We start from the raw sequence: 66,186 nt of genomic DNA, 5'->3' as shown, positions 1-66,186 counted from the left end.
ACCTATGTTGAATAAAGAATTCACGACAAATAACGACTTGGTGGTAAATTTGAATACCCGGTTACAAATCTATCTATCTACACACTATCACATACAGCTATTACACGTGCACACACTATCAAAGACAGGTATTACACATGTACAGTACAAATTATCACAGACCGATATCACACGTGTACATATTATCACAGACAGATATTACACATGAATATACTATCACATACAGGTATTACACGTGTTCATATTATCACAGACAGATATTACACATGAATATACTATCACAGACAGATATTACACATGAATATACTATCACAGACAGATATTACACATGAATACACTATCACAGACAGATATTACACATGAATATACTATCACAGACAGATATTACACATGAATATACTATCACAGACAGATATTACGCATGTACACATTATCAAAGACAGGTATTACACATGTACAGTACCTATTATCACGCTACTAAACATGTTCTCTTATGTTCCTTACACACCTCATATAACTTAATATCTTAGTTATAACATTATTTTCTTTATGTTTCAAGAGATATATAATATATTTTATCAATGAAAACAAGTGGCCCAGACATCATATATCACCAAACGTTATTTTCTATTGCAATATAAGCAAAATACTTTCAACAATAGTTCAATATTTTGAGCTTTGTTTCTCATTAGCAAGTTGGGGCTTCACTTTTCGTTATTATTTTTACCCGGTCTGAAGGTACAAAGTGAGTTAATGCCATAGCATGGTGTCTTAATTTCAATGTATTTTAATGAGAATATTTGCTGCATACAAAGGTTGAGTGATACAGGTCATTTTGACCTTTTGTATAAGATATAAAATCCCCAGGTCTAAGGATACTTAATAGCATATTCGTTGAAATACATCAGGGACCTTTACCTACTGTCACATAGGTCAATTATGTGAAAAGGGAAGTCCTAAAACCATGATATTTGACTTTGGCTTCTTGGGTTGGAGCCTTATCAAATTTGTTAATAAACAAACTTTGACCAACTTTAAAAGTCGCAGAAGCCGAATATGTCAAAATGAAATGAAGCGTTTATTCGACTGTAAGTTTCTTTTGATGGAGCTCGACAAAGTTTGCTTACAAATTTGATGTAGTCAAATTTTCGGAGAAATCCGCTCCTTTATCGAGACACAAAAACAAACACAAAACAATAGGTTTTTGTCTGTGCCTCGATTAAGGAGCGGATTACTCCGAAAACTGGCATATCATAATGTCTAAACTGTTAGAATTACTTCCTTGTCCCATACATATATACCTGGGTTACATATGGGTAGTCTAAAAAACCGGGGATAGACAGTTGGAGTTACTCCCCTTGTTCTGGTCATACGTTTTGTCAATGATGCATACGCTCACAATGCAATAATACACCTTTATACCGGATTCGGTCGATATCTATATTTCGACCAATCAGAAGTCAGTCAAAAGCGGTCATCCTATTACACAGTGTAATGGGATTCGCAGTCCTATAATACACGTATACAAGTGCATCAAATTTGATCCAGCTACAAACCAAATTTGGTTGCAATCGGAAAATACAATCATGTAACTGAATTGTGAAAAATAACATGCCAATTAACAGTGCCTATTTTGCTGCAAAGGCCATTTTCAACATGCACACTCTTTTACTGCAATTTCAACTATTAATAAAATCTTCAAAACAGAAACAAAATTAGCTACTATGTCTCATCCAATCGATAACAGCGGCGGTCATGTTTGATAGCCGATTGGAAACGTGGTACATACATCTATGCATGCATACAAATTATCGTATCAAGCTTCAATCGAGAAAGTAATCTATGAGAAAAAATCCGAAAACAAATTCGGTGCAAAGAAAAATTAATAATAAGAGGACAGAGACACATTTACATAAATAAAAGTCGCAGCAAAAGCAACTACTGACGAAACTAAACCGAAACGCAGAATCTTCGTTTTGGAGGCTTACTAATGAGCTGAGTGTGTATATTAAGAACAGCGCAACAACTAAACTAGTATTCTTTAGCTAACAAGGTTACAGAACAACTACGAAATTCATCTGCAGAATGTATCACACTGTATCTTGAAGGATTAACGTATGGCGATCAAAGTGTAAGTTTGGAAATAGATACAATATGCACAAAAATTGAATAACACAGCACCATACAGCTGTTTCGTCTGTCTATGACTATTCGATGATTCTTGCGATCTAAAACGCGGAACACAAAGTTGGGCTTTACTACTGATAAAAAAGAATGGAAGGTGAATTAAATCCCTTCATTACACGTTAACTGCAATTTAGATAAAGTGCAGAGAGCTTATATAATAAAGCATGCCACTAAAAAGGTTAATAGGGCAATCACGATAGACACTACTATGAGCTTATCTAAAACGTTATATTAGTTTATGATTAATTCACTGCCATGACGTATATCCTTTTAGTTTCCATATGAGACTTTATGTTATTGCTTAAACGGATTTGACAAAAAAACGTAATAAAATTATCCTATAATAATCGAACTAAATTATGAGTTAAACAGTCGTACGCCGTTTAAAATATAGTGAAAATTCCACATCTCAACCATCTGTCTCATAGGGGAGGAGGAAATACGTTATTCATTTGATACAGAATAATTGTTTGACCTTATTCAATTAGAGTAAAGGTGATGTTATGGTGGTTATATCTGCCAAAACAATAAGTTAAAAAAAAAGATTTTCTTCAAAATCGTTGACTTTGCAAGTTTTTGATTGTTCGTTGAAAATTGCACCTGGCAAAGTTTAGGCCATCCCTTAATTCGAGATATGTCATGTGTATATATATTGCGAACTAGTGTGCAGACAGAAAATCATTTAACAAACTTTAAAACTTTTGCTGGTGTTATTTTTTAAATTGAAGTTCCATAAACAGGCGTATCGTTCAATTCAAGGTTCAAAAAAGCTTTAAATAAGCCTTGCTGGCCGACATAGAAGGTTGAAATATCATATTTTCATCAAATAGTCATTAACTATTGCTATTGAGATTAGCTAATGGTTTTTTTTTCTATCTATAAAATGCAACAAACGGCATTTTAACCAAATAATCATAAAATATTGCTATTGAGATAAGCTAAAAATATTTTTCTATGTTTGAAAATGAATGCAACAAACGGCATTTAAATCAAAGTCATTAACAGTTGCTATTGAAATGATCTTATGCTAAATTTATATCTTTAAAAATGCAATTAGAAACATTTTCATCAAATTATCTTTTGCTTTAAGATTAGCTTATGTCATTTTTGCTTTCTTTAAAAATGCAACAAAGGGCATTTTCATCAAATAGTAATTAACTATCGCCATTGATGGGTTTTTTTCTATCTTTAAAAACTAAAGGCACTTTCAATAGGCTTCAATAGCTCCTGTACATTACACGGCGACATTGACACGATCGCATGTCTTTAACACGCCAGAACGATTCGAGAGACGCATATTGTTGACAAGTTCTAAGTTTTATAGTCGCTACGGTCGCCCATATTTATAAAGGTTTTGGGAAATAATATGTTTCCTTGAGCAAACAAATAAATATATAGATGTTTTTCATGATGGCCATTATCATGTCTTCTTGCTTCGTAGGCATTAGCTCGGTTTAAGAACGTTATTTTAATTTGATATGATATATATTTTGATTAGTTGTATTTGTAAGATGCCGCTAAGTTCTAGGATGTAAACCTATTTTATTGTTCACTCCTGATATGCATCGACAAGATGTTCAGTTTAGTCTGAAAAAGTGGGAGACTAAACATGGCAGATGAAAATTGTATAATGCTTGTGTATATCAATCTTTCAGTATACCGGTTATTAATTGATAATATAAAACTGCTCGCTTGTATTTGAATCCGAAACTTCACAAAATAAAACAACGTTTCTTCGTTGGCTCTATATTTTGCTCCACAACCCGTTATACAAACTCATAAAACCAGGATTACAGTCGAAATGCAACACTGTTTGCAGAAGTTGAATTAATGTAATGTGGATTTTGAAACATTTATACGATCTTTATAAGATCAACGCAGGTTTAATTGTATAACCTGTGTGAAAAGCCTGCAATGAAAATCATGTCTCGGTATTACCTCCCTTTGTGCGATTGTCAATTCAATAACTTATCAATGTCGTAAATAGCGTTTTACTGCATGTTAAGATGGGTAAATTCGTGCTTTTATTCCTTGAATTGTTGTTAATTCACAATGATCTATTCTGCATATTCAATGTTTATTGTTTTAATTGTAGTAGAAACCGTTATCATTATCTTTTTGTTTCACAATGCGTTCTTGATAGGATTAACTTACCGTTACTGTCTTTATGAATTATAAGACAAAAGAAACCTAAACGTGATCTTGGAATGTAAATAATCTTTGTTTTAAACAAGTTAAATCTTTGAAAGTTATATTTTATGTTTTTTATGTTTATACAGCTGACAAACTTAACCAATCAGTCCTCGGTAAACTTGGTTTTTTTGTGTGAATAGGCTAGTGAGCAACGGAAAGAGGCATAGCCTTAACTCCTATTAGTTGAATTTAGGGGTATGACCTTATTGTTCATGTTACATCCATGAAGGACGTGTTTAATATTTCCTAAGATAATGTCTTTACAAACTTTGCATTCATTTGATGTTTTCATGACGTTGCCGGCTAGCATAGGGAAATGGGAATGTTAAACAACAGAACTATTTAATGCGTGTGAAAAGATCAGGCATAAGGAAGATACAGTCCGGAAAATGTGACAACAGACGGACGAAAAAATGGACGGCAAGAGAAACAAAATCCTTCTTAATGCCTAATGGATTGTGTAGGGGTATAATGATATCATGGAATCATCTTTAATCATACCCATGGTGCTCCAAGTAGTATTTAGATAAGTACTTAATTGCTTCCTCACTAGAATGGCATCAAACCTAAATGCATTCATATTATATATAAATATCACTTATGCATATTTGATTTTTCAACAATATGCAGAACTGGACAAAGAGATCAATGTGCGAGTAAGCCAAAGGAGACTGGCTGAACAGAGATTGTAAAGCACTAAAAAGATAAGATAGTACTCAATTAAAAATATCGACACGATCCAATCCTTTGCAACGATTGATTTTCCTCCGTGGTTTCTGGTTTCGCCGGAGGTTGATCTTTCACTTTATAAGACAGATAAGTCTTACGTTTTTCTCAAAACTGCAGCTAATATATCAGGACTTTTAATTATTTTATACTGATTGTTCAAAAGATGACCAGAAGGTTACCGCGGCCACGGTAGCAAAATGCTACTGTTTGCTACCGGCTGCAGAATAGTGCGTCAATATTCTCCTTCGAAGCCCATGCTATCTACCTCGCCGCAGTCAGTTATCTATTCTGATCCTCTATCTGTTCTACAGAGCCTTCGCAACGAAAAGGAGGAGTGCCAATTTAGGCCTTCTGGTGACTATCACCGATAAGTTTCATTTGTTTTTGTATATACATACCTCGGGATTATGTCATCATGATGTGATATGAAACTAAGATTGGAGCCCATTCCGAGATGAAGTGGGGACCAAAAATTACATATTCTTTTTTTTGAAATATTGTGTAACACTAGAGCTGCAAATAATTAAATGGCCGAAAAAAAGTAGCATATAGTTGATAAGTAGGTCACTGTGACTTTGTTATATATTGGCTAAACTATGTTAACAATTCTTCCTGTTTGGATTTATAGGTATCGTAAACAAAATCTTAATATATGGGTGTCAAAAAGAATCGGGAGGGGGAGGGAGGGGGTTGTCTAAGTTATGGGTAGGGATAGGGGAGATATTTGTCTTTATTTAGACATGCATCTGACTTTCAGATATATAAAAAGTAAGTATGGCTTTTGTACCAATGAGCATAGCAATTACTTGAATAAAAGTGTTTAAAAAGTATGAAGAAAATACCCCCCCCCCCCTTCCAATTACTCTTTTCAACCCCCCGCCCCTTTATTCAGATTTCGTTAAAATACTTTTAAAATATCATTTGGTAAAATTACCGTATGGTTTTAATATGTATTAAGGCACAAAAAAAGGAAAAATAATTGACATAATTAGGCCAATAAAAATAGGTCACAGTAACTTACTTATCAAATATGTGCTTCTTTGTTTTGATCATTTTGTTATTTACAGCTTTAGTGTTACACAATACATCAAAATTATAAAGAAACTTTCAAAATATGACATGTAGTTGTTTTTTAAAAGATACTTTTTGTTATGTTTGTTCTCCTACTTTACCCCCTCATATATTGGAATGGTCTAAAAGCTGACCTTAGTTCCACGTAATATCATGATGGTATAACCCCACGGTGTGTATATACAACAAATTAAACTAATCGGTGATAGCCACAAGAAGGCCCAACTTGGGACCACTCCTTTGAAGAATATCTCAATTCAAAACATCTTTATACTATTACATAAGTTAACCTCAAAATAATGGGTTCCCGGACATATTGGAATACAAGGTAATGAGAAGGCAGATCGTGCCGCGAAAGCAACACTATTGCTACCACCTATTGATTTTAAACTTCAGTTTACTGATTTTAAATCACTTATTACCAAATTTATAAGTTCACAGTTCACGGTACTGGGCATCCTATTTAGCTTAAAACTTGAAGATATACCAAAATTAAATTTTAAAGCCAAACTTAATGATATCAATAATACACTAAAACATTGGTATAAAAGAAGACTGACTGTCCTTGGTAAGATTACAGTAGTCAAATCTCTATTAATTCCAAAATTGACTCATTTATTTATGAGCTTACCGAAACCAGAAGACAAACTTACTAAAGAATTAGAAAATACATTTTTCAATTTCATCTGGAATACAAGAGACAGAATAGCTAGAAATCAGATTATACAAGATTATAAGGATGGTGGATGTAGGATGACACACATTGTATCATTTAATAAAGCATTGAAATTAACCTGGATACGGAGAATTCTCTATTCTGACGCTACCTGGAAAACATTACTGTTAGATGTATATAATACAAATGTTAACAAGTTGACAACTTTGGGTGACATTTATTACATTAGACTATCACAAAGATACAAAAACCCTTTTTGGGTGGAAGTTTTTAGTACATTTGCTGAATATATCATAAAACTTAATATTAAACCCCCTGACCGGCTAAAACTACCTTTATGGTTCAATACACAGATAAAGGTAGATAACTCCACAGTTTTCTATCAAGGATGGTGTGATAAAGGAATTAAATTGTTATCCGATATGGTTCATATAGAAAATAACCGTCTTTATTCCTATGATGAATTTTGTCGAGTCTATGACTTCCACCCACCTCATACAGTGTTCTACGGCTTGAGAAGCTCACTTATGCCTTTATGGCTGACATGTACTTTAAACAATGCATTGACTGATTTGCAACAACCATTTATTCCAATTACCATAGAATTAATAAATAAAAGCAAAAAAGGAAGTAGAGACATGTATGATATTTTTATTTCCAAAATTAAATGCACTAATAAATATATTGACAAATGGTCTAATGTGCAAGGTGTTGATGAAAATACTGAATTAATAAAATTACAAACTATAGTTTTCAATATAACAACAGATGTGACTCTGCAGTGGTTTCAGTATAGAATTATACATAGAATACTTGCAACTAACACTTTTCTTACAAAAATTAAAATAAAAAATAACCCACTTTGTACATTCTGCAAACAATCTGAAGAAACTTTACTACACTTATTTTTTGAATGTGAGCATGTAGAGAGGCTTTGGCTACTTCTTGAAAACTGGATATTCTCAAAAAACTCCGTTTACATTAACTTTGCAAAACAAGACATTATATTTGGGAAAATAGGTAAAACATTATGTGCAGAACCTTATTATGCTTATTGTTAAATTTTACATTTACAAACAACGTATGAAAGGTGATACACTTTTCATAGAAAGTGTAAAGAGAGATATAGTGTACAATTATAAAGTGGAAAAATATATCGCAACATGTTAAGGGAAACAAAATACCTTTCTCCAAAAATGGAGACTCTTTTCTAACTTAATGATACCATGGCTTATCTACCANGTTAAAAAAAAAAAAAAAAAAAAAAATCACAGTGGCAAAATAATTGCAATCACTGCGTAGATTACAAATTAAAGTATCTTAAACCTAAAATCGGTGAATGGCATCCTAGCTACAGAGAGAGGCGGCCAAGCCATAACAATTTTTTTAATATTCAAATTGACATGTGTCTTTCACCTTTAAGATTTGTTGATGTTTTTATTTTGCATTTGTTTTTGTCGATCATTTGTTGGCCCTAATTACCTATCCTGTGTTGATGGGCCGTTAAGCATGTCATAAAAATAATAACTGTATAATTTAGGAACTGTCGTCCTACTTACTGCCCATAACAATATCAAGGGGGCAAAACTCTGGAACTTCCTGTTCTCAAAATTGCTTTTTTATTTATCAAGCCAACTTATTTTTCTATTGTATACACTGCCATAACTCATTACAAACTGAAGAACGAGTGTTTATTTATTAGGATAGATTTCTGTCCCTAAAAATGTGAGCGTCATTGCAAATATATAGTTGCTAGCTATTTTGGAGCATATTTCGTTACAAACACAAGCCAAAAGCGACGATAAATAATGCTTAGGATAGAACCATAAAAAAATAAATTGATTTCTGGTTAATAAGTTGTGTGTTGGGTCTGACGACATGATTTTCGAACAAACAGTATGTCAAATGGTCGAACTATGTCCCGCTACTGGTCGAACTGTTTGTGTTCTTATATGGGTTTATCTATCCATTAGCTGAACAAGACAGAAAATGAAGACCTTACCGATTACAATGAAAATAGCTTACTACTTACCTATACCCAGCTGTAAATGAGTCTGAGTTGGACAGTGCTAGCATTGTTGAATGCTAGCTATTAGCGCCGAAATGGCAGCCCCGGCTGTATGCTCCCCAGGGAGTTGAGAAAGGTATTTGCTGGTTGCAAAGGCTCTATAACCACGGATAATTATTTGTGAACTTCTTTGAGACGCCCTACGAACAAGGTTGTGCTAAAGTGGTATATAAGAACCTTGAATTATTATTATTATTATTATTGTTATCATGATAAGAGAGACAATTTCATTTTTCTGGCAGTGGACACACTCTTTATTTTAGAAATATCAGTGATTTACAAATTTGCGGTTTTTAATACGTCGCATTATCGTTTTTTTCGTAATAAATGTCAATGATTATGGACAATAACAATACATTGTTTCAAATCGATAAAAACTATGAGTATGATTTTTACGGTTATCATCATGATCTCATTTAGAATCAATCTATTTCCTAGGACGACATAATTGTCGATGTTTTGATCATCATGCTGATTCATGTGTTTTGTCGTTTCTTACCTTTCGAGTACGTCGAAAAAAAAAAGAGACGCAAATCCTTCTGGCAATCCAGTCTTTATATGATGCTAAACCTCACCAATTCTGATTTGCATTGCATTTTTGTTGCCATTAAGGTATTCTCTTGTGTTTAAATATTAAACCTATTTAAAAATGTCATACTGATGCAAGCAGCTCATATCAGAAAACTGAGTTATTTACATTGTCCCGTTTACAGATAAAACGGCTCAAAATTTGCTATGGCTTTAGTAAACTATGTTTCTAAAAACGAAGGAATGCATGTTCTTCACAATGAAGGTTACATGTATGTCCAGTTCTGAGGTCCTACATTGTTTCTTTTGATCAAAGCTCCGTATTGCTGTAAATGACATTGGTCTTTGTCGTTTGATCTATCAAATGGTACATTACTTAATGTGTACAAGAGGAACCAAATTTCAAATATTAAGAAAGAGCTGTATAGAACTTCTTGGGAAATATTAAAATCCAAGTTGACTACCAGGCCACCATTATATTTTTCTAATCAACCTCATTATTAAGCATACAAACCACAAGACCTATGAAAATAAACATATGAAACATGATATAAATATCTGTCCAGTACTTATTGAGGAATAGTAAAAACAAAATTCCCTCTTTTTTTCTCTAATTTTTAACTTTCAAAATTCAAGATGATAGCCTGTTGACCACCTTGACCAGTCCGGAAAACCGTATTGCTTACTGTTTGGACCTCTTGGTTTTCTTATCAGTCCCAAAACTCGATATGCATTATAAGGGATAGTTGGGGACTTTCCTGTGAAATTTGAGATAGATTTTCACTTCTTTCTGAGAAGTAGCGTTAATAATCTTTCACTTACAATATTCAAGATGGCCACCTGTGGACTATTTTAGTTATCGATCAGTCCCAAAATCCGAAATGCTCGGGGAACTTTCATGTGAAGTTTGAGAAAGATACCTCTAGTTTGTTCTAAGAAAAAGCGCTCACAATAATCGTTTAAGGGCAGAATGACGGACGGATGGACCACCGACGATGGGCAATTTGAATAACCAATCTGATGATGGTGGTCTAATAATATCAGAAGCACAGATGGCACACAAATCAAATAAAGAATTCTTCAATCGAATTAAAAAAATAATAAGCATTATTATTTCAAGGTCACGGGAAAATTATCTCAATAACTCTGTATTCAGGGAAGTTGTGGTTAGATGCGCTGAAAGTTCCAATCACCATATGCTAATGTAACCTTATGTCTACCGTTATAATCCGCCTTGTGTTCACCGTCATTCCTAAATAGTTTAAGTTAATATTTCCTCACTCAATGTCAACTATTAATTAGTAAAACATGCTATATATAAAACATTAATACAAACAATGAACAAGCACAAGATAAAGTTTTGAGTTGTACAAAGTCTTCATAATAAACCTAGCATATTAACGTACTCAAATGAACATCTGCTTGATGGCAACTATGGGTAGAATGGCATAATAAACCTAGCATATTAACGTACTCAAATTAGCATCTGCTTGATGGCAACTACGGGTAGAATGGCATAATAAACCTAGCATATTAACATACTCAAAGGAACATCTGCTTGATGGCAACTATGGGTAGAATGGCATAATTGGAACAATGCAATGCAAAACATTCGATGGTTTTGATGATGTTTCTCTAATAGCGTTTATCTCAAAAGTGGCAACCAGATTTTCGATCCATATTTTAATTCTTACAGATAAAATTAAAATATCACAAGGTGTTACGATTCCTATTCGTATATGTATTGCATATTAATATATAATAACAATTTGTGTTATGTGTTTTAATGTTAATGATGGAATTTACTTTACATCGTGATGAAAGATTATCATTTTCTGAAAGCATGGAGAGTTCCATTCAATTTAAATCAGCTGATATTTTGTAAACATTTACATTTGCATTTTCCCGATTATTTTGAAATGAAGTACAAAAATATTTCTCCTTTTGTGCTAATTTTCAACATGAACAATTACTTGCCGTCAAGCAGTTTTCCTTAAAAGTCAAGAAAACAAAAAACATTCATATTAAAACATCTTTTTCTTTCATGTTTGAAAAATGACCGTACTCTATTACTCAAGAATGTTCAAATTGTTGTATGATAAATTGAAATTGAAAAAAAAACACTGTACCAATGACCGCGATGAACCACACTGTACCTGTGACCGCGGTGATAAAATTGTACATGCGACAGCGATGAACCTCACTGTGATTGTGACCGCGGTGAACCCCACTGTACTTGTGACCGCGGCGAACCCCACTGTACCTGTGACCGCGGCGAACCCATCGTACTTTCTAGGTTCGATATCCTTCATTGGGAGCAAGATATTTGTGTTTGCCTCTCCACATCCTGTTATTGGATTTTCATTAGACTATTTTGCAGGTTAACCTTTGATGAAAAAAAGATTGTCTCTTAGCTTGCCAATAACCCGTTATGGAAATAAATTTTAAGTAGATTGGAACATGTATTTGGTTGTTTCCAATATGTGTCTATCAATTGGCATACCGTCAGCTTACACAGTTCTTCTGTCATAGGTTAACACAATGCACGTTTATCAATAAAGTGTGCTTGATTAACCTTAAAGAATACATTATTAGAAACTATTGTATATGTAATTGGATTTCGTGAACAATTCAATTGACAGGATCCTATGACGTCACTGGGAAAAATAAACGTCTGTTTAACATAAGCAATCAAACAACCAAAAATATCTAGTTAGATGTGCGAATGTCATGGCTATTTTATTTCCGTTGGCTAATCAACTAGCACATCACCATGTTTTATCTAAGAGGCTGTTGCTCTATATTGATGAATTCTTGATTGTGAATTTTCACGGTCTACAATGACTTAGGAACTAAGGGTCTTGTATGTAAGTGAATGGGTATGCTAGTGTATGACCACTATTGTTGGGTCACTGAGTTTTAACGTTTCAGCGTTGAGATGGTTTATAAGGCATACTAGATGAATATCGCAATGCAAATTATGAACCAAAAATAAATTTCACATGAAAACCTACTTACAAGTACGACAAACTGGCACGCAAACTTACATTAAATGATTGTAGAATCAGGGATCTATATTTATGAAACTGTCAGGTTTGATCATTGAAAATGATAAACGGCTTTACGTCTCTATACAATTCTTCCAAATCATTGACAACATATGTCAAAGTTATTAATATATCACTGGCCCACATAATCTAAGAGTCTAAGCATGAGATCGGTTTCATGAGTAATGGCCCTTTATGATTGTGTGATCTGATGAACTGGTACCAAATACCAATCAAGTTCGTTATTAATTGCGAAAACATATTTTTGAAGCATTTCAATCATATCAGTAATCGTCTTCAGATCAATGATCCTTTCATCAAATGAATCAATAAATAATGATACAAAGGAATTCAGTTGATTTGCGTTTATTTGACGTAATTTTGTATTAACTACATTGAAATATAAATATTCAATGTATGTCAATCGCGTATGTCATAAGACAAATTCCATACAATGATATAACTATCATACATCACACATACTTAAAGTATAATACATATTTACTTATGAACACATGTATAATCAATAATTAAATAATTATGTAGGACGTTTGGCTTAATTAAGCCCCAATGTTAAACATGTTTTTACTGCCCGTAACATGTTTTCTACATTTATTCTGTTTTTGTTTTAACACATAAATCTTATACAGGAATATCTCACTTTGATGAAAAAATCCTTCACAATAAATAAATGAATGTGAATGCATCAACTATTTGGTAGTAGAACCCATTCCTAACACACCATTAAATCTAGTTTTTATATCAATTCTAGATTTCCTAATTTGTTCAAATTTTCCTTCTTATACTAAGGCTACGTTTGTAATAGAAATTATGGCCTGGAATATCACAATTATTTCCAGGTTAGTGACCACAAACAAAACAAAATATTTTAGATTTGTAAATTACACGATATTGACAATCCTGATATTACAGTTTTAATCTGGAATGTCGTAACTCTTATCAATGACTATGACATGATTCAAATACTTTTCTAATATCTTAATGATTTGTAAGGTAGATCTACTGGAGATTCTCTTACATTAAAGTTTAAGTATAAACTTTCGTAAATATTTTTTATTAATAATGGCATGATTAAAATGTTAATGACTCGTAATGAACGTTGAATTTGAATTTCAAACATCAAACTTCCAGTCTAGAATAACACAAATATTGTCATTAATAATGGCGTTATTAACAGGTTCATCTCGTGTATTGTATAAGGCATTTACATTCCAAATATCATAATACAAGTATGGAACAACACAAATATTGCCATTAAAAATAACATTATGCTACTATAACCACTTAGATCTATATAAACAAAAAGCTCCCGGGTCGAAATAGTTCACGTGAAGTTCATTTTGAAGTATTTTCTTTATTTGCTGTACATTAATACGAACAACTTACATAAATATGCAAAGCCGCACTTAAATCATAGTTCCATATTACAGTGGTAATGAAACGATTATCTATTAAAGAATTAATTTTTGAGAAACACAGAAAAAAACTGTATTGCACATCACACGCTAGATAGAAATTTCATTAGTTGCTATCACTTGATACGCACAAGAAACGTCCAACAATCATGGCACTACAGTAAATCATGTTATATTACATTAACCATATACGAAGAACTGGGATATTATTCATACCTAAAATACAGGCTTTACTTTAAGAACGGGATAATTTTGACCCGGGCGTATTATGGAGATTTAAAATATAACGTTTAAATCACAAGAACAAAATTATCTTAAGGTTATCATTGCAGTAGATGAAATGTAACGGATATTATTATAAAAATATTGGACTATTAAATGTTTGCTAAGCACATGTTACTATAGTTCATCTGTCAAACATAACTGATCATGATTGATATTCCATGATAATCACTTACGATTACCAAACGAACTTATGGTCGACTGATGATAACATCAGATTTTTTGTCAACTAAATCCGAAATTAAATAATTCCTATAATTAATGATGTTAAAAGAACAATGAATATATAAATCCATATATAGATATCAAAGTATTAGGCGACCTGATATAAACTGTTAGTATGACCCGATCATAAATAATTGGACTACCCTATACATGTATTACATGTAAATGTTACGGCGATTAAAAATAAAATGTTAAGGCGACAAGATTGAATAAACATAAGGCGACCAGATTTAAGAACATCGGGTTGCCCTTTATGAAAACATAGGGACACCTGACATCAAACATAGGGAGACCTGATATAACACCTATGTAGACCTGACATCAAACATAGGGAGACCTGATAAAACACCTATGTAGACCTGACATCAAAACATAGGGCGACCCGATATCATAATATATGGCGACCTCATATAAAACATAGGGCGACCTGAAATTAGGATATGGGGCGACCCGATAAAACACGTAGGGCAACCCTATATCAAAACATAGAGCGACCCGATATTGATACATTGGGCGACCTGATATCAAAACATAGGGCGACCTGATATCAAAACATAGGGCGACCTGGTGTCAAAACATAGCACGACACCATATCATAATATAGGACGACATGATAAAAAACGTAGGGCGACCCGATATCAAAGCATAGGGCGACCCGATATTAATGCATAGGGCGACCCGATATCATAACATTGGGCGACTCGATATATATACATAAGGCTAACCGATATAAAAAAACATAGCATGCCTCAATGATATCTGAAGGCGAACTGATACTAAAATATAGGGCAACCTGATATTGAAACATAGGTTGCCTTGATACAAAATATAGGGCGACCCAGTATAAACTTAGGTAAACCTGATATAAAAAGAAAGAGAGTGAACAGACATTTATACGGCGATCTGATATAACCACATGGGACGACCTGATATAAAAATAAGCATAGCGCAACCTCATATTTACACATAAGGTGACTCGATATAAAACATAGGGCGACCTGATAAATAAATATCGGGCGATCCGATATAAAAATCAAAGGATATAATAAACATAAGACGCCTCATTTAAGTCGACCCGATATAAAATTATAGGCGTTCGTGATGAAATTATTACATTCATTCAATCAATCATAAAAACACAGCAGTAAGGAAACAAATACTAGTAGGATAAATGTGATAGGTCAAATTTCAGATACACTGTATACCACTTATAATGATATACCTTTGCTAAGTCAAAGTTCAGGTGTACCACTTGTAATAATATACCTGTGGTAGGTCAAAGTTCAGGTGTACCACTTGTAATAATATACCTGTGGTAGGTCAAAGATCAGGTGTACCACTTGTAATAATATACCTGTGGTAGGTCAAAGTTCAGGTGTACCACTTATAATATTATACCTGTGATTAGTCAAAGTTCAGGTGTACGATTTATAATATACCTGTGGTAAATCAGAGTCCATGTGAACTAATAAGAATAATACTCATATGATGAGACAAATTTCTAGCGACAACTACAATTCTATACATTTAAAATGTATACATGAAGTTCCGTTGTCAAAAACTTTCATTTTTTTGTTTTCGTACAACAACTGCATAATGCAAATAATTTTACGCATGGAAGTTTTATCAATCGGGAACTGATCGGGTATTTTCGTCATTCGGATAGCGTATTAGAGGACCAATCACATTGTGACGTCAACCTTAAACTTTGAAGGGTTTCCGCTTGACGCCTGACGGTAGTTGTAACAATAGAAAACACGATATTTCCCCCGTAATAATGTTTTTTCAGGTAACAAAAACGTCTGGTTTAAAATGTAAAATAAACTGAATGCACCTTCATAGAACAATATTTAATGTAAAACTAAATACCAGGAGTAAAAACAAATGCACTTCTAAAACGCTCATTGAGTATATTTGAAGAGAAATGAGATACGGAATGAAATATATATTTTCAAATCCATTTTAATACCTAACTACACGTGATATATAATCGAATCGTCTATACATTGTTGCATGACCGCTACATGAATGTATACACGAATTCTGCTGGTTTATAGCGACAGGGTAAAATCTCCTTAAAAGCTTTATTAGTTGTCAATACTCTCATTTCAAATCCACAAACCCTATACACAATATATAACACAGGCTTCAAGTGTCCGTTAGTTACACATGATATGTGCAGTCTATGACAGAAATTGCAGTATTTTAATGTATCTGTGACCTTAAAACATGGCTCCAACATTTGCGCCTTAAAAACAATGACTTTAAAACCTTCAAAACGTAACCCCTTCCAACCGTACTAAATGTGTACATTTAGATAAACCATCGTATTGCTTTTCAGCACTCCAACACAGCTTCTAGGCCACACCCTTTCCTATATTACATTTTAAAATAAATATTTTGTCCCAAGTACTATTAAAACATATATTTGATATCCGATAAAGATTTAAAGGGTTACAGCAGTGCAGCATCAGCTCAGGTGAGTTCCAAAGTGAACTAAAGCTCTTATGGTCCCTAAGAACATTTATATTTCCTCTTTATTTATTTTGTAACCTAATATATTAACCTTGATATGATTTTACGATTTCACACCATTATTTATTATTTTAGTTTAAACTATAATCGTTTCTAAAACTGACAAACAGGTTATGTTAAGTATCTAGCGTATTCTTAAAAGAATAAAAAGGCAAATATTTAAGTCCTCTGTAGTGGATTCTTACCTATAATTTGGCAATGCGATGATAAAGCCTCTAGATTTTAACCATCGTGTAAATGGTAAGCTTATTTGAGGCACTGCAAATTCGCATTTCATTGATTGTAATTGATGTAGCGTAATCAGATGCTTGCCTAATAAAGCAATTTACAAACAGAACACAAATATTTGAGTGTATTTAAGTACAAAAAGATCAAAGCACCACTCTTTTTCAAAACATGTATACTATGTTAACTATAACATCGTACATGCTATGAAATAAAAAAAATTATACAATGGAAACAGTAAGAGTATGTTACATATGTGAATTTGTTTTCATGAATCGTGATGCTAATATTACCTGAACAGCCAGTTCCTGTATATGCACTTCTAAAACGTTCATTGAATACATTTGAAGGGAAATGAGGTACGGAATGAAATATATATTTTCAAATCCATTTAAATACCTAACTACACGTGGAGTATAATCGAATCGTCTACATATTGTTGCATGACCGCTATATGAATGTATAAACGAATTCTGCTGGTTAATAGCGCCAGGGTAAAATCTCCTTAAAAGCTTTTATAGTTGTCAATACTCTCATTTAAAACCAACCAACCCTATGCACAGGCTACAAGTGACCGTTATTTACACATGATATTTGCAGGCCATGACAGACATTCCTACATCTTCTTATTTTTAACGAGATGCAATACAATTACCTTTTCGGTTCCAAAATCTGGTGGGGTCATGGGCCTTATTTTACACTTTTAAGATGGGTCATTTTGTAAATATAGAAGTATGCATATCAAACCTTAGACTCTTACGAGAAGGAAGGGAATCTCTAGGACCTGCAATGAACACATCTAATACATTCTATTTGGTGTTTGTGGTAATTGATTCTTAGACTAACAACCGATTAATTAAGGATACAACATGTCCCATTTGGGATTATTTTTTGAATAACAGATTTTCTCCTTTTCAAATTGCAGATAATTCAGAAAATTAAGGTAATAATTAAAACAATAATAAAGTTGCGTATACATTTATGTTACTTTCAAAAATGAATATATATTCTAGAAACCTAAGTTGTGTAAATGAAGGTGTCGGGACCCCTGAACTTCTGTGGAGAAGTGCACATTTTCCATGGTTTACTGACTAATTAGTATCGCCTATACTATTTACACAGGGTACAGTACACATTTTCAGAGTCTGAATTTACTTATCGAGCTAATATAGCAACCGAATACTTTTTGCATTTCATACAATAAACATTATAGCATCACTAAGTCGATTTTAAATCAAAAACAAAAATATATTTTTGTTGTCAATCAAATTGGAAATTTATGAAAACACGCAAATTAACAAAAAATAAAATAGAAAATAGCATCACTTTTACATTGTTTGGCATTATAGGCAAATAAACCATTTGCAACACCTTTACTATCCCAATTAGGGCAAATCCTTGATCATAATAATCATTTGAAAAAAATGCATTTTCAAAAAATAGGTGGTATAAAAGATAAAATAATTGAATTCCATGCCTAAAGTGGTCCGAACATAAGTAAAACAGAGGATTTAAGTCAGTACTTTTAGGAATATGAATGTAGGATATATATAATAAACATTGTCATTTGACTACTTTACCACGAACAATACCCTCTTAGTGGCGTATTACATTGATACAAGTATATCTGCATATGAATGAGTTTTACTTCTACTAAATGTAGACTCCATACAGACTTCGTGAACAATGTCATGTATTTAGTTTTATTTATACCAAATGTATTTAAATCATTCTCATAACTGATACCTAGAAACCGTTCTAAAAGATAGCCACATCATCAATGTATACAGTTAACGCTATTTGAACCATACCAGTGTGAATATCGTACATATACTTTAGGAATGTGGATTAGAGAATTAAACATTTATTGAAATCCATAATATATATATATTGAATGTTACATGATAATAAAATAAACAAGTCATCGGTCCGATTAGAATAATTAAAAGGACTTCAAAGTTAAATATTTGAATGAAGACATTTAAAAATATCATCCACAGTTATTGATATTAGAATATATACACTATAATGATTTTTGTTTCATTTCAATAATCACAGCTCTATATTTACATGTTCTTGATATTTCAAGACTTAATACTATTGCATATATACATGGTTACGTATCCAGTGGATGAGCTAATGATAGATAGTCTTATATAAACGTGTTCGCGCATACATATACATATTGATGAAATTGTGAAGTTATTTTAAAATTAAAGGAAAAAAACACACACAAAAACAGTACAAGGATTAGAATAAAAATGCATTGCTAATCTTCATTTAAAGATTTTCTAGGTGAGCATATTTAATTTGCTCAAATCATATTTGTTATCATGTAATGTCCAATGTAACGAATGCTCTTAACATGACGTAGTGCTATTTATGAAGTTATAATACATATATATTAATATTTGATTGATATGTTTAAAAGGTTAAACTATTGATTGACATGATGCATGCAACTCGGTTGGCATGTTTTCCTTTCTAAACCCTTATTTAATTATCAAAATCATTGAGCAGTATCATCAAAATGAATATCATGTTAGTCTCGTTTTTACCCCATACAATTAAAAACGGTGATACACTACATTTAAGATAACAGTAAGTTTGACACAAAATGCAACCACATTTTACTGTCTAGTGAAATTTTCTTGTATATTTGGTTCATTCGATGACTTTGTAAAAGCTAGCAGAATTTAATGTTTTACCTTAATATTTCCTCAGCGGAAATGACAAAAGTTGCATTATCCAAATATTCATTATTTATAAACACAAATGTTGGTCATGCATATTGGCTACCAACAAGTAACTCAGGTTATAACACAAATGAAAGTTACATGCACAAAATGATTGTGATTAACTTGGAAACCAAACCTAAGTTGGTAGGAAAGACATCTACATGAAGTTTCATTTCACAGTTGAACAAGTGAACATGTTCCGTGTAACACAAGACATTATGTGACTGAAACGATGCCGTATATTACTATTTCACAGCTTCAGAATTCAAAATTGTGTGCAAAGACCGGTAAATTAACAGAAACAAAACGTAATCATACACAAATTAAATTCAACACTTTGACTTTCAACTATATAGTATTACAGAATTACTAAACATTGCATCCATTCCATAGCTACCGAATTGGTAAAGAGCGCAAACAGAAATGTTGTGTTTTTGTTTCTATGATATCTTGATTATTACAGAGAATCCTAAGGAAATTGTTTCAGTTTTCTCGGTAAGCCTAACGCATCTAATACGGCGGCAATGGGCGTGACAATGGCGGAACCGTACGATGTACAGCCGATTGCCAGACCAATACAAGTCAGCGTCTGCTCTCCTGTTGGTAACTTGTTCACCACAAACACACCTGATCCAGAATCGCCAGGTAAGAAGATCGGTTGTGGTTGACCTTGCAAACCCAACAATTCCATTTGATTTTTCATCACACACATGTTCGGTTGACCTTGAAGCCCTAAATCAGTTGTCAGGAGTCGGGAGGATATTCCATAGCTGCTGATTATCCCGCGTGATGCATGCGTACTAGCTCCAAATTTTACAATTCGCAAGTCATTGTCCAATGTATCAGGATCATCGTGAATGTCTCCAGATTCAAAGCGGGGGAGGTCATCAAACCCTGAAAAATCAATTTGTTACAGGCTTCATTTTACGTTATCTATACAATAGATTGATAACAAAAATCCATATTCTTAATGTTAATGTCATATACCATTAAATTAAATTGGATTCTGATTAATGGAATCTATCACAATGATATATTTATTTACATTCTTAAAAGGGTCATGCTGTGTTATTAAATATCGTATTGATGCAATGCTATGTAACTTACCTGCTTTTTTAAAATTCATTTCGCTGTCAATAGCGAATTCACCCCTACTTGGTTTTCTTGATTGCTCTGTAATTTCGACAACCGCAGCGTCTATACTGCAACGGTTGCTGTTGGGTGACAATACAGCTCGCCGGACTTCGCCGCAACGTCTTGTGACAGAACCTGCGGTCTGGGGATTTTGGAATGTCATAGCATCCGGCTGTTCAACAAACATGTTCTGAATGTTTTTCAGATCATATCCGTTTGGATCGACACCATTCACGATATGGGCACATGTCAGAAACAGTTGATGTCCTTGAAAATCAACAAATGGACCAACAGTTCCTGCATTGTGCGTGCCTTCAATACCAAAACTACAACCCATTTTGATATTTTGATGGAAAAGGGAGCTGTTGAATGTGGAATAGGAAGCAGGACCAAACTGAAAGTATCCTTCCCTAACATCTACCACGAATGACGTATTTTCACATATCAGCTCTTCAGGGAACTTGGACTCCCCCTTCGGTATATAACCTTTCGAGCTGCAGACCAAGATAATACAAGGACATTCAATGATGTCAGCTCCTTTGTTTTTAGACTTGACAGGAGAAGTCGTTATGATATTTAGATTCGAGTGAGAAGCAAACAGAGAATTTGCATGATTTAATGCAAGTTTTAGTTTTTGTTTTTCCTCGCGTCTGATCGAATACTGGTTATTTTTGCAGATGCTGGAAAGCAAGGCACATTCAGTGCTGACATCCTTTGGATTACGAATAATTACATCGTGTCCAAACTCCTTCAGTTTTCTCTCTGAATTACAGGACGGGTCATATATGATGATTAATTCTTTTTGGTTGGATGCATCTCTCACTTGGACAACACAATCATCTTTCAGCTTGTATTTCTGAGCCAAAAATCTGCAAGTTTCCTCTGAAAAGAAAACATGAAAAGAACATTTAATGTTATAAATCAAGATTAACTTATGTTTGTGATTCGTGATAAATGGAAAATAGACAGTTATTCATTTTTTGAATAATGCTAATTGGTTTAGGAACAAGACATGCATATATGAAAATTATACCGTACCTTATGTATGTTATCATGGTAAATGTAGATTTAGTTGGAATGTTTTTTTATTTTGTTTTCATTGGTTTCAACGTCCTATTATCTAGTGTAAGTTAAGGAATTTCCTCCGTGAGTGTAATTGAGGGGTATATTGGTGTATTTGCCTCCTTGCTATAACCGGATCTGATGGCGACTTTAGTGTGCTACCTCACTGAAATATCATGCCAAAGGCACCTAATATAGTATATCACCCGGTGACATAATACTTAGTCTAAACCAACAACTATAATATTTTAATGGTTAACTTGATTAAAAAACTACATTTTTTGTACACTCCATATATTACATTGTATGACTCCCGGCCGGCGAAAATCCGACAAAAATCGGTAAAATTGTTTTCGAGATATAAATCGGTCTGAAGTCACGCTTTGCACCTGCCTGGCGAAAATACAAGGCACTCAGACGATTCTCCGTGACGTGAGAAGTGTGACACATTCTCACTCTAGAGTCACACTGTTCATCCGAGGTAGGTTCCCCTAATTTGTCATATATAACTTCCCTGTTTGAGAAATTGGATACGCATATTATCGGCGATGATGTTGGAGTTCACTTTTTCCTTTTTGATTGAAATTTTGATTCTCATCCATAAGAAATTAATGACGACACGATGGAGTAAATATCGTCACGGACTTACATTATGTATTTTTAAAATATAAATCATACTGGGTACAAATCATTTATATTGTTCATACGATAAATCATTGAGTTTGTTCACCTAACGAAGTCAGTGGAAAATAAATATTAATAAATAACGTGACTTTAAAGCTTCACAAAATCTTAATGTTACGTGTTTACTGTTAACGATTGTGTATATAATTACTGAATGATGTTATAGATAAACGAGGCAGAAGGAGTAAAAATGATCTTTAAGAATTATTATTAGATGTATTCGTCCACATCATAACATTGTTTTGTGTTGTAAAGGTCTCTCCGACCTCCGATCTACTAGTTTGATGGCCAGTCTATGTATACGACCTTACTTTAACAAATAACAATGTATAGTCACCTGACAGACAGCGGTAATAAACTTTCAGACAAGTCTGCCTCAGATATCTCCTGGCCTCGTATTCATGAATCCGTTTTCTTACTTAAGAATTTTGTGTTCGAACCAATTTTCTTATGCATTGCTTTAATTTTATGATATGGTCAACAAGTCAAATTTAACATTTATATGGTAAAAGGTTTTAGATCTCGACAATATTTATTACAATGATTTACAAAATGTCATTTTTATCAATTTATCACTGGAACAAGGAAGCACAGAAGCTGAGTTTGACCTTCATTTATTGAGATTTGGTAAAGACACTTAAAAAAACAACTTGGTAAGGTTATTGCATGTACTTAGGCACAAACTAAGATATAATTTTCGTCACTGTGACCTACTCATCAACTATGTGCTACTTTTTACAGCCATTTTTTTTATTAGTTGCAGCTTTAATGTTACACAAAACATCAAAGTCATGAAGTAACTTTCAAAAATAACATGTAGTTTTGTCAAAAGGAGGCCATTTGTAATTTTGGTCCCCCACTTTACCCCTCATATCTCGGAATAGTTTCCAAGCTGACCTTGATTTCATGTCCTATCATAATGGCATAACCTCGAGGTATATATGTATATACAAAAATTAAACTTATCGGTGATAGCCACCAGAAGGCCCAAATTTCCCTTTCATCTAACATCTGACATAAACAGGGCTCACCCTGGACCCAAAAAATCAGTAACCAAAAAGTAGCCATGTGTGAATTTCAGTAGCCATTTTTTTTAACAGTGGCCATACTTTCTCAGGCTCCAACCGTTACGGATAGGCCATCCATTAGAATCATTCAATATTAAAAAAAATTGAAGTGCAATACTATTCAACATGATGTTAAATTAAGAAGTACTCTATTAAATTATTTCTTCATTAAATATTGCAAACCTCACTCTATTTTTGAAACTAATAACAGGATCATGATTTGCTTCTGATGAAAAAAGGTTTATTCAATAGTGGGCGCCTTTTTTTCACAACAGAGTCCTTTCTCTAAGTATGTCAGTTTATTGGGTAATTTTTGTACCGAACCCATACTTTGGTTTGTTTGGTTTGGTTTTTATGTCCTATTAACATCTATGGTCATTTAAAGGACGTGCCAGGTTTTGGAGGTGGAGGAAATCACCCGCGCCCCAGATTTTGAGAGCTAGTGGTAGCAGAAAATCAACCGCCTTCCATTATGTAGAGGTCCCACTTTAGTTGCCTCTTATAAGAAGAAGTTGGTAACAGCAAGTTTTTTCTTTTCAATATCCAAGACCTGCATGGTTTGGTTTGGTTTAGATAGTTCAGTAGGATTATTAGTGTATAAGCGCTTTTGGTTTTAGATTAAGAGAAAAATACTGCTTGCTGTTGCCAAATCATAGATGGGTCACGAGAATATAAATGATTTTGGTTAAGGACCGCATATTCTGCTTGTGTTTTCTTATCCGTAAACATAATTGATTATTTCATGTGCAAAAGCTTCATCGAAGTAATATGAAATACAAATTTATTCGTACATAATGAGTAGCTTTTTCACATTTCAAAAATTTAACCATCTGTCGGCTATCTTGGTTTTGCAATCAGTCCCCAAATTCATAACAAAGCAAACAATTCCGCTTCTTTTCTAAAATATGAAAATATGGGCCAGCACATTGCGTATACTCCATATAAATGCCTCGAATTTATAAAAGACAACAGTATATATAGTGTGAGGATCCAACACTATCTGGATAAAACTGACCCAAAACTTTTACCCGAGTGAAGTGAGACGCCGGCGCTGACATCGGGGTGACTACATAACCCCCCTATTCATCGAATAGGCGAGTTCGAAATGAACACACGCGTAAAATAATATACAACAACCGACCGAAAATGTCGACCAGTGCGGCGAAGCATCGGACGCCTTCGATATTATGACGTCATCAGAAAGTATACATTGCAACATTATATTTTTTGTGAATACATAAGTGAACAGCGGCAGAGGCACATCCTTAACTCCCTTAAGTTGACTTAAGGGGTTGAACATTAGTGTTCATGTTAAATCAATGAAGTATCATAAGGACGTATTGAATATTTCCAAAGATACTTCACAAGCATTGCATTCATTTGATGTTTTAATGACATTGCCCGCTAGCGTTTGGAAATGGGAATGTTAGACAACAACAAAACTTAATGCGTAGTAATGCAAAAAGCCCATGAAGTTTCAAAGATCAGACATAAGGAAGATATTGTCCGGAAAAGGTGTCAACAGAAACAAAATCCTTCCTTTATGCTTAATGATTTTTGTAAGGGTACAATGATATAAAGTATACTTTAATCATACCCATGATGCTTTAAGTAGTATTTAGATCAGTACTTTATTCCATCTTCCAGTTGTTTCCCCTAATTTGATTATTAAAACCAAATGGTTTATATGTGTTCTAATGTATATGTCTATCCTTGTACCACTGTGTGTTACTATGTTTGGAGAGGGCTTAAATAAGCTATACCTGCTGCCCAATCCATTTGTCCTTTGACAATAAAATTTATTGAAATTGAAATTGAAATTCCATCTTCCCTAAAATTACATCAAATCTAGCTACATTCATATTATATATAAATATTGATTATGCTTATTTGATTTTTCAAATATATGCAGAGGGGCGGGGCAGAGGGGCGGGGCCGAACAGGGGAACTTGTGGTATATCTTTCAAATCCTTCTCCTTCAATTGGATTGAAGGGATTTTAGACAAATTTGGCTCAAAGCATCCTTTTGCTAATGAGCAACATTCAATTTAATTTTAACATAGATTGTGGCCCATCTGGGGATAGAGGAGTGGGGTCCAATATGGGGAACATAGTAATAAATTTTGAAAAAATTGAGGGAGTTAAACCACATTTTGTGTAGAGCATACCTTGACGAAGGGAACTCAAATTCTTATGGGGAGCATGAAAAGGGGGACTCAATAGGGAAAAATGAGGTTTCCCTATTATTGAGCCTTCTCCTTCACTGCGATTGCAATGCCCTTTTTTTTCTCACCTTTCCCGAAATGCCTGTGAGCTTTTTATGATATGAGTGTCCGTCGTCAATTTGTCGCTTAAAGTTTTCCTTGAACAACTTCCTCTTAAAGACTAAACATCACAGTCATGCTATTTGGCCAGCAGCTACTTATGAATAAATATTGTTAATGTGTTTATGAGTGAATTAGTTTGGCCTATTATAACGGTTATTGGGTTAAAAATTCAAGCGCCATAACAAACCGATTAATTTAGGTAATGCGACTCTCGGAGTTACATTTGTATTTAGTTATAACTTACCGGGACATTTATATAATATACATGTAATATATTTCAACACTGATGTTTTATGGGGTCCTGAAATATCACTTATTCTGTGGTTAAAATTGCCAACATGTATATCATCCTTTTGATGACTTGTTGAACCTTACGCTTATTGTCCTACCTACAGTATTGCTGAAGGAGATATTAGGTTTGCACTTTATATTTTGGATGCGAATTCTTATCAACATTATTGACATTGTGTATCGTGCGGCACATCTCGAATGCCTTATCGCCTACAAATGATTAAAAAAGTATTGGACTACGTCTTGGGAATCAGAGTTTTGCGTACTAAAATGAAGCCCTTAACATAGAATAATAGACATTTAACCATGTTTTATAGAGCATGATTTACTGTTTTATATTGGTTTGCAAAGCTGATGTAAATATATTTATTGTTCAGTCTGAAAAACAATACCTTAATGACTTCATCTTTTCCTGTAAATGGACTATAGACTGCTCGCTGTATTTTGCCTTTTAAACATAATTTGCCAACACTATTTAATAACAGGTGAGCGATAAAGCCCTTTGGGGCCCTTTTCTTTTCTTTATAGATATACCAACGTTCAAGTAGAGGGCACTACCGATTTACTGAAGTGGCAATTTTGGAATGTTTTGTGGTCGCCACAGCGAAAACCGAATCTATCCAGTAGGTCAAGGTATAGGATGAAAAATCTCACACTATTTGCATTGACAACGAAAAGTATTTTGGCGGGTGACCAAAATCTCCATCACTGGCTATCGGTGATGTAGAGAAAAGTGACAGAGGGATATAGTTATGTAGGGCAAGAAATAGAGCAGGTGAAGTGGAAAGTGACATATCCTTTGGTAGTCCTTCATCCCAGCATGCAACTGGCCAAATATCATTACCCTAGGCCTGTTGGTTATTCAGAAGAAGTTGTTCAAAGGTTTTAAACATAACTGACCCCTGTGACCTTGAATATATGTCAAGGTCATTCGTTTGAACAAACTTCATCCCAGTATGCTAATGACCAAATATCATCATCCTAGGACTTTCGATTATGGAGAAAAAGTTGTTTAAAAGTTTTAAACATATTAGACCCCTGTGACCTTAAATATATGTCAATGTCATTGATTCGTTGGGATCTTTATCCCAGCATGTTACTTGTCAAATATCATTTAGAAAAATGTAATCAATGATTATGAACATGTTTTAACTAAAAAAGGGAAGAGATGTAATGTCCATCTTATACATTCAGTACTTTAGAATGTACCCAACCGGAACACCGGAAGTAACCCTTCACTAATAAAGTTAGTAATGTAATAACCAGCATGGTCTCCGGAGTTGTGTGTTCGCCATCTATGAATGTACTTTGGATATATCGGAGTCAGAGTCGTTACCACATTACTATTGAGGTATTTAGGAATATGAATGATACTTGTAGTTTTATATTTTTTTAACTCAGAAATAGCAATATATAAAATGGACAGAAATAGTCAAGCACCTGTGGTGTACTTGACTGCCCCTTACCCCTATGGTCACTTTGTTTTAATAACAGTAACCTTGACCTTAGAAAGTTTAACGGTATCATAGTATAGCCAATCTGTGCTATACACAGACGTACAAAGAAACAGTCAAACTGGTCACATTGGGCAAACTGAATGGTGACAAGAGGATTGAGTAGGTTGTCATTGTAGAGTAAATGTAATTGCAAAATGACTAAACATTGTTGATCAACATTGAAAAGTTCATTGCTTTTATGTTTTCTTTTCATTTTTAATTCAACAAAATTCACCTTAGGGGTCAGAAACTTGGTCACTCGCTATTTATTACTTGATTGCAGATTTGGGGGTAAATTTGATTGATTTTCAGGCGTATAAAACACCCATCCAAGGCCCCTTTTTACATTTGATAGCCATAGAAGACTTGTATTAAAGCAAAAGTTTTGGGGTAACATTACAGAATCGGGTTTTTTTGTGAACAATGAACACCTAATATCCCAATGACAACAGATCAGCTAGAGTAGGATGGATCTTAATCTGTTTCAAGCTTCTTCAAACATTATTTGTTTAACAGCAAAATATAATTTAATTATACAGGAGTACTGCATATACAAAATAGAGTTACATTAACTTTCATGGACAGACAATTCGTCATTTCTATTTGTGTCATTTCCATTGCTTCCCGACTTTGAGGCCTGATCTTGCTTATCGCCAGAATTGCGTACTCGTTCAAAGTTGTGACGCATCGGATCGAAATAGCAACAGCTATTTGAATTGTTTTTCATCGGACAAGAATCATATTTAATCATACCCATAGTGCTCCAAGTAATATTTAGATAAGTACTTTATTGCTTCTTCACTAGAATGGCATCAAACCTAAATACATTCATATCATATGTAAATATCACTTATGCATTTTAGATTTTTCAACGATATGCAGAACTGGACAACAAGATAAGATCAATGTGCGAGTAAGCCAAAGAAGAGCGGCTGAACAAAGAATGTAAAGCACTAGAAAGATAAGATAGTACTGATACAAAGAATATGAACCTGAAAGGGAAACACTGAGTGGAAAGAAAAGAAACTCTGCGAGTTGCATACAGTCAAAAGATGGTACGATCATAGAAAAGGATAAGATCAGAGGCAAAGGTGGATACAGTACATACACACATTTACAACAATGTCAGGGATGAAAGGTTTGAAGTGGAGTTACTTGATAAAGGATCTAATGAAGGCAGAAGACCGATATGCCCTGAAGAAAATGACATGATGAAATGTGCACAGAGCTGACAGCAGCGTTAGACCAGGTTGGTGTGAAACATCTCAATAATATGTTAAACAAGATCTATAGTACACGACCCTTTCCTAAAAAAATACCACTTTTATATTCAATGAATCCCGGAACATAAGAATGTTGGCAACATAGTACAATCAGCCTTATGAGCCAAATGACAAAACTACTGCTCAGAATCACCATGCTAAGGATCAGAAGTAAGATCATAGCAGAAAAAGTGGAAGGAAAGGGCGCTACCAACGCCATATACATAATAAAAGCGCTTACAGAGAGAGTTATAGAAGTGCAAAAGAACTTTAACCTGTGTTTTATGGAGTACACTGATGCTTTTGACATTTTCAAGCCTGGACAGCCTCATCAATATACTATATACATATATCATAGAAACCTCAGTCAACAAAAATCTGTACCAGGAGCAAAAACATCAGCCATAAGATACGACACTGAACGTAAAGTTTTTGTCATGATCACAAAAGGCATCACTAATGGAGGCCATTCTCTGACCTATAGCATGCTGAATGCGCTCTCTTTATTGCAACATCAGAAAAAGACCTGCAACATCCCCTTAACATCTGTAACCGGAGAGGTAAAACGCACGGCCATACTGGGGTTCAAACCAGGGACCTTCCGAACTCTAGACGGATGCTCAACCCAGTCTAGTTCGCTACATTCCTCCCTCCTTTTTCTAAGTCGTCGCCCCCGAAGACAAAATTGTTTACAACCCAGGTTCGAATATCCCCTTGCCAAGCATACACCAAATGCTTGAAACAAGGGTTTGTCACTGGTACCACTGTACCCCATTGTTGGGATGTGGAGGATGTTACTGTCAAGAAAGGGAAAATACACACTTGAAAAGTCAAAATCGTTTGTTTATCTTACAGATTAATGGTAAGCCCAATCTATACCAAGTGTTCCTTGCACTCAGTAACACGTCTGTCAACGGCTTAATGCCAAGAACCTTTGCAAAGTCTTAAAAATAAGCTTTCCGAAGCTATTGAATCTTTCAGCAATGTTTATTTAATCAATTGATTAAAGACTTTACTTTAAATATGGCACCGTAAGACATTGTTCAACACAAGACGGATTAGACTATATTTGTATGCGCCATTGTGTAAAACGATTTGGTAACTACGTACGCCACATAAACAATACCATATGTTAAAATTGCAAAAAGGTGACCTTCTAGTGAACTTACCAGGTGATAAAGTTGTATAAACCCTGCACGGGTGACAGGCGTCGCTCAGGTGAAAGGGATTAAATCCCCTCGGCGACCTCACATGGGCAATGTCGCGGGTGGCCGCCCACCCAACGTGGACGAGCTATGGGGATTAGACAGTCTATTGGAAACTATGTATTTGTTACATTGAATCTCACTGACACATGACACCCGACTGCTATATGCTGCATGTACGAGTATGTCATGAAATACAGTGCAACATTTAACGTGTTACATCCAGCAAATATTATGTGCATTCACGTCAGGTCATTGGGTGCATATCGTTTTGTATAAGACAGTTATGCAAGCTTACACTAGATTACGTTACACGTGTCTGTCTTACGGTTCTTTAAGCATTACACAGTTTTGGGATGCTGATTTATTTACACTATCCATGATTGCTACGAATGTGTGTAAAGTAAGAGAGTAAATGAGTATCTGAAACTGTTTGTTTTGATATGAAAGTTTTTAATATAAGTAATCCCGAAATAGTTAACTAATCAAAATTGCTTGTCTCCATTTAGTAGGGAAGCCCTGTGTCATTTTGGCGCTCGGTCTTGTGCCACTGCAGGTCTGGGTTCGAGAAAAGAATATACCTGCTGTTAAACACTGCATGTATCGTTAGAGGCGACTTATGTGGGTTATGTCCCCATATATGGACATACTTAAGTCCTTAAAAATGAAAGTTGTTTTTCCTTGCTTAACGTTTAGCATTTAGGGTAATGGCAGCAACTGGTCCACACGTTGGCAGTATAATGTGGTCTGGCGGAATGCTGTGCTAGGTGCCTTTGGCCTGGTATTTCAGTGAGATAGCACTTAAAAGTCGGCATCAGATTCGCGCTATGACAAGCAGGCAAAAACACGAACAAATCAACCCTAAAATGGAACCATTTTGCAAGTTCATAATTTACTTGAGGGTAAACAAATTTGCGACACTACTTATACAGGTATCAGCGGCGGCCATCCTTTTACCTCAGCAGATACAATGATAGAGGTGAGCTACATGATCCTGACATTTTTAGTGAGGTTGTACGTTTTAAAGCCAATGATCCTGACATTATAACTGGTGTTGTATGTTATAGAGTTATATGATCCGGACATTATGATAAAGGTTGTATGTTATGGAGCTTGAGATCATGAAATATTGAGTGAGGTTGTACGCTATAAAGCCAATAATTCTGATATTATTACTGAGGTTGTATGTTATAAAGCCAATGATCATGATGTTTTGACTGAGGTTGTACCTTACGGAGGAACATGACGCGGAGATTCTGACTGATATTGTATGTTATAGAGCTAAATGATCATAACATTAAGACTGAGGTTGAATGATACAGAGTTAAATGATCTATATGATTCTGACATTTTTACAGAGGTTGTATGTTATAGAGCTACTGTATATGATGCTGGCATTCTGACTGAGGATGTATTTGATAGAGCTCTATCATCCTGAAATTTTCACAGAGGTTGTATGTTTAAGAGCTATATAATCCTGACATTTTGACTGAGGATGTATGTTATAGAGTTATATGATCCTGATATTATGACTGAGGTTGTATGTTTAAGAGCTATATAATCCTGACATTTTGACTGAGGATGTATGTTATGGAGCCAATAATCCTGACATTTGTATGTTACAAAGATATATGATAATGCCATTTTTAAGGGGCTGTATGTTATATAATTATGTATGCCTGTCATTTGACGGATGTTGTATGTTAAAGATTTAGATGATCCTGACATACTGATAGGTTATATGTTATAGAGCTAAAAGATCATAGGATTGTGACAGAGGTTGCATGTTACAAAGCTATATGATCCTAACATTTTGTAAAAGGTTTCATGTTTTACAGCTATATTATCCTGACATTTTTGACAGAGGTTGTATGTTATAGAGCTATATGATCCTAATATTGAGACAGAGGTTGTATGTTATAGAGCTATATGTTCTTAACATTTTGACAGAGGTTGTATTTGATAGAGCTCTATGAACCTGACATTTTGACTGAGGTTGTATGCTATGACTCAAATGATTCTGACATTTGGACTGAGGTTGTATATTATAGAGTTATATGATCATGAAATTTTGACAGAGGTTGTATGATATAGAGCTATATGATCCTGACATTTTGACAGAGAGTGTATGATATAGAGCTATATGATCCTGACATTATGACAGAGGTTGTATGTTATAGAGCTATATGATCCTGAAATTTTGACAAAGGTTGTTTTTGATAGAGCTCTGTGATCCTTACAATTTGACTGAGTTTGATTTTTACAGAGTTATATGGCCTTGACATTTTGAAAGAGGCTGTATATTAAAAATATATATTATTCTGACCTTTTGACACCGGTAATATATTACAGGGATATATGAACCTGACATTTTGAGTGTGGTTGTATGTTACAAATATATATATTACTGATATTTTGACTTAGGTTGCATGTTATAAAATTATATGATCCTGACATTTTGACAGAAGTTGTATGTTATAGACTTATATGATCCTGACATTTTGACAAAGGTTGTTTTTGATAGAGCTCTGTGATCCTTACAATTTGACTGAGTTTGTATGTTATAGAGCTTCTGACATTTTGACTGAGGATGTACGTTATAGAGCTATATGATCCTGCCATTTTGACTGAGGTTGTATGTCACACACATGTTAACCTGACATTTAGTCACATTGATATGTGATCCTGATATTTTTTTGGTAACAAGGGGAACATACGTACATGTATACAATTTTGAAAAGTATCCCTGTGATTACTTTCTGAGGAAGAGAACTTACAATATTGTTTAATTCAAGATGGCCACGTGTGGGCCATTTTGTTATTTCAATCTGTCTCTAAAGTAAACATGTACATCTAGAGACCAAGGGAAGCCTTCATATTGATGGAGATCCCTGCAGTACTTTCAAGAAATAGACAGAAAAAAAACTTAACTTTCAAAATCAAAGATTTCCATTCGGTCATCTAATTGTATTGGATCAGTCTCAAAAATAAACAAGCACAATTTAAGAAAAAGATATTTTCCTAAGAAAGAGCAATAACAAACCTTCAGCGTAAAAAATGCAAGATGGCTGTTTGTCAGCAATTTTGTTTATGCGATCAATCTCAAAAGTTAATATGCACAACAAGACACTAAAGGAAACTGAAATGTTACATTTACGAAAAGTCCCTCCATAAGTTTCTAAAAAATATTGACTGTCAAAATCCAAAATGGCTACATGTCGGCCAATCTTATCAGAAAAAAAGTAAATATGCACAACTAGCTAGGCCGGACGGACCATGGACATCTAGTATTATCATAGATTGACTTACGAGTGTGAGTACGTAATAGCATCAGCATTTTTATGAGATATGCAATAGAATCCAGTCTAATATCTAGTAATAAGTACAATTCCGAAGAGACAGTCATGATACTACTACTTGTTGTTCTCATAAAAGCAATATTTGCAAAAACAAAACATAAGAAGAATATCGAATCATCAACAAAGCATTAGTTAAACTTCAAATCGATCAAACTAGGACAAAATATATAGATATGTCATGCTTCGAAAGTCCTGACAAAGTTGAAACATGAAATATATAAGTCAACTACAGCATAACAAAGAGATCCTATGTGTACCTTTTTGTTATTCCAGAACATTACTAACTGCACAATCAGTGATATGACCCTAACTGCTAGAAAACTTAATAACAATAATAATGAAAAAAAAAATCAGTAAGGTAAGAGTCTTCTGCTTTATCAACGACGCCCGTCATATAAATATAGTAAAATCCCAATAGTATCCAGTCATCAAAGAAATAGCCAGTGTATCGACAGAGAAAAAAAACAAGGCTTGCTAATTAGTGTCCGGATCAACATCGACCTTCATTCACACAGGGAAGTAGTTACTTCACATAGACGTAATGATGGGCAACATTAAAACTTGTCCACAATCGTCATCAGATTTCATCACAAGAAACTCCTTGTTGTCTGTCATCAGCCGATATACATAATTGGAGCAAGCGTTAGATGTGAACCTGAATGTGCAGTGTAACACCCCATTGTATCACAATTGGTTCTTTTATGGTTTATAACTGCAGTATAAAATTTTATCTTGGACTTTTTTGTTGTTTTACCTACGCCTATAGAGAACACTTTCAGAGTGTTACGATACACTTTCGCTCTTTTTTTCATTTGAAAAAAGTTTAACGGATCAGACGTAGCAATCCGGAAAAGCGTTTTGATGATTGGGCATTTTTGATCTGTTGCATCAAAATTTATCTTACTAGTACAAAGTCAAAGTTTTGACGCCATTTATTGCCTATTTATGTCACATTACCAGTAATTCAGAAGATATGGCCCCGACAAGGTGTTAACGGGCTGTCCAACGAACGGATAAAACTTGTGTCAAGTATATTTCTTACTTCGTAGGTAAATCAGAATGATGAAATAGGTTTGAGCTTACCTCTAATACCCGGGCGTGTATCCAAATCAAAACCAAATTCCTTCTTCACTCTACTAACATCCACCTCCATCGGACTGACTACATCTAGAGGTAAAACAAATGTATTTTATTAAACAAAATTGACATTAGAAAATAATTTGAAATTTAGATATATAATATAAAGAAGCGTTGAAATGATCTAGCATTCGACTCCGTCATCTGACCTTAAACTTTACGTTAGTCAAATAGAGTTTTTCGCAGTCAACCGTTTAGCCATGATAAAGATATATGCGAGATATATGAATACTAAAGGTTCAGCTTTTTCGAAGATTTAGTCCAGATAACTATTACAATAAATGAATACTCTTTACCCTGACCTTGAACTGTAGGGTATTATTATGATAATGTTACACAACACACCATCTAGTCACAATAGCATAGATTGAATCGTACCTTTGCTACTCGTGTCGGTATCATGATCAGTCGTAGATTCTGTCTTCACAGCACTGACAATCTGCCTAATAGTGGCAATATCCTGTTTCATTGTACGGATATCCTCCTTCATTGATTTAATTTCCTCCTCCATGGTAATGCCATCATCTAGATGTATGCAATGAAAAACAACCATAGAATAGACATAACAAGTATAAGGCTACCGAAATCCTGACAAACATGAGAAATGGAGGTTCAATTTTACAGAAATATTATGCATCAACGTTATCATTGTGTACTGCCTTGTTACTATTTTTGCTGAACGAAAATCAATAACAAGAATGCTGATGGGCTATTTTCAGATGTTTTTGAATTTTGACCTTCAGGGAATGGACATTAGACTGTTAAACAGGACATTATGTGGAGATCCAAGATAGCAGTCAGAAACTTTTAGCTACATTATTTAAGATACAATTGATCTCAGAAGATCTTTTATAAGATTGTTGAAATTACCAGCATAAGATATGCCCAAAAAACGTTTTAAGAAGCCGAGGTCAAAGGTCACAGTGACACACTTTTTGTATTTGACATTCCACCATTACAGATACACCGATATCCAGATATAATTCCTGAAATTGGTAATCGGGGTGGGGGTGGGGAGGGGGTGGGGGGCGGGGGATAACTATCATATCTGTAAAGTTTTTTCTAAAATACCATGGCCCACTATACCCGGATGCACAACATCAGTTGATAGTTATCATATATAAAAACAAGAGGCCCATAGTGCCTGTATCGCTCACCTGGAAATGTTAGCAAAATTGAAGTTAGAATAGCATGATACTACTAGAAGTGTACATGTATTATTCAGGGGTTATATTTATATGCAAAATTTTGTCATTCCTAAAATAAAAGTAGGATTTCGCAGAACTTGCTATTTTTCCCCTATTTGGCCCCACCCCTCTGCCCCCAGGGTGGTCAGACCCATCGTTGATACTAAATTAGGTCCCCTTAACCCAAGGATGCTTGAGACTAAATATGGACATAATCTTGTCATTTCTACAGAAGAAGAAGGATTTTGAAGAATTTGCTATGCTTCCCATATTGGGCCCCACCCTTCTGGCCCCAGAAGGTCCAAACCCACCATTTATACAAAATTGATTTTCCATCCCAATAGGATGCTCCTGTTCAAATTTGATCAAAATGCCTTCATCCCAACGGAAGAAGAAGGAAATTAAAATTATTCCTCTATATCTCTTATTGGACCCCGCCTCTCTGCCCCCAGGGGGTCAGACCCACCGTTTATATAAAATTGGTTCCCCGTCATCAAAGAATACTTCATACCAAATTTGGACAAAATCCTGTCGAGAAGGATTTTGAAGAATTTGCTATGTTTCTCCTATTGGGCCCCGCTCCTCAGCCACCTCGCTTTACACTCACTGTTTATACAAAATTGAGTTAATTTTGCCCAAGGATGCTCCAGACTAAATTGGGACAAAATGCCTTATTCCATACGGAAGAAGAAGGATTTTAAAGGTTTTACCTCTATTTCCCCTATTGGGCCCCGCCCCTCTGCCCCCCGGGGGGCCACACCCACCGTTTATACAAAATTGAATCCCCTTTGCCTAAGGATGCTCCAGTTAAAATCGACTTAGCCGTTCAGCGTTTTAAAGGAAAAGTTGACGGACGGACGACGGACGCTGCGGTATGGCATCAACTCATCATGGTCCTTCAGACCAGTTGAGCTTAACATCGTTCAAATTTGCCCAGCAGTTTTGGAGGAGGTGTCCGGACAAGGATTTTTCAACAAAGGGTCATAACATAAAAGGGTAGGAATGTAAATACCGCGATGCACAACTTCGGGTGGTAGTTAACATATCTGGAAACTTTCTTTGAAATCAGTTCATTACTGTAGAAGGAGTTGTCCGGAAAAAAATAATTATACGGACAGACGGACGGACGTAACGCCATGGCATTAACTCACTTGCCCTTCGGGTAGGTGAGCTAAAAGACTTGTGTTTTATGCAGTTTTTCTGCAATTCTGAACTAACCGATGCTACAATTTATTGTAAATGAATAGTAAACAATTATTTCTAACATTTCTAGTACGTACATTTTTTTTCAAACATTCATTGCAAATAAATAGAAAACAATGATTTATACCATTCATAGCACGTTACTTTCTTAATTTTTATGCACACATATCAATTTATGAAAAATAGCTTCATATTTTGATTATGATAAAACTATCAAATAACACAAATTTGAACTTTTCTACTGAAATATGTTTCCTTCCTTAGCAAATCGTTATATCACACAATTGCAATATATTCAATTTAAAATCAGGGGAGCATGTAAACCTTACCTTAACGATACACTCTGTTTCAGAAGATTTTTTGTTGGATTTCTGAGATTTCTTGTGCACAAGCCTCTACTTTAAAAGTAGTTAAGAGTGATCTTTGACCGTGATTTGACCCTTTAATATTCAACGACGACCATCATAATCCAATAAGGTGTAGAACTTGATATTACTCTATCATGGTGTAATTATCAACTAAATCTGCAGAGGGTTCCTGAGATATCTTGTCCATAGGTTTTGTACTACAGACTATACTTCTATAAACCACCTGACTAAGTGAAGGGGTATAACAAAGTGTCTGCTATGTTCCTTCCATATATAACAGTGATTACGAACGACATAGTCTTAGGGCATACCTCTCATGTCAGAGTTATCTTTCCGACCAATACTTGATTCTTCCTCATTCACAGCACTCAAAATCTCCTTCCGTATACTGCATGCATCTATTGGTATAAAAAATGAAGACTACATTGTCGAAATAGATATAATTTTAGACAAACAAAGTCAGAAGCGATATCGATGTGCGAGAAATATAGAAGGATAATGTTGTTTTCTGATCCAGAAGGTTTTCGGCGTTTACATACGAAACTGCCAAGTAATGGTGTAACAAATAAGACCGACTTGAGGTTTTTAAACGATCTAACAAGAAATTGGATATGTCTCGGTAAAGTAAATTAAGTGAAATGCATATAATACAGTTTCTGTTCCTTCAAACATTCGATTAAATATTGAACCGTTTACAAAACACAGACATCGTATGTTTTCACAGGTTATCATTTCACTTACGCATATATGCATTAGGAAGAAATTATCAAATTTCTAACTCACCAATACAATTGATTTCGACAAAAGCAAAATCACTTTCCACTTCATCTGCTCTATTCCTTGCCCTACATAAATATATTCCTCTGTCAGATTTCTTTACATCAGCGATAGCAAGTGATGGAGATTTCGGTGACCCACCAAAATACTTTTCGTTGTCATTACGAATAGCGTGACACTTTCCATCCTTTACCCTGATCCACTGGATAGATTCGGTTTCCTCTGTGACGACCACAACACATTTCAAAATGGCCACTTTTCCTTCAGTAAAGTTGTAGTGTCCTCTACTTAAACGTAATGTTGGCATATCTATAATAAAAAAACAGGTCCGTATGACTTTATAACTCATCTGTCATTAAATGGTGTTGGAAATTATGTTTGAAAAATCAAAATATTGCGATCGATCTTTATTCCATTTACAGGGAAAAGATGAAGCCGTTAAGGTATTGTTATTCAGACTGAAAAAATAGAATAAGGAATATCTCACTATATCTAATTCAGCGTGTCACACAAAGATTAAATAGCAAACCTCCTCCATAAAATATTATTAACGGGCCATTTTTCTATATTATGGACTTCATTCTGCATCCATCGACGTCCTGGCATTATATATGTGACAAAGCATATTAGATGTGGTGCCCAAGACCAGAATTCAATCAGAGACACTGTCATACAAAGAGGTACTCGCATCCAAAACTTTGCAAAAAAACTTGCTATGTCCGGACAAAAAGAGAAGTCCCTAAAAATGGTTTATACATTGTTACTTTCAACCACATGATAATTCATATTTCAAAACACCATTAAACAACCTAATCAAAAAGACTGACAACATATCATAACATTTATTTAACGCCAGTTCAGCTACGAATAGAAAGTTTGACAAAAAAAGAATATTATTTAACGAAAGTGCGAGTTTTGTTTTATTTATAATACATAAATAGTTTCTGCAACAGATATTCATTGAGTAAATCTTAAAAGACAGTTTCATTTATTTCTTTTATTTAGACTAGTCAAACTGGTATCTTTTTCAGGGTCACACTATCTAGGGATTGAACTGTATTTTAAGCGTTACCATGGTTATTTGGATGCAATGATGCAAGTTACATACCTACTGTATGAAGAGAATCTTCAATCGATATGATTGATCATATAAACAATTATACTATTTCCTCTAAAAGGCATTTCAATTAAAACGACGTCATGTTAATTTATAATTATCCGCATCTTTTGATCGACATCATTGCTTAAATGTGTAACATTCAACCAGAGTTGTCTTAACAGATTATTGAAGACAAGACGGATGATTGCATCGTTAAGCATTCTTGTACAAACGTAATTTTCTAAAACGATCTGCTAATCATGTATGTTATAATTTGATACATTATCAGAGGTCATGTATTGCTGGATTTAAATGATGTATAGATGATAAATTGTATATCACATATGCGATTCGTTTCAATTCTGATTGAATACGGCCTAACTGTTCCATGTCTGGCTTTCCTGGCAACTCTGCACATCTAAGGCAAATTAACTGCCATCAAACAAATCCACAAACCTGTGGGATTCTCCGTTGGTATCATTACTCTCGGTGAAGTCTTAAATACTAGAGATACGTCTGCCTCATCCTTCAGTACAATCTGTCCGTTTTCTAGTCTTGTCTTCAGCGTCACCGCCAGGTGCAATGCAGACAGTTGGTGTGGCGTCTTCGCCTCGCTGATTGTAAACTTTAGGTAAATACATCCTGAAGTGTAAGTGTAAAATATGTAATTTAAGTCTGGGTATCTGCAAATCAAAACATTAAATACAAAATTTGAATTGAAGTCCGTAAGGCACAAATATACAAATTCACAAGAAAACTTTTTCTCTAGCCCTTTGCTGTTCAGCAGAATTAATTTATTTTGAAGGTACAATCGACCAATGTAACAATAGAGCGGACGTGCATTATGATATAATACAATACACACCGTAGTAACGTTACCACCAGCAGACAATCGGGAGTAGTCCAAAAAAGTATATTATAAACAAAGGAACGCTATTATAACAGCTGCTAATCATCCTTAGGAATGAAGAAATAATATATAAAGAAAAATCCTAACACGTCTTTAGCGCTTTCATCTCATCAAGGAGATTCTCTTATGACGTCATAAATTCTGACGTCACAAAAAGGTTCGCTATAGCGACGTCCCATTTGCCTACAGATGATCTATAACACATTTGGTGGTAATCTGTTTATTCAAACAAAAGGAGAAAACGTTTAAAACTTTTACTTCTTAATAGGAGAAAGATTTTCTTTTTCTCTTTTGGGCCCCGCCCCTTTACTTCCTGTGGTGTCACAATCTCCGTTTAATTAAAAATTGAGACTCCTTTGTCCAAGGGTGCTCATGAACAAAATTTGGTCAAAATTCCTCGATTTGATGAGAGTAAGAAACATTTAGAAATAGTTACCTCTATTCNGGCATAAGTATTACAAGTAAGGGATGAAATGGCATAAATGTACGCTGTGAAACAGATATTTTGTCCACTTAATCTGATAGCGTATGTCAGTCTCATACACTGAGAAAAGCATGCGAACAGCAGACCAATATCAGTGATTTTTTTGTCAAAGTACTATTTGGAAGGGAAGCAAACAGAAACATTTAAGCGTGTATCGTTCGTTTATGCTGCGAGAGTAGCGGATGTGTATGTTGGTATTCATTCAATGTCGGGCAATGACCTTCTAACTATGGCTAAGCAGATATGAGATATTTGGAACATGGAAATCTGTTTTGTACCAATTAATGTAGCAAGGGTGTTGATGGAATGTGTTGATATGAATGTGCATACCAGATTTCACTGTAACTAACCTTTTATAAGGGCAATTTTTGCAGAGAAAACAATAAGACACTCACAAATTTGTTACCTCATAAAATATGCGTTATATAGAGAATAATACATGCCTTTTTCCATATCACACCCAGTATCAATCCGAGACTGCAATATCAGCACAAGGGCCGAAGGCCCGAGGGCTGATATTTGTCGAGGGTTGATACTGGGTGTGATAAGGAAAAAGGCATGTTTTATTCTGTTTATTACATACTTACTAATAAAAGCTACTACCTTATAATCTATTTTTCTTTTGAAATATTGAAAAACGAAAAAGAAATCCAAACGAGGTGTGATGCGGGTTTTGCGGACTGATACAGGTTGTGGGGTGTGGTACGGGTTTTGCGGGCTGAGACGGGTTTTGGGGTGTGATACGGCGGGTGCTGATACGGCTTTTGGGGTGTGATATGGCGAGGGCTGATATTGGTAAGAACAATTGTGTCGTATCGCATATACAAAAACCCGTATTTGTTAATAAGTATGTAAGAAATGTAAGGAACTCAGACTCAAACATGTTAATATATATGTGCATACAAAATTTCACTGATATCAGACTATTTTAGACCAGTTAATTGCATGGAAACTAAAACGTGATAACTAAAACGATAACGGGACAGATTTTCCTATTGTTACATATGTCAATTTATTTTTTTAAGAATTATGGCGGTCATATTACCTGAACCACCTAATCCTGTTATTCTGTCTTTCATCTCTGGGCACTGCTCTTTGACTTGAGACGTACATCTTTCTGGTATTTTTTTATCTTTTTCGAAATCACCCTCTAACTTGCATTCGACTTGGACAGCTGTTTCCTTTTGCCTCCCTAAACCATAAATATTTTCTGATTAATGATAACAGTCTTACCTTCTTGTACTCACAACAACGTTAACACAAACCACATTTCAGTTCTCGAGAAAACTAAATCAACGATAGACGATATTTTATTTGCTATCAGTTTAATTGAAAATATTTTGATATCTTAATTAAACAGAGGGCCTGTTTCGCTCACCTGACTATGTTTAAAATATTTGGTATGAAGTAAAGATATAGCACTCCATGGTAGGTGCTGTAAGTACATATGAAATTTCAGAAAGATCCATCCAATACTTGAGATATAGCGAGAACAAACTTCAAACAGAGCCCCACCCCTATTCCCCTAGGGGGTGGGATGGGGGGGGGGTCGGGGGTCATACCCACCGTTTATACAAAATTGAGTCCTGTTTACCCAAGGATGCTCCACACCAAATATAGACCAAATCCTTTCATTCCTACAGAAGAAGAAGGATTTTAAAGAATTTGCTATATTTCCCCTATTGGGCCAGCCTCTAAGCCCCCAGAAGGGCTATACCCCAACTGTTTATACAAAATTGGTTCCCCTATACCCAAGGATGCTCCACACCAAATATGGACCAAATCCTAGTATTCCTACAGAAGAAGAAGGATTTTAAAGAGTAATTTGCTATGTTTCCCCTATTGGGCCCCGTCCTTTAGGTCCCTGGAGGGCTAGACCCATGGTTTATACAAAATTGGTTCCCCTTCACCCAAGGATGCGTCACACCAAATATGGAACAAACCCTTTCATTCATAAAGAAGTAGAAGGATTAAAAAAAATCCTATATTTCCCCTATTGGGCCCACCCGTTAGCCCCCAGGGGGTCCACACCCACCGTTTATACAAATTGAGTCCCCTTGGTCCTTTGGACCAGGTGAGCTAATAAAATGATGCTTACCTCCTTTTTTTATTTTCTGAATTTCTGATTCCGCATTTTTAATAATGTGGGAGGCCTGTTTATGTATTTTGTGAACAACGTCATATAATCTGTCATATTGGCCGAGATGAATGTGCTCCATAACTAGAAGTTTGTCCACGTATTTGTAAAGGTTTTCGTTTTCAAGGTCTACCCGATTTAAATATGTAGACATAGATTGTTTAAAAGCTGGCCAACACTCAGCAGCTGGAAAGATATTCTCAGCTAACTTGATCACCATCTCTGAATGACAAGTTTTAATCTTTTCCTGTTGTGCTTCAGAAATGTCTTGGTTTAGAGTTGTTGCGTCAGCAACTGAAAAGAACAATTTATAAACACTTTATATACATGTACATTTTATCGAATACAGACTCTGGGGATAAATGCATATTTACATTATTATTAATATAATAAATAACATTTACAATGCTCTTCCGTAAAATGACGCAGTGTTTTGACAACCTTATCAGTGTTTAGAATAAAAAATAATTTACTTACTTGTTACGGTATTTGCAGTTTTACTATTTATTGTCAAGAGCACAGAATTGCTTCCAGATCCTGCAATATTGTCTGCTTCACAAATATATTTACCCTCGTCATTCAGTTTTTCAGTTCGTTCTATTACCAGCGCGGGAGAATCCACTGTACCACCAAAGTATTTAATATTGTCAATTGCAATTTCACGTCCACTTCCTTCTTCATCTTTGGACCATGTTATAGCAGATGCTTGTGGTTTCGCATAGATATAGCATTTTAAAACAGCAGCCTCTCCTTCAGTTTTATGGTTCTCTGTCAAGTTCATATTTAGTGTTGGAGGACCTAGGGTTAATTAAAAACCAACATTAATGCATTTATCATGAAACAAAACAAAGCGTCAGTAACATTATTTTTTTGTTTCGGAACTTAGATTGAGAGTAGAAAGCTGTTATTACTAGTGGTTCTACTTCTGAGTTCTTTGTGTATGAGAATAGCAGAGAAAGTTTTGGAAATCATTCGGGAAAAATAGTTTACTTTAATACGCATTTGTCGTAATAAGAATACAATGTCAAATTTAAGCTTTTACCTCCTTTTACTTTCAGCTTACTAGTAGGTGCACTCTGCCTTTTCCCATACACGTTTGAGACGGTACAAACATAGTCGCCTTCGTCATCTTTCTTGATGTCGTCGATTACTAAGTGTGGGTCATTCGGATTTGATCCTGCATATTTTATCTCGTCAATATCCAGTTTTACGGTTCGACCCTCGGGTAAAATACGATGCCAGGAAACTGTTGTAATCGACGGAGTTTCAGATATAGAACACTCCAGCTTCACTTGTTCTCCGATTATGGCAGTGTAGTTTTTTTCAGGTATTTTGACAGTAGGCGAATCTGAAAATTCACATTTGAAGTATATATATAATTAAAACAAATCTTTCATTCTTTTGGTTCAACATGTCTTCAGAAAGGTTAATTATATAGAAGTTCCAAACGAGTGTTGGTTGGCTTATATGCTTAATTCGAGATTTTTTTTAAATTGTATCTTTTACATTTAAGAATTCAAACCTTATATAATTCAATCAACGTGGTTTTTTTTAATAGTTGGAACTTGTGAAGTCCATTCTGATCGTTTGTCTCAGGTTCTGGAGCTGGTGCAAGACTACGTATTGACGTTATGTAAAAAAATACAATCCGTTATTAAAGGATCATCATACAACATGATGGTTTACGTTGTAGTTCAATACAGTCAATTTATGTAAAACGATACACAACACCACATTTTAAATATCAGTTTTAATTTTTGTTGATAAATTCGTAAAAATATCAAATGTTCTGACGTGTCATTGCGGAAGAACAATGACTAGACGCGGTGCGCAGGCTCAACTGTGAGTCTACGGCAGCCATCCTTTTTCGAAGTTGAGAGCCGCATAATTTCGAGGTTCTACATCTTCTGGAATGTGAGGCTGCAGTAATTGATTGTTGAATTAGACAGGAAATCAGACGTGGCTTGAAAGGACGAAACAATTTGATATGGTAGTTGTCTGTTCGACTAAAATGGGACCACATGGTTCTACGTTGTTTTCGATTCGTACCGGTGGTTGATACTGACACAAGAGGCAGAATGGGTAGCAGGAGGGATAATTTCTAGGGTAGTACATGACTTGTCACTACCGCTAGCAACCATGAGCTGTTAAAACTAGGACAAAGTAAGAGCAAAGAACGATCACACTAAAAAACTGCATATGTCCCTGTAGGATCATGATTGCGCAACTACATGTATAAAACTTCCCCATAGTCCTTATCAGACTGCGACATTTGAAACCCTTTATTGCTAGTTTTTTTCGTCAGCAGTCGACATCTATCACAGAAGTGATGATATTAGGAGGAAGCTTTTGAACACCAAATCAATTATTACTTATAATCACAGGAGGTAGGGAAAGTCGGGATGCTTCTGTCGAGAAAGGGAACATTCATGATCGAAAAGTCGAAATCGTTCCGCTTATTTTACAGATTAATGGTAAGCCCAATCTCTACCAAGAGTTATCGTTCATTGCATTCACTTACACGTCTGCTAAATGTCAAGAATCTTTGCAAAGTCTGGTGAACCAACCAGATGATAAAGTATTTGAAACCCTGCGCGGGCTACAGGCGCCGCTCAGGTGAAAGGGATGAACAATGTTAATATACAACAACTATATAGCGCCTATATAATATCAAAAATTACTCTAAGGCGCTTTACAACATTTGGATAATAGATTTGGTTAAATAGAAAAGGCTTACATTCACCATTATACATCAAGCAAGAAAATAATCATCTCGATGTGCACATACATTAACAAATAAAGGGTGGTATCTACATGACGTGTGCGCAAAGAGCCTAAAATGAAAACTTGAAGAGGTGAGTTTTTATGTCTTTCTTAAATTTGGCCAGGGTATTTGACTTTCTTATATCAGGTGGTGATCTATTCCACAACGTGGCGGAAAGCTTCCCAAAACACCGGTTTCCATAGGTCACTACGAGATTTCTGGACACACAACAATGATTCTGTCTCAGACCGGCTGATACAGGGTAGCAAGTTTCTGTAGGTACTGGGGAGCTGCTCAATCTAGCGCCTTGTATGTGTACATCATAATTTTATACTGCGACCTGTATCGTACAGGTAACCAGTGGAATGAATATAGCGCAGTTGTGATGTACTCTCCCATTCAAGTACGAACAACAGACGTGCTGCAGTGTTCTCGACCCTCTGCAGACGAGTATTTAGTTTGTCAGATATACCACAGAGCAGGGCGTTACCATAATCCAACCGAGAGGTAACAAGTGAATGCACCAAAATCTCGCATGCATCTTTTTTTAGAGCCGATGCTTTTGATATGGTAGTAACAGGATTTGGTAATAACGTTCCATTGTTTCTCCATGTGTAATGAACTATCAAAGTATACCCCTGGATTTATAACAGGTGGGACAGTCTCAATAGTTTTGGCACCGACCTTGAGCTCGAGAGTGATCGTTCGCTGACACTTTGGGGGAAAGACGACTAGTTCCGTCTTTTCCTGATTAAGCTTTAGCATGTTGGCGCTCATCCAGGTACTGATGTCTGTAAGACAAGCTTCAATAATTTCTGTTATCGTATCCCAACTGTTCTGTGGTTTGATGACCATGTAAGTGTGTGTGTCATCAGCATATCAATGATAGCGAAGACTATGGCGACGACAGATCTTTCCGATCGGTTGGCATATAGGCAATATTGTCCTGGTCCTAACACCGACCCTTAAGGAACCCCGAAATTTAGTATTTTGTTATGTGAGGTGGTAGATCCGATGGCAGCACATTGTCGTCGTTTACTCAAACAAGACTGTATCCAGCATAGTGCGGTATTATTCACTCCATAAGAGTACTCCAGACGTTTGCAAAGTATTAAAAGCCCATCCACGACCTCATCTGGGAAAGGTCGGAGGGGGCCAATCACCCAACGCAGACGAGCGTTGGGGATAAGCCAGTCGATTGGAAACTAATTAATTATCTGACTCTCACGCGCACAGACGCCTGATTGCTATATAATATATGCACAAGTATTCCATGAAATATGGCACAAAAATAGAACGTGTTAAATTCAGAAATATTATGTGCGTTTACGTCAGGTCATTTGATGCAAATCGGTATGTTTAAAACAGTTATGCAAGCTAACACTAAATTACATAACACGAGTCTGTCTTAATGTTCTTTTAGCAGCCCACATTGGGATGATGAGTAATTTGCACAACCATGCTTGCGTAAAAAGTCAGAAAGAAACGGAGTATCCGAAGATCTGCAGATATTTGTCAAAATCAAGTCAAAATCTCTTGCCCCTCTGCAGGTCGGAGAACACAGTGAATATACCTGCTGTTACCCACTGCATGTCTCGTGCAATATTTGGGAACTTTATATTTCTTACTATTTCAAATTGCTTTTATTTCATAGCGTATTGATAAGCAATACCTCACCTTTGGTTTTAATGTTGAGCGTTCGCCCCAGTGCAGAAGGCAATGGGTTCTTTCCAAAGGGCGGGATATACCAATGTCCTTAAAATGATAGTTGTTATTCCCTGTTTAAACGGTCAGCATTAAAGGTAATTGCAACAGCTGGTTCACACGTTGTCAGTATAATGTGAGCAGGCGGAATGCTGTGCTGGGTATATCTTGGACATGGTATTTCAGTTAGAAAGCACTAAAAAATCGTTATCAGGTCCGCGCTATCACAAGGAGGCAAATACACGAGCAAATGCACGCTTACACAACACACATGTAAGCACGTCCTTAAAGGACTTATGCTGTTGATAGGACGTAAAACCCTATAAATAAACTAACCAAAACTAAGGCTTCGGTCTGGACAGGTCTTCACATAACAAACATGGCACAGAAGCATTAAAAGATATGATTTCAACCCTACAAATAGAATACTTTGGTGAGTCCATAGTTTACTTGATGGTTACAAGTTTTTGCGACACTACGTATGACACCCTGACCCTCAGCAGATACAATGACAAAGATAAGTGTGTACTCCCCGTTATAGAAGAAATCAATATGGTATAATTTAAGCTGACACGATACTAGAGGAGGAAATCAAAAATCTCCTTTTGTTGAAAAGTTTTAAAAAATGAAGTGGACCTGATGCAATTTAAAATGAGAATATTAAATATACTAACAATTTGTTTTGCCCTCTATACATACACAAACTTGTTTAACACAATTTTAAACACCGGTATAGTTCCGGAATCCTTGACAGTAGGTGTAATAAAACCTTTTTACAAAACCAATGGCGACGCGAGAGATCCAGACACTTACATAGCTATTACATTTTTTTTTTATATATATCTTTGGACACTATTGATGGTTATAATTCACGAAAGACTAAATAAATAAGCTGATGAAACCAACCGTGTATCTAATGTGCAAGTTTGGTTAAGAAACGGTCATTAAACAAATGAAAACATCTTCATAATACATCATTTAATTTCTTTACATTTTCATAAGAAAATATACTGTTCATTTAGTGATTTCAGAAAAGCTTTCCACATAGTTTTGCGAGTAGGATTGTGGATAAAAATAATCTAAAACAATGAATGCGGAAAAGTATTCATAGTGCAATCAAAACTTAAATACCAAGACGTGCATTTAAAATGGAAAAAAGGCTGATGTTTTCATTTGCAATGTTGTGATGCAAACAGGTGACAAGTTATCCCGTTTTATATAACACGACATTAACTCTTTACAAGAAATTGAAACAGCTTGTCCGTTGCAAATTGAAGCTTATTTAAAACTGTTTATAATACTGTAAGTTGACAAATATGTGTTGATGCCTGCAACCAGATTTGGTCTACACATGCTCTTAACTGTTAACTCTTGCTAAAATTACTGCGAAACATGGAAACTTCATGTAAACTTTAAATAACTGAAGTTGTAATCTTTGAGAAAAATAAAAGTAAAACATTTTATAATATTTCTTTTAACAATGAAAATTTTAAGGTAGACGAGTCTTACTCTTACCTTATATTATTCAATTACAATGGTAAATTTAACAAATGCAGAATAAAATGTCTGAACAAGCAAACAAGCTTTATATGCACTTTACAAGCAAATTAGATTGTTCCTTTACCAAATGATTTGCAACACAACCTATTCCTTTCAATCGTATCATCCAGTATTATGTATGCTAGGGTATTGTTGAACAAACTCATGTTAATTCTGCAAAAAGATATTTCATGTAAGGAATAGTATTATAAACTATATTGAGAGCTTGGTCGCTACCCATAGGAAATAGAAATAAAACAGATAACACATTATCAAGTACTATATATTTTCTGATGTTTCAACCTCAACAGAATGGTCATGCGGAATTAAAATGGTTGAATTTTATGAAGTATATTCTCAATAATACTGACTTTAACAATATATTGGCCTACAAAAACATGTACAGTCAATGGAGATACCATAAAACGCTTTATCAACCAAAGATTAGTAGATCCTTTACCCAGAAATTGTATGATTACGTAGATAATTATTCTAAAACCTATTATTTTTTCTAAACGCAAGGAAATTTCAACCATATTTGTTGAAACTCTGTCAAGAAGAACGAAAAATGTTTTGTTAATTAAGAATGTCCTAGTTAAGGTTACCAATAGAAATAGGTCGATTGACAGGCGTCAGAATGACTTTGTAGAAAAAATACGTCATACATATTTTCCTAACTATTAAAACATATATACAAAATGGGTGTGTTTGTGTGTGTGGGGGGGGGGGGGCGTTTGTGTAAGGTGGGTGCTTAGTATGTATCCTTTATACTGTATCCGTCCATCTAGTATTTGATTTGTTATTAAAAAATATATCTGAAGATTGACCTCCTGTTACACACGATATGTGTGTCTTGATATATAAGCATATCCCGAATCTCAGTTATAAAAATATACGTCCATTACTTCCTGAAAGGTAACCATAACACAAATAGTTTAGGGTCTAACGACGTATTACAGAAGAGGTCAATTAAAATTTATTTGTTTATTGATTTAACGTCTGGTTTTTGTCCGGCGGCGTCTTCCTACGGAGTTTTTCATATGTTATAGCTTGTCCGAGGACGTTAAGTCTAAAACCAATATAAATTTAATTGACCTCTTCTGTAATACGGCGTGAGACCCTAAACTATATGCGTTATGGTTATCTTTCAAGAAGTAATGGACGTATATTTTTTATACGAGAAAACTCACAATTGCCCAGGGACTCATATTTTTCGCCTCTTACGATAACGTTAAGTGAGACCTCGCAGGCATATTCTCCGCCCAAACCTGCTGGGGATTCGTTTTTAAAGCACCATCATCTGATGATGGAGCTCTTAGAACAAAACATGTCTTGTTTGTTCATAATGAAGTTTGACCATCCATATCACTTTTTATAAATCAATTCACAAAATTTGATTTAGCGCTCTCTCTTATTACAGTAAGTAGTACAAATTCCTCAAAAATAATTCTGAGGAATTTGCAGGAGCTACCTCATCAGACGCTAACTATTAGTCATATGTCACCTGTCTATTGTCTCCCTATGAGTGTATGCATGCGTGAGTGCTGGAGATGTAGTGTACATCTTACTTTTAGTTACATGAAATTAATCGGTTAGAAATCATGAACTGTCAGTTCTATATTGTGTGGTGTATGGTTTATCAAACTGTAAATTAACTAGACAACATATTTAAAATTCAAAAAGTTTTTAATAATAGTCAGTGAATGCTAATGTATCATTTCCATGGTTATTTCTAAAAACATTTCGTCCACACGACTCTACATTAAGGTATCATCAACTTCAAATGAGCCTTTACCTGTTTTAAAATCCTATAAGGGAAGTTTAAAATCATATTAAGTATATCTACAAAATGCTGGTTCCACTTATTCAATAATGATATGCAAACCCAATCAGAAGAGTACGTACCTTTTGCATTGCTGTCCGTGTATCTGGCCGTCTTCACCGCTGGTTGCATCCTGTTGTATAAATATGGCGTTGGTATCGTCGACGTTGCTAAGACGGTGCTACCTCTTGTTCCTGTTCTACGTCGTTGTAGTGTGCCTGCAGTCTTGATGCGATCCATAGAAGATGAAGACGAGCACGCCTCAATGCCTCTTGGCCCGACTACAGTGTGCTCACTCTGTTCAGGCGTCCCACGAGCGCCATCCGCACCAGAAAAATAATGCTGACCCTTCTGCCCTGTCAACTTTTTTACCTTTGGCACAGATTCAGTTTTTGTGGTTATAGTTGTGTGTTCTGCAGGTCTGACAACGTTCTTGTTCATCTGGTAAATTTTAATCAACTCAGGTTTACTAATGCTAGTAGGCACCACTATGCCTAGCTTTTGTAGTTTCCTTTGAATCTCGGTTTTCGACCAGTTTACTGGGTTATTAACGTCATTTTGCGACGTCAACCTTGTGTTAGGACGACCTCGACGGTCTGCCATTTTATTCAGGGCTGACCAAATACAAATTAAAAAAGAAACACAGAAAAACCATGATTGTATCTGAAGAGACACTGATGAAACTAGGATATTTAAGAAGTCCTTTCGCGATTCAATGTTTTGCGAGACATATAAGAGATGTTCGTCATTTCAATGTTGCTGTTATATTCTGACACACAGGAAATTCCAAATCAATTAACGCTGTGTGTTCTGAAGGTTGTAGATTGATCCTTGACTGTTTTCCTGTCACAATATATAAAACAAAATAACTCAGCATTCATATCACATTTGTAAAATCATAGTTATACGTTTTTACATACCAATTTGTTTAAGGATTAACTTGAATATATTTTTTATGTTATGGAGATATAACACAAAAAACGGAGTGTACTCTAAATAAACCGCAAAGCGATTTATGATGAGAGTACACTATTTTTTTGTTATAGGTCCATAACATAAAAAATATATGCAAGTTAATCCTTATAATTTAATCTACTTTACACATTCCCTGTGGAAATCCACTTTTATTGATGGACTCTTTTCTCTTAGAAATTGTTACGCCGCTGTATCAGCCAATCAAAAGTGACGTTACAAACGGCGACCGCATTTTTTACGTTATGGGCTGATCACATATTTTTTTAAGCCAATCAAAATGCTTGTTACCAGCAAGATTAAATTATTTCAATATAGAAGAAATTCATAATATTAAAACGTAAACCAATCTATGGGGCTTTGGTAGGCAGCTTATAAAAAAATGCATTTTGGAATATGTTTTACATCTGATCGATAATTACCTGGACCTTTGTATAATTGATAAACTTCCGCAATAATACTATGCCTATGCCAATTGCAATTGTTGTAAGGATATACTTATGGTCCTAATTATTTACCCCTGCAGAACATAAAATGCCTCTAATTGTTCGGAACCTCACAGGAAGTCAGAAATTCTAGTTTTGCTTAGGGTTTTTTCTAACCACTAAATAAATAGCTATGCGTTGCCATGTCCACATCTTAAGATGAACCTTGTGTTTGATAAACCCTTAATTCTGCTTAATACCTAATCGGGTGAAAATGAATTCAGTTCTTTTCCAGAATAATCTTTTTTTTCCCCTGTATCACACTATTACACTTAAATCCCCTGATCTCTATGACGATGCATCCCTAATTTTAAAAGACTTTATTATGTACACTTTGTTTAAAAGAAATTGCGTGTTAAATTATGACATACTGCATTAGCACTGGTGATGCTCAATACCTAATTGGGTGAAAATTAATTCAGTACTTTTCCAGAATAATCTTTGTTTTTCCTTAATCACACTATACTTTGATCCGTTATGAGGAAAAATTAAATCCCCTGATCACTATGACGATGCAGACTCAAGACTTTATTATGTACAATTTTCTTAAAGCAGATTGCGTTTTCCGCTATAAACAGTACTTGGTAAATTTTGACATACTGTAAAAGATTAGATTGTAAAAATGCAATCGTTACACCTACTCTACCCTCCTACTGTTGAAATAGTTTTGCCATACTATTCATAGATAGAATATTTGTTTAAATTTAATAGCACCCTGACATATCCTCAACCATGCAGTAAGTGATCTTAGATGTAGTGTCAATGGTCATATGAGCGACAGAGGCGATCACAAATCACCGCTTTACCATGTCTGAATCTCAAATCGACAAATCAAAGTGTTCATCTTTTACACACGAACACACTTAAGAGGAACCACTAGATGATGTACTTGTAAATGGTTTAGAGGTGATCGATTTAGATTGTAAGGTTAAATAGGCAAATGTCAATTTATGTTAAAGCGACATACTACACTGGGAACTGAGCTGTGAATTCCGCTTTTGTGTCATTATTCATAGAGCAGCGCATTTAGAATTTATTGATGTGCTTTCTTGTGTACTATTATAAGGGTTTAAAAGGCAGCTGTAGTTTAGATAATTATTCGTCACACCTGTAATTGCAGCAGTAATACTAATCAAATTACAGCATCGAATGACAAACAACTTATATATTTTAGACAAAACAAATCATGAGAAGAAGTCATTCGCCAATACACGAGGTCGAAGATGTTACTGAGAATATCAAATAGTGGTCATAATAATCACAAAAATGTATTGGACATTGTCTTGCCTAAGGGATGGTCAGTGGAGTTGACATTCATGCCCTGTTATGACCACTCTGCGATAAAGGTCAAGCATATCTCTGCAAAACAGTGACAGTGAAAAATACCTAGAATAAGTATGGAACCATGTAAGATGAATGACAGAAGTGACAAGGGAAATGCCGAGGTGCTGGCAAATGTCTTCATCACTTTTATATTTACAAAAGATTCGAATGAAAACATGCATACTAATATTGATCTCAACTTAACATTGTCTTGGAACAAAAAAATATCCAGGCCTAGAACATCTCACCTGCAAGTGTGAAAATAATTAAGTTCCGTCATAAGGTAATTGTTGTCCATTAAATTTATACTTCTCTAACAACAGAATCGAAACTCGAGGATTGGAAGCAAGCAAATGTTACAGAATTTAAAGGGAGGCCGTAAATTAACGAGCAACTCCAGATATATTAGCGTACCACGCATTTGCTGCAAGGAAATGGAAACAATTGTGCGAGCGACAATTTTCAAGAAAGGTGACCGTAAATTAGTGACAAACTCTAGATCCATAGTCCAGTGGCTTAGCCCCAAATTTTGACGATTTCGATACACGCTGGTCCAAAGCACCAAAATTGGTACAAATGCTCCTTAGGTAATACAAAATCATTCTGCAGGTATGTGCCCGACCTACGACTTCCGGTTTAGGATTTTTCAAGATGGCCGCCACCACCATTATCAAAAATAACCTTATTTACTATAACTTGGAAACTAAAGCATATACTTAGTCAAAACCAGTGTCTTTACCCACTATTTCAGGGTCAACGAATGTGATGATAGTACTTTTATTGTAGCTGATGTTATATTTGGACGTATTTGCTCATATTCCAAAATAGATGTCCTCTCCATTATCAGAAATCAACCTTTTTTAGATGCAAAGTCTTTGATGGCCCAGCATAAGGTTATTTTTGATAATGGTGGTGGCGGCCATCTTGAAAAATCCTAAACCGGAAGTCGTAGGTCGGGCACATACCTGCAGAATGATTTTGTATCATCTAAGGAGCATTTGTACCAATTTTGGTGCTTTGGACCAGCGTGTCACAAAAATTTTGCTAAGCCACCGGACTACTATTGTGTAACACGAATTTGCTGCAAAGAATTGGAAACAATTGTACAGGTGACAATTATCAGTCACATGGAAAATAATAAGCTCTTCAGTAAGATCCAATTCGGATATATTCAAGGCAGATTGACGTATACCAATCTATACAGGTGATTGGTGAATGCATGGAATTACTTGACGAGGTGGAAATGCGTTGATGTGCTCTACTGTGACATTATGAAGGTTTATGGTAAGGTCGCCAATCGTGAACTCGTCTATAATACGAGTATGAACTGATTCACAGGTCATATTACTAGATAACGAAAAAGACTTATGTGTAATTATTGATTTCATTTCATGCTATATCTGAAAGAAAATTATGAAACAAACTCAATTATGGGGTAGATTAGAAAAACGATGGAATATATTGAAGGTAATACATTCAAAGCTCTACAAAGGAACTCATTTAGAATATGGAAACCAAGTGTGAACCCGCTGAAAACGTCCAAAAAGAGCCACTAAATTAATACCGGGAATTGCAGACTTGCCTCATTCAGAAGGGTAAACTTTTTTAATTTCCAACCTAAGCTGACGGACGAGTCAAAGGAGATATGATCGAAATTGTTAAAATCATGACAGGAAAATATAATCCTCAGGTGATCAATTTCATCACATGCAATACGAACAATACTGCCACAAGGGGCCATGAGTACAAACTATACAACGAGAGAACGCACCTTCATATAAGGAAAATTGCCTCGACTTTTAAACCAACCGATTGGCTATAGTTATAAGGAACCGGTTTGTTTTATAGGTTCAACCGATTATCAATATAAAACTTTGTACAAAAGGTCAATTTTAAGGGTACATGATAGCAAATATAAAAAATCAAACATTTTGATAAGATATAATATTTACATGTGCATGACATTGTCACTATATAGCCTCTTTGAAAACTGTATCGTTAATGGGACTTTAATTACCATGCATCACGAGACACAATTCTTAGCATATTAATACAACACTGACCGGAACTACAATATCCAATATAAATAAACATGACGGCTGCTGAAATGTCGCTGGGCATTGTGAGATTTGACAATGTCATTGTAAATTTATGTGCAAAATAAAAAATAAAATAAAAAACACTTTTATTACAACGAGAACAAGACCAAGGTCTGCAATATAGTACAAAATGCACATCGGTTGAAATCACCAATGCCGGCAATGGAAACAATTTTAATGCTCATGCAATTTATCAGAAATATCGTCTGTTACTCTGCACTGATCAACAGGGGTTAGTTACAAATGTCTGAAATACACATATTCTATAGACCTACTGACACATAAGATACAGACATACTGATATGAGTCACAGCACACATAAACATTTCAGACATTTGTAACGAACCTGTGCTCCGTCGCAAGATCACTCACTTCAAACGCTATCAGTTTCACGCGTCTCGCATACACGGTTCCTCAGTTTCTGACGACATATCAAATAACAAGGCTGTTACAGAATCTACCGACTGTTGTCAGGTTCCCATACAATCAGCAAATACATTCACGCCTGGATTCTTCACAAAATGAGCAAAGAGAAAAGTTCGAATTAACTTCCAAAAATTACTCCCTCGTGGAGGGCAAGGTCGGATTTACGGTGTTCACTGTATTTGTCCATGCGCAAAATTTGTTCCGGGGAAAAATCGACACAATAACAAATCTAACTTCCAGCTCAGAATTCTATTGATAAACTTAAATCACCCTATAGACATCTCATACGCAATTGTATTGATACTGAATTGTGGAATAAAATTGAAGTGTTTGTTAAAATTTTAAAGTAATGCATTGTTTGCCAATAAGTACGCGACATTACGCTGTTCAAACTATTGAACGAAACTGTGTGGACTGTCGATAAGGCGGGAATTTTTAATTTTAAATATAAATTATAAGTTAAAAAAGAACATAAGATACAGAGAAAACATAAATATAAGTATTGAACTGTTTTTGTATGGTATTTATGATCGATTTGAATGACACAGCTTTGCAAGCAAGCAACATAATGCGCGCTTCAAATAAATCATCAATACCATACAAAAACGTCATGAAGTTTTACCAAAGGTCAATTAAATATACAAAGGTCATAGATCAACTAGAGCATCAATGGTTTTCTTTTCGTAACACTTTGATTAGTAAACAAGAATTGTGTCTTTAACGGTAGTAACAACGTTCTTTTATAATAAACATATTTTGTTCCAAAAACAGTTAAAAATCACTACTTTATTATTCACTACCCCATTTAATGTCTCGCAATTATATTGTAATTAAATATTCGAGCATTTATGTAATCCACATTTGTTGCAAAAAAAGTGTTTTATATAAACAGTTTAGTGCGCTTATGAAATCCTTAACATTATAAAAAGAACACAAATTAAACAGTCATTCAGACATTGTCCTACACCATCTTGTACCCAAGTTTGTTACAGTCTTGAATCCTTTTTATGATTTTTAAAATTCCAAATCACATAAATCTTTTTTTTTTTTTTTTGACAAAGATTTTCAAGGCAGATACAAAGTTTAGATTCTATGTAAAATATTTATCAAATAGCGTACCAAACTCGCAGAGACCTCGCCTCCATGTTTAGGCAATACAGTTTTAAGTTTATACAATATCACAGCCCATGCAACAGTTGTTCATCGGGTACCCTATATAAAACCACTGAATAAAAAACTACTTAGTAGAAACACAGACAAGATTCTTTTGTATATACCATAAGAGAGCAAGTGGTCCAGAGGGCCTGTATCGCTCATCTGGGTATCTCAGTAGCTATTGCAAAAAAATCTCATTAAATAGTATACTATACTACATATATTTCCGATTACTGGCCCTGTCTCTCAGCAACACCCTTACAGTATTTGGTTCAATCCCTGTATCCCATTGGGGTTGGAGCATGGTTTATACAACAATGAATAATATTGTGTCAATGACACCCTAAATCAAATTAGTTATAGATAGAACTGCAGGACAAAAATCCTTACCTATGACTCTTTACAAGATTTTAATTTAAAAAAATAGCTCTTAGTTATTGAGAAGAGTCATTTAAATATGTTAACACATTTGATCCCTATGACGTCGAAAGTAGGTAAAGGTCATTTTCATTCGCAATACTGGTAGGGCTCAATCTAAGTAAGCTACTCGTTAAACATCACGACTCTATGCCTTGCACTACTTCAAAAGAAGCCGTTTGCATTTTTTGCCATAGTTGACCCATGTGACCGTCAAAGTAGGTTAAGACCATTTTCAATCACAAACTTTGTCGAGCTCCATCCCAAGAAGCTACCAGCCAACTTTTATTAGAATATTATGATTATATGCCTCTAATTTCTTCAGGAGAAGTCGCTTGAAGTGTTTGACATATTTGACATTTGTGACCCTTGTGACCTTGAAAGTAGAATTTTCGTTCTCAAATTGTGTCGGGCCCGATCCCGGATTGTCAAACTTCGATGATGTAGGCCACAATGCTTATTGGTACTGGAGTGGCCACAGATGCCGATTTATTTACATGTTCATATGCTAGAATAGATATGATAACATAACCCAGAATTCGAAAATTACTTAAACAAGGAACACAAGCTAAAAATGTCTTCGATGTGGAAAAAAATCAAAGCGATAAATCAATAATATTAATAACACTTCTCCGAGTAAAATCATACCGGTGAAATTATCATATTGCGAGTAATAATCATAATGAAAAAAAAAACTTAATTGTTTTAATGATTGAATAACCGTTATTTTTTTTATTTTTTTTCTAATCAGGAAAACTTGCTTTAATTCTCTGATGCAAATATTCATCCGCGCAAATAAAGACTAAAATCGCAGTGAAGTCGCATCCTTTCTGCGGCAATGACGAATATTGTAAGTGGTATACCAAAGCACGACCTTTGAAACTGTTTTTGATACAAAAGTGTTTGTTAGAAATTCGGACAAAATTTTATCCTGTTATACACCGAGAGGAAAATCCAAAATATGCAAGGATCATTTGAAATAATTTCTGACAGTTTACCGATCTGGGTAGAGTTCCAATCAGGGAACCCTAATCTTATCGACGGAAATGATATGCTGTGTGCAGTTAATAGAATCACTCTACAACACTATGTGACGTACCCGTAATTGTCAGGTCCCTATCGACCAGTCTGTTACGGTCGATGGTCAGGAATAAAGACGAAGTCTTCATACAATGTAGTACAAGAACAGAATTGTTCACCTTAACCGTTGACAAAAACCTAGTGTATAATATAGCAGTCCAATTATCTTACAACAATTTAATCAGCGTTAGAGTAAGTATTAATATATGGATTTGAAAAGGTCGTTGTAATTAAAAACATCACAATCTTACTGGTTTTTTCTATGCTTATTAGAAATAAAGAATTTTTAATTTCATGATGATGAGTCAAAAATAAACATTGAGATCAACTCCTGCACACTTAATCTATTTATAGATACATTTATAAATAAACATTGTCTGTAGTGTCCATCATACAATGTCTACGTACTTTGCACTTCGGATAGAAATGTTTTGATATTAGAGAATTAATCAAAAATTATTACATATCTAAGTCTTTATGATGATTCCGAACACAAGAACTTCAGTACTTGATATTGAGTATATTCCATATTAACAAGCCGAGTACCATGACGTACACTGACTTACAAAAACAAATGCTGTGTTGCTATTAAACAACAAATAAGGTTCTGGTTAAATACGTGTATGCACATGTACAGCCAACACAAAAAATAACTGAACAAAAACACATTAAAGCAAATAAGACTTTTGGTAAGGAGACTTCATTCCAAAAATACCTTTTTCTTTTTTTTATCAAGGTAAATAAAAATCAAGTAGACGTTATTTTCTCGATACATATATAAAAATTATAAATTTGAAGCAGGTACTTTTGGACCATCCGATTGCTTCAGTTACAGAGCCAATGTCAAAGGATGTGATTCCGGTTTTCTTCAAGATGGCCGTCGTGAATGTATAGACATATCTACAAGAGCATACCGAAGTGTAAATATGAATCGGAATCAATCAAACTTGGGCGAAATAGGAACAAAGGACAAATTTACTCGAGATCATTAAACAGTTTCAAACTAGACTAAAAACATATGTTCTTGAGGGGTGAACATCTTCTATTTTATTGCTGACACCCGCCTTGTTAATCTGTATCAAATCTAAAGTGTGTTCTGTTTTCTAGCAAAATCACCTATATTTACCTTCATATAACACACGGAACCGAAATTTATTATTCAATCGGACCATCATGGAGACTAAAACACTTGTACAAAGTCTTCCCCAACCCTCATCTTTGGAAATCCTGTGTTGTAAGTTTGTCAGTCAGCAATTGACATTTATCACATAATTCATAATATTCAGAGAAAGCTTCTGAATACCGAATAAACGGCGACATTTAACACCAAAGGTTGGAGAGAAATGATGTTACTCTCAAGAAAATGAAGTGCCATTATCAGAAAGATCAAAATAGCCCCGTTTATCATGCAACTTAGTAGTAAGCCACACCTAGTTCTGGGAGTATATACCATCCTCGTGGTTAACAATCGTTGCTCTTTTAAAGGTAAACGCTCCGTCGATATGTCTTAAATAAAAGTATTTGATCATGATTGTCAAAGTGAACAGCCCTGGTACGCTCTTCTCTTTTCAAGCATTATAGTCATCAGACTACTTAACTTAGTGGCATTTACCTATGATTTTGCAATAGTTGTTACCTAGCCACCAAACTGTTTCTACAGAATGACAATGCTGTTTATCTCACAATCAAACCCTTTCACCTTTACCTACATTATAAGAATAATGGTCACAAAACTTACATTTACATTCATTATGACAATAATGGTCACCTATAACTTTAAATTTGTTAGATTAATCCAATGGCCATTCAGTTATGTTAATACAAAATATATAACTTAACCGCGCTTCCATTTAAACCTTTAAAGCGTTAGTAAAAAATATCGACATGTACAACGCTCTCTCAAACGCCTCTCCCGTATTTCAAATGTAAACAAGTAACATCAAATAGACAACAGGGTATCTGGATGCAGCATTCAGAAATTGTGACATCCAATGCACCAGAGATATAATACAAGTCAATAGGTGAAATGGAAACAAGACATCATAGAAAAATGCAAAAGTATAGCCGGGTGGCGACCCGTCGATGATATAGGCCACGATGCCTATAGGTAACACGGGGATAATCCTGATACTCGCTATTTCGCTAACGTCAGAGTAATACTCGCTGTTTTCATTACGTCAGAGCAAACAGTTAGTTGTGCGCCAAATAGGGCTAACATCAGAGAAAAAATCTCTTACGATTGGAAGAGTGTTGCGGCAAGATACAAGATTACTAAGTATAATGATGTGATATAAGCAACACAGTTGAAACAATTATAACACAAAAGCCTGTTGAAGATATAGATACTATCACATATACGTGTCATAGTATATTTAATACTTTGATTAAGAATATTCTGACGTAATACACAAATCTGCGTTTGTTTGATATGAAGATGAATAAAACGATTCCCCGTGTCATTGAAATGGAGGGAATAGCTACAATAATAGAACGAATAACACTATTATTATTAAATATATTAATTTATCACATGGACATACCATTTGTGCATAAACTGTTATGTAATACTGGTGATACGGATTTCGAACATGCTCAATTTTAGTTGATACGGATAACGTTTAATGTTGATACGGATTACGTTGTGTTAAATCGATTATCAAGAGAGAGTTTTTTATTACTATTTTATATCTCCGTTTCTTAAGGTGAGTCATGTATCTCGTCATTATGTAAAAAAACTGGCACAATAGTTGTGGTGGTGTAACATGTTGACATTTAGTTTGGATAATGTTGCGCCATACCAATCACTAGTTCCCTCCCCTTATTTGGAAAAGGCATTCCAATGTAAAGAAATTACCAGCTCTGAGAGACAAAGTAACTTTGAAAATGCATTTATGTAACTCTTTTACATACCCTCAACATGTCAGTCATGTTATTGTTATAACACTTGAGTAAGCAAGTTAGACATGTTAGTATACCCCCGCAACGAAGTAAGAAGGGGGTACTGAAATCAGAATGTCTGTCCGTCCGTCCGTTTGTCCGTCTGTCTGTCCCTAGAAAAAGTTTGTCCAGACAACTCCTTCTAAAGCAATTGACCAATTTCAACGAAACTTTCAAGATATGATACTACCACCTGAAGTTGTTCATTCAGGTACCATTTTTGTATTCTGACCCTTTTTGAAGGAGTTATGGCCCTTTTTTAACAAATCCTGAAACTTTTTTTCCGGACAACTCCTTCTAAAGTTTTGGATCGATTTCAACGAAACTTTCCAGATATGATAACTACCACCTGAAGTTGTACATCCAGGCATTATTTTTATTTTTATTTTTTATAAAATTATGTCCCTTTGTAAAAAAAAATATGTGTAAAGAGAACTCCTTCAAAACTATGGGGCTAATTTCATCGAAAGTTTTCAGATATGATAACCAGCACCTGATATTGTGCATCCCGGTATTACTTCTTCATTCTCACCTTTTTTGCGGAGTAATTGTTCTTTGTTTAAAAACTGCTTGCCCTGACAGCTTCTCCAAAACTACTGGGCCAATTTCAACGAAAGTTTTCATATATGATAACTATGCCCTGATGTTTTGCATCCAGGCATGTTTTTTTCCCCGCCATTTTTATGGAGTTATGGCCCTTTCTTGAAAAATCCTTGTCCTGACAAATTCTCCTAATCTACTCGGCCAATTTCTCATGGTTCAAATATGTCAACTACCATCTGATTTTGTGCATCCAGGTATTATTTGTTCAATCTTACCCTTTTACGGAATAATGGGCCTTTGTTGAAAAATATTTATCCAGACAACTCCTCCAATTTCAATGGGGCCAATTTCAACGGAAGTTTTCATATATGATAACTTCCCCCTGATGTTGTGTATCCAGGTATTTTTTTCCAACCCTTTTTTATGGAGTTATGGCCCTTTCGTGAAAAAATCCTTGTGCTGACGACTTCTCCTTATCAACTCGACTAATTTCAAAGTTTACAGATATGGTATCTGCATCAGGGTAGTACTTTTTCATTCCGATCCTTTTAGAAGGAGTTATGGTATTTTGTTAAATAAAACCTTTCTTTGTCTCCTCAACTACTGGTCCGATTTCAATGAAAGTTTACAGATATGATAATCATTCTCTTATGATGTGCATCAGGGTTGTATTTTTTATTCCGATCCTTTTAAAGGGGGTTATGGTATTTTATTGAAAAAAAAAACTTTGTTTGTCTCCTAAACTACTGGTCCGATTTCAATGAAAGTTTACAGATATGGTAATTACCCTGATGATGTGCATCAGGGTAGTAATTTTTCATTTCGACTCCTTTCTTAAGGAGTTATGGCCCTGTATTTGAAGTCTTTGTCCTGACAACTACTTTGACGATTTCAGCAAAACTGGTTCATCTGGGCTAACAAGATTTGGTTTGTAAGTATGTCTTGCCATTGGGACGGAGTACAGAAAGTATGTCAGTTACCTATATACTTAAATAAGTGTACAGCTCAGTGAATAAAGAAATAATTACTGGTTGGAGACTATGGATTGCTTTGCAATGCTTTACCTTACTTATATAGGAGCGAGGGTATTAGTTAGCCGTTGGCTTACAGTTCTAGTTGTTAAAGGTTATTAGGTCGCGTCACCGAGCATTTCGAACTCACTCCCTTGAAATAAGAATTACTGCTCCTTTATAAGTAGCTTACCATGTAAGTTTGTTTTTAATTTTCTATTAATTAAAACTTATTAGTTGAACTAAAGTGATTCCGAGACAGAATAATTGTTTTCATTTGACAATAGAAATTTCCATTGGAAAAATACATCATTTTTTTAGTCATGTGCTTTTGTTTTTTGATAGTCACACCATGCATGTGCGAGCTGCAGTGTGTGGTGAATGAAATATATGTGTTATAAATAAGAATGTAAGTTTATATCATTGTCTGATAATTATTTTATTCCGATAGCACCTTCTAGATTTCATAATTACGAACATATTCGGTCTATATAAATGATACACATTTACCCCAAATGACGGCCAAATTTGTAATGAGTGTGGTATTAAAACCCAGAAGAAAATATTTCAAATTTTTGGGAAGTCTCAGACCTAGAAAAAAATAAAAGTCCATTTTAAACATTCTATTTGGTCCTATGTGATGCTGTGTGACCGAAAAAAATCTCTTAAAATTTGTTAAAATATTGATTTTAATTTAGTTAAAATATGCTTGCTTGACCGTAATCCGTATCATACAGGTTCGTAATCCGTATCAGCATACATACCAACTGCATATTTTGATAAAAATATCGCTAAAACTTGTGTTTAGTTCGACTATTCAATGTTGTTTTGTTGATGATTCATTGGCCATTGTGTTGTGTAAAAGTAATTTAATTAAATAGTTATTAGATTCAAATCGCCACAAAACTGTATATAAACTGATGTCCGTATATATATATGATTATTCAGTAAAAACCAATTCAATCTAAAAAAATAAATATTGATATAGCAGCTTTGGACCTACTTATAGCATATAGACCGACTTACAATGGTAAGTTTTTAGTATTTATACAAGAAAGCGCAAAAATACCTCTCACGTTCTTCCATCATGGGAGCATCTTACTCTGATGTAAGCCGTATTTGGCGTAAAACGAACTTTTTGCTCCGACGTTATCTAATCATCCAGTATCAATCTGACGTAAGCGAAATAGCGAGTATCGGGATTACCCGTGGGTAATGGAGTAGCCACAAAGGCCGATTCATTTACATGTTCATATTTTAAAATAGGCATTATAACATATAACCCAGAATTCGAAATTACTTTAAAAAGGAACGCATGCCAAAGCTGCATTCGATCATTTTTTTTTCAACGTTTCTCACTCTCGATTCCACAATAATGAATGCATCTGTGTTGATTAATTCAGAAATACCATTTCAGAGAATGTGTAATAATGTCTGCTGTGTAATCCTAACCAAAAATTGTATTCTTTAGTGAATTTGAATTCATTATCACCATGATTAAAACTGTATAAGTGTTAATATTTTTACACTTCCCTAGCCTCTTGAAATATTACAGTTTAGTCGTAATATTGGTTTTGATAAATATATGGTATGTTAATGAAAAAAATAACACAATCATTTTCTTCTAACACAGTTTATAGCTTCAATAATATATATAAAGCTAGCGAACGCGTTTTAACTTTCTCTGACGACAACGTTAAAGGTAGACATAAGCTGTCATTATCTCAAACATTTGTTTAAGCCGAATCGCTGATTATCCCTTTTGTGTTCCATAAAGCTATCAATTTTAATATTATCGAAGAGAAATACCTGAAGTGTGACGTCCTCCTTTAGTTAGATTAATTAACGTTTTTCATCCCCTTTTTCTAATTGATACAACATGTGATAACTTCTATATTTCACGATAGATCTCTTTCTCCAAAGTGTGTCAAATAACAAAGCGATACTGTTAAAGGTGATTGTAATTATACTTGGGTAATAACCATGATTGGGGGGAAATCAAAAATAATATTAATTACACGTCTGCGAGTAAAATCATACCGGCGAAAAAATCATATTGAGAGTAATAACTACAATGCAAATAACACTTTATTGTTTCAATAATTGAACTGAGTTTTAATTAGGATAACTTACTTTATACTAATATTCATTCGCCCAAATAGAGCACTAAAATTGCATTCTTCCTGCGGCAATGATGAGTATTGTAATGAGTCACAAATAAGCATTGAGATCCACCCCTGCCGTCTTAATCTATTTATAGATACATATTACCTAAAATAAACATTGTCTGTAGTGTCCATCATACAATTCTACCTTCTTTTAATAGAAATGTTCTGATATAAGAGAATTAATAAAATAGTATAACATACCTAATTCTTTATGATGACTCTGGACATGAGAACTTCAGTACAAGGGTATACTCCATATTAACAAGCCTAGTACAGGGGTGTCAGCGTTTCAGTTGACAAACGGAATGGAATGAAAACGCAATGAAAACGCAACGAGAACGAAATGAAAACGGAATGAAACAAGGCCTAAACGGAACAGAACGAAAATAATTTCACTGTTTGGAACGAAACGCGAATAGAACGGAACGAAACATGTTTTGCTCACAGGAACGGAATGGATTGAAAGTAGGTGGAACGAAACGCGAGGAATGATTGAAAACGAAATGGAATAAAACGATCTGAGAAGATAACTATTTTAATCAAGATTTCCTATCTATAGTGGCAAGTTACGATAAATTAGCAGTAGATAATAATGTTTAGTAAATAATTACAA

At 34.9% G+C, this 66,186-nt stretch overlaps 1 protein-coding gene across 1 annotated transcript; it reads right to left on the bottom strand.

Moving 5' to 3' along the window:
* Nucleotides 1-20,409: 20,409 nt before the first annotated feature.
* Nucleotides 20,410-51,561, bottom strand: LOC110453202. Its single transcript, XM_021502056.1, has 12 exons — nucleotides 51,042-51,561; nucleotides 44,172-44,477; nucleotides 43,607-43,927; nucleotides 43,091-43,423; nucleotides 42,038-42,184; nucleotides 40,055-40,240; nucleotides 38,506-38,808; nucleotides 38,034-38,120; nucleotides 35,343-35,489; nucleotides 34,911-34,994; nucleotides 21,048-21,956; nucleotides 20,410-20,834 (listed from the first exon to the last, which is right to left on the bottom strand). The coding sequence occupies exons 1-12, from the start codon at nucleotides 51,559-51,561 to the stop codon at nucleotides 20,410-20,412; spliced, it is 3,768 nt and encodes a 1,255-aa protein (XP_021357731.1).
* Between the last annotated feature and the right edge of the window lie 14,625 nt (nucleotides 51,562-66,186).

Source organism: Mizuhopecten yessoensis, unplaced genomic scaffold (assembly GCF_002113885.1).
Source record: "Mizuhopecten yessoensis strain PY_sf001 unplaced genomic scaffold, ASM211388v2 scaffold7191, whole genome shotgun sequence".
Taxonomy (NCBI): domain Eukaryota; kingdom Metazoa; phylum Mollusca; class Bivalvia; order Pectinida; family Pectinidae; genus Mizuhopecten; species Mizuhopecten yessoensis.
This window is presented reverse-complemented; position numbering and strand designations above follow the sequence as displayed.

Excerpts from the sequence above, each read along its gene's own strand:
- LOC110453202 (XM_021502056.1), bottom strand. The coding sequence starts at position 51,561 with ATGGCAGACCGTCGAGGTCGTCCTAACACAAGGTTGACGTCGCAAAAT. Across the intron at positions 42,185-43,090 it reads TCAGAAAATAAAAAAAGGAG|GGAGGCAAAAGGAAACAGCT; the intron begins GTAAGCATCATT and ends TTTATGGTTTAG. Across the intron at positions 35,490-38,033 it reads AGATAACTCTGACATGAGAG|ATGATGGCATTACCATGGAG; the intron begins GTATGCCCTAAG and ends GCATACATCTAG.